Genomic DNA, 72,089 nt, shown 5'->3' on the forward strand with positions numbered 1-72,089 from the left:
CTGACAAACTGAACTCAGCGTGCCAATCATGTCTGTGATCAATCGACAGCTTCTGTTAGGGAAAAATAAAAGTAAAAATTAAATCAGATCACTGCCTTTTAAGCAAGATCGGTCCATGGAGCAGGCTGCCTAATATGGCTGCTTGCTACCATGTTAACGAATGTTTTGTATTTTTAAGTAAACATGATAGCATGCTGCAGGCTGATCTATTGTAAAAATATTTAATCAGGGTAAGTGCATTTGAAATATAACTAGCACTTTCCAATGTACCCTGTGGATATAGCAGCATAAAGGAGTTTTATATTCTAGACCCTTTTTTCGAACAATAATGAAAATGTATCTGCCTATTCAGACTTAGTCCAATTTACATAATATCTGTAAGCAAACCAATATATAAATATGCTATGGAGTGACCTGACTTTGAGTTATTTCAATTTTGAATATATTTAAGAGTTGAAAGCAATGAAGTCACAACAAACACTATATTTGTATTCTAAGTTGTATACAAGACAATCCAAATTCTAAAAAAAACATGGAAACAGCAGAATGCGCAGGAGGTTAATTATAAAGAGCAATTCTAGTGCAAATGTAAAAATGGTTTTATCATTAGAGCAACCAATGTGACAGTCCAATCTACAAGGACATACCGTTGGTTGCTATGGTGATAACAACAAATAGCAAGGAAACTCCATCAATAGGCAAGTAGGAAGGTACAGGTAGACTATTTGATTTCCATAGGCTTATTTTTGTCTAGCAGTTTTTGGTAGCAGTATAAACTGCTTTGTGTGCCCACTATGTAGGAGGTGAGAGTAGGTTCTCACCCTATTGAGAGTGTGCCTTGACGTGGCAGGGGGAGCTTAATTATGCTTTGGCCAATTCATATAACCTGGGAACTCCTCCGTCTTGACACACCCCGCTCTCGCCCACTTTACCTTTAAAAGGGGGGTTTCCGGCTGCCATCAACGGGAACACCCCAATGTCAGTGGGACCGCCCCCAGCAGAACCTCCCAATAACATCAGCGGGAACACCCCCGATATCAGCAGGAACTCCCACTGACATCAGGGGAACCTCCCACCGACGTCAAGGGACCGCCCGCTGACGTCAGTGGGCAGTCCTGGCCGCGTCCCGCAAGGGAAGTCTCCGGGTAGCAACCAGAAGTTCAAAGGTATCATGATGAATTAATTACCAAGCACCATTTATTATTAAAGTAATATATTATTTTTTTGTTAAATTTGACTCCTCAATACAAAACATTTTTGTTCCATTTGAATGTCAAGTGTACATGTCAATTCATACGCAGGTCAATTGCAAGTTTCAATACCAACCATTATAGCATATTTTTACTTAATGTAGCAGCTCACAAATAGTTTGTAACTTGGCAGTCGAGTTAACTGGATTTCCCAATGGGACCATTTTTCTTTCCAAAATTGGCTTGGCTGTCCAGTTGCAAGAAGCCACTCTTTTATGAGTCGACTCCATGGAGCTTTATGTGTGAATGCTTCGATAGAAAGAGTGTCATGTAGCTATAAGTCCCCTTATGAAATTAAGAAATGATGAACATGTGGCATGTTATTCTATGCATCCTTGTCTATAATGTCTAAATGAAGTACATCATTCCTCTTAGATTCTGTGTGGGTTTAGGCATTGATTTTTCTTAAGGATCACAAATGTCTTCCCATTGTACTGTGCTATGCAAACTCAAATGTTTTTACTCATGCTATCTTCCACCAATAATATATTTTTGTGTAATTAGCATACCTAGGCACTCTCTAGGTTAAAGCGAGTATTTCCAGTGGAAACCCTGTATCCTGGACTATCTGGGTCAGTTTTTTCTTTATTTGGACCTGGGGATAAACATTTGGCCTTATATACTCCATACTCACTTCCCTCCCAGTCATAGTAACATAAAAATTTAGGTTGATAAAAAAGATATAAGTCCATCCATTTCAACCCTGCTTTTGATCCAGAAAATGCAAGAAGAAAAATTGTGACATTTCATGACCCCACTCAACCCGCTTCCTTCTTGAAACAAGGGGCATAAATAGGTAAATCCTGTACTCGGGACTTACCTCTTTATCCTTAATGCTGTCGGCTTTCTCTGAGGAGACAATCACCCGCTGGGACCCATGTAAGGGCCGGCCCTGGTTCTAGGAAACTGGACTGTACATGGCAATTCGCATATATAAGATTAGCAAAATTGGTTATGTAAAAAGGAGTGTAAGAAACAATCGTTCAGCGGCATTAGCTGCTTTTTTCTCATTTATATCAGGTTATGCCAGGAAATAAGAAATCAGCCATGTTTCAAAAAAATTGAGAAAATGTTTTTTACTTAATTGACCACTAGAGGGGGACATTTTACCAGGCACTGTGTTTTCCATCCAGTGTCTGCAGTTTTTCTATAGTTAAAAATGCAATATTAAATGCAATATAAAATATAAAATGCAATTCAGCATTTTAATTAAACCATTAATCTATAGAACATGAGGGATATGTTTTAATAACTAGAAACACTTTTACATTTCTTACAATTTAATATTTCATAATATTAGACGTTACAACATCACAGTGAATCATAAGGAGGCACCCAATGTTATAATCAAATCTGGGGTAAAACATTGGTTTTATCATAAGACGCATGTGTCGAATCCAAAACTATACATTTTTTGAAACGTTTCATTTGAGAGCCTTAATAAACGTTTCATTTTATGGACTGTTCACTTTATGCCTAATCGTGAAAACATCTAAACAATATAAACAAGCACAACTTTACAATTAATAATAATTAACCAGAAGAGATGTAGAATGACAATGTTTCCTGTTATCAAATTCTCTTCAACAATTCTGATTCCTTGTGAAACAATATTCAGAAGATTTTTTTATAACCTAACACAATGATTAGAGAATTATTTTCTAGGTTTTTTAACATTTTTTATAACATACATTTTGTGATGCAAATCCATTAAAAAATACTAGTTACGTGACACATTATGACATAAACAAGCTTCTCTGCAGCCTTTGTATGACCAAATCCTAAATCTGTAGAAAGTCCTTGCCAGCTCTGAACTCAAAATACTTTGTGTTGGTGATCATATCTAGACTGATGCTTGATTATTTTCCTGATGATGTTTAGGTTTAAGATGCCCTTGTGGTAGTGAATTGATGGGCTCATAAAATGTATGTGAACCATCCCTAAGTCTAGGGAAAAGTTTTAAATATGGAGCAATCACGTAGAACCAAAAGGAGTGTCCTTGTTAATGAACTCATATTTAGCAATTTGTCCAGGGAGGGTCGTTAATATGTCTCCCATGTGATTCATAGTTCCTCGCTGATTTTTTCATATAGGTTCTTCATGGAGCAAGAGCACAATATTTCTGTATAATAGATAAAGCATTTCTTAAAACAACCTCCTTTGAGGCACTAGCATCAATTATTTTGCAGGCAGGATTTTCCATTCTCTTGTATGCTTCTTCCACCCTAGAAAATCAAAATAGTAATTATCAGCAACAATATCATAAAATAATACAACATATTATATAATTGTACCCAGTTTCATATATGTAGATTGTGCCCCTTTCATGGAGTTTGGGAAATCAGGAGCAGGACAGGATATTTTGCTTACAAAATAATTATTAATATTGTACATTGCTGAGTTCTTCTGAGAATGTCAGGTTTCCAGCAGAGCGAAATGTTATAAACTCTGTAGCAGTGAATTTATTATACTAGGGTCATCTAAACTCTGCTGTTAACCATGGATTTAATCTTTGAAAGTGAAAGGATACAAGCTGCCAAAAAATACTTGAGAGGATTATTTGCCATGATAAGCTCCGTTAACTCCATTTAATATATCAGTTAATATTAGAAGGTTATTATACTCAATATATTTGTACAAGCGAATCACCTTGGTTGCAGGCTGAATACACGTGAACGCACTCTGCAGAATCTAAGAGTGTGACGTGCTGCCACGTGTATCCAGGAGTCACTTATCGCCCGCTGGTCATACATTGTAGGGTCCAATTTTAATCTCCAAAGAGCTGCTGGGGTTCTTAGGACCCAGCCACAGCTGTAATGCCTCACTAACTAGGACCCAAAGTATTGGAAAGAAGTGAGTGATACTGTTTAGTGAGGTCTTCAAAGCATATTTTACTCAACATCTACCCTACGCAAGTTGGGCCACTAAAAGTTATTACAAACCTATTTTTGGAGTCACTTTCAAAAACCAGCAATGTAGGTTTATTCCAAAGAACATTGTTCGATTATCATGGGTTATTTCTACTGTATACTACACGCAAGCTGAATGTCTTTGCACATACTTTTGCCGAAACATGCTGTTAACCGCCAGCTCTTTCTCTTCCAGCGTTTCTGCCAGCCCTCTCTTGCGTAGTCGCAATATTCTTTCCACGTCACTGACAGTCAATAAAATGACCAGGTCCGGTTTTAGAAGGTCTTCTGGCCACTGGTAGATGGCATCATGTCTGGCTGGAAGGTTATACACACCGCCTCCTATTTCGGTGGCTATGGCATATGCAGCGGTACTGTGCCAATACCTGATATGAAACAAGGGCATCGTTTTGTTCTAAAGGAATTTAAATGACATACTCTGTATATATGCATTCTAGCCCTACATATAAAGATGATAAATACGTAGATGACTAGGACACACTGCTACCAGTTTCCTTTGTTACGTATCATAATCCCCATTGTAATCTTAAACCATTATAGTCAAGCAAAGAGCTGGCATTTTCTTTCCATCGCACATGGTAATGTAAACAAAATCATATGGGGTAGACCTTGAAATTATTAAATGGTATAGACTGGTTCTAGTTTTATATCTATAGATTATTCGATGAAATATACAAATTGATTTGATTATTATTTATTGATTTACATATCGCCATCATTCTGCTATATGATTGGTAAGCAACACATGAAAAATCTGGACTAGAAATGGGTCCAGAAACTGAAGGCAAGGAAGACAATTGATCAAAGGAGCTTACAATCTAGTACATTTTGGTAGGTAATAAAATACAACATTAAAGACACAGAAAACAAGATTCTTGAACACATGAAAAATGTCTAGCAGACCCAAGGCTATCCCAATAAATGCCTAAAGCCAAAATGCCTTCTTTTACTAACCTGTCCACGATAACCGGAGATCTCTGAGATGCTTCTGCTATTTCAGCTGCTCCTATGTAATTCCCCACTGCATAGTACGCTCTCCTTAGAAGGGACGGCTCGTGGTCAAAGATTTTCCTCCACTGGCTGATGCAGTCCGGGGGTGATTTAAGCAACGTGGCATTCATGGAATCCTTTAGAGATTCCGTTAGAGTACTTTTCCCTTCGCAATAAAATAAATTAGTTCAACTTGCATATTTCGGTTCATATTTCGCTTCTCATCACAGCTGAGATGTTGGTTTCCCTCTCCCCAGTTTTCCTACCTCTTCCCGCGCCCATCTACCGACTCCTTGACTTCTTAGTGAACAGACCCAAGAATCACCTTGTGTTTTGATTGAAGAAGGGAAAGATGTTTGATGCTGAGCTCTATGGTACTCAGAGTTTGAGGCCAGCAACACAGGGACTATACTGCTCAGCTTAACTGATAAAGTCGAACATGAACACTTATTTCACCCCAACTGACATATCATTCCAGATACCAGAGGTTTAACCCCTTAATGACAAAGCCTGTACCTGTACGCTCAAAATGCATTGTTTTCAATGGGTTTAGGGACCGCCCATTGTCCTTAAGGGGTTAATGCGAGCCGAATAGCAATGTTGTTTCAGCTTGTGGGTTAATTCCTTGAAATTAACTGTTAATGGGCTGCATTTTATACTATTATATTAGATGGGCCATTAATTGTTTCTATGACACATTTAACTACACTTGAACTACAAACAAAATGGTCTTGATTATAAATATATGTCTGTGTGTGTGTTTGCATGTGTGTTATAGTTTAGAAAACAACCTGCATTCAAGTAACTTCTTACCAGTTGCATCAAGTCCTTCAATTACAATGACTGGAAAGCCTCCTTTAGTATGAATGATTTTATTTTTTTCCTCCAGTAGGTTTAAAATATGGCTAGCATCAGGAATGAATGCTGAACACTGAAAAAAAAACATAAAAAAAACAAATAGATTGTCTACAATAATTATGAATCTCATTATTAATTCCCCCTTGGAGAACCTTACAATGACTCCTTAATTAACTAATCACACCTAATTGGTTGATGATAAAATATATGCCATCATAATTTCTATGTAAACATACTTAGTACTTACCTCTTGCAAGACAGCACAAGCATCCTCCAAATTGTAAAAGACAGCGGACCTCTTAATGTTAGCCACTAGGGGGCATGGTGTAGGTGCCTCCACTCTCACCACCTGGCACGTTTCGGTCTCTTTCCCTTCACCATCGAAGTTCCGCATATTCTGCCAGATTTCACCCCCTGGCCCTGCCCGGTAGCTGCAGAAGCGAACTTGCTCCTTGTACTCCTTTAGCAGGGTCTCCAACATGCTTTCAATGGAGGGGCAAGGTTTTGTATGCACTACAAAGAACCCCCTTTCTAGAGACCCAAAAGGGTCATTTGGAAGGTATGAGAAGAGCCTTAGAACGTGACAGTTCCCCTCCAGCTGCTGGGTCATCTGCTGCCCCAATGTTTTATGTAATTTAACTGCACTGATCCTATGGGGGGTAGTTATGGACACTGAATGGGCACAGCCACCTTGGGACAGTGCTGGCCACCCAGATGGGCTGACAGAGGAAAGGCTGCTGCCCTGGCATGTAAAGTAGAATGGATGGGTATATCCTTCAGTGGAGCCGGCATCCACAGCATACACACGGGCTTCCCAGGCTGAAGTGTCCTGGCTCAGACAGCTGGCCATCATCAGGGAGGATTTAAACCTAGCTCTCCACTTGTAGACCAGCAGTGAGAACGTTCTGTGTGAGCTCCAGCTCTGCACCAAGGAGAGGAACATCTCAGGAGAAGAACATCTCAGGAGAGGAACATCTCAGGAGAAGAACATCTCAGGAGAGGAACATCTCAGGAGAAGAACATCTCAGGAGAAGAACATCTCAGGAGAAGAACATCACAACCTCTCCTCTTATTACGGAGATCACATGAAAGGAAAGTGAAACTAAGGTCAGTTCCGGGGAATCGAAACTCACTGGAGTTAGCACTTGTTATGATGAATCACAAATTCCCTGTGCGTGGAAAGTTTTGCTTCTCTGGATGAGTTCGTGTCGGTTTCTATTTTCCACTCCGATCCCGGCTCAGTCACTCATGGGGCAATTTGTTTTTCAGACTGCACGGTTATTTATTGATCTGGAAGTACAGTTCTTACTTTTGTGGAACATAATGGAAACATAGATTTTATTTAACCCACACAAATTATATATTGTGTATATACAAGTAGCACTTTTTAAAGCTATATACAAATGCAAAAAAATGGGATTTAAAAAAAAAAAAACATTTATTCATGGTTTTGCAGGTATATAAAAGTTATACAGAGATAAATGAGATAAAATACCAAAAATGCCTAACTTGCCCTAATTGTAAACCCACATTTTATCATTTTTATTTGTTTTCTATTTTTTTCTATTTTTAACCCCTTGTTAACCCTATCTTATTCCCCCCCTAACTATCCCCCATAACACTTACTACCCGATGTAGATTAAAAATTACACATAAAAAATTAACCCCTTCAGGTCAAATAAAAAACAGTGTCTTATTTTATTTTTTCCTGGGTCAGTTTGTTTCTGTTTTCTATCTCTCTCCATGTCATGAGAAGGAGAAAGACATAGAACTGAGACAAATGCAGTGCTTATAACAACTTCCTTTGTCATGGAACTGAATGCAATTGGAGCATCACAAAGAGCCAATGAGTTTAATGTGGAAGAACTTGACTGGTCCTGACCTCAACCCCCTTGAACACCTTTGGGATGAACTGCGAAAGAGATTGCGAGGCAGGCCTTCTTGTCCAACATCAGTGTCTGACCTCACAAATGCTCTACTGGATGAATGGGCAAAAATCACCACAGAAACTCTCCAAAATCTTGTGGAAAGAAGAGTTCAAGCTGTTAAAGCTGTAAAGGGGGACCAACTACATGTAATTAGCTGGTATTGAGACTCTTGATGTTAACCCTTTAATAGCCAATCATGAAGATTTTATATGGTTACTCACCAAATATGTTAATGAAATGGCTCTAATACAGGTCCTCAAAAAAACCTTGATTTTTCATTATTTAAATATAAACTGTGTGTGAGCATGGAAGTGTATGTGTAACTGTGCATGAACATGAATGTGTAAGTGGTTTTGTGTGAGAGGGAGTATGTGTGTGAGTAAGTCTGTGCAAATGCGAGTGTTTGTCAAAATGTGTGCCAGTGCATATGTGAGTTACCAGGGTTTGTGTGAGCATGGATATGTGTTTGTGTGTGAGCATGTATGAGTGTGTGTATGAGCATGGATGTGTATGCACATGTGTGAGCATGGATGTTTAAGTATATTTGTTGACCTGAGTGTGTAAGTGTGTGTAAAAAAGAGCACTGTAGAGTGCAGAATTTGTGTGTGAGCATGAATGTGTAAGCATGGATGTGTTTGTGTATGTATTTTAGCATGAATGTGTATGTATAAGCATGGATGTGTATGTGTAAATGTGTGAGAGGGAGTGTGTGGTCAAATGTGTGCCAGTCCGTATGTGAGTTACCACAGTTTGTGTGTGAGCATGGATGTGTGTTTGAGAGCATGTGCGTGTGCGTATGACTGTGGATGAGTATGTGTGAGCATGGATATTTATGTGTGTATGTGAGCATAGATGTGTATGTGTGTATGATTGAGCATGGATATGCATGTGTGTGTATGGGCATAGATGTGTATGTGTGAGCATGAAGCGTGAATGCGAGTGTGAGAGAGTGTGAATCAGAGTGTGAGAAAGCATGAATGAGCATGGGAGAATTAATTTATTAATCATGATGAAACATAATGGATAAGGGTGTGATTTTGGTGGGCATGGGTGTGGCGAAGGGGCCATTTCGTTCCTGGACCCAGGCAGCACTACATCTTGGACCGGCCTTGCCAGTGATGTAGGCCTAGGGTGGCAGGTACAGGAGGGAAGGAGTACCCTTGGTACAAAACTAGGGGGCGAATCATCCTCTTGTGCAATCAAGCCCCCGAGCCCCCTCCCCAGTGACCTCAATCAGGGTCCTCTCCATGCGAACCTACCATTGCATGGTGACACCAATCATGTAGGGGTAATGATGATGGTTGCATAATTGAGAGAGACTGACAAATGATTGCTAGTATAAGCAGTTCCGTTTTAGAGAGAATCATGCAAATGTATGGTTAGAAAAAGAAGAGAGGTGATTAGTGACAGAATTAAGGAAACAAGAGAGATCAGGGGAAGAATGGCATACAGATGGTACTGCCAGGTGAAGGATCACATTAGTTTGCTAAAGGATGCAGAGTAAAATGAGAACAGAAGAGGTTATTCACTATCGTACAAGTTTGAAATCCTAAAAAAATTATTAACCCCTTAAGGACAATGGGCGGTTCCTAAACCCATTGAAAACAATGCATTTTGAGCCCGTACATGTACAGGCTTTGTCATTAAGGGGTTAAATACAATAGTGTATGAGTCCAATGCATAATAGAGATTGGAAATTGTAATGTATTGCTAATAAAATGAAAACCATACAAAAGATGTGGGTAATATGATTGACAAATACCTACTGAAACCAGTAGGTATCCCCCATGTCTCTGAATCACAATTATTAAATGTGGTCACTCTATAACTATTAAGATGTACACATTACGCTCGCAAAGATTTGCACTGCAATATTGAAGGGTTAAGTACATACATAGAAGTTTTGCACTCAAGCACTGAAGAGGTTTATTACACACATTAAAGTTTTGCATGTCAGCATTTATAGAACCAATCAAGGTGTCCAAGCAACGTGACCTTTAAAAAATATGAGTAAGCAGAGGGGGAGAATCCAGGCAGTTGCCCATCAGCCACCGAGGGACCCTGTGTGACCCTGTAAACATATATGTGAGAACACATCCATGAGGGCAATCTCACATATATGTTTAACCCTTAAGGACAATGGGCGGTCCCTAAACCCATAGAAAACAAAGCATTTTGAGCCAGTACATGTACGGGCTTTGTCATTAAGGGGTTAAGTAAGCCTCATTTGTTTTTGTTATTTTTTTTTGCCTGATGATACTCTTAATGTGTCCTTTTTTTCTTATGCTACATGCTGATTGATACTGTTGCATCCTACTGTTACAAGTCTAAAAGCTGGATACAGTATATCGAAGTGTGGACTATCTCTAACAACTGCCAGTCCTCTTCCTATCAAGCCTGTGAACACTGGAACAGTGCATTGCTCTATGTCTGGTAGTGTGATAATTATTAAAATTAAAATTATATTTTGTAAAAAAAATATAATTTTTGCTATATAAGCGCTATGGTCTTTCTGTATATATTCCTTTTTTGGGAATAATTAAAAAAAATGGCTTCCAATAAGTGTTTGAACAAGAATACTGGAAGAAAAACGCTGTACGTATGGTTTAATTCTATACTGTTATGTGTACATTATACACTACCGGTTAAAAGCTTTAGGACACCCCAATTTTTCCAGTTTTTATTGACATTTACACAGTCCAAGTCCAGTCAATAACCTGAAATGGTACAAAGGTAAGCGGTAAACTGACAGAGGTGGGAAAAAAAAGTTTAGGTTGACAAAAACTGAAAATCAATGTACATTTAAGAGTTACACATAAAGGCCTTTTCAGGGAAAAAGTAATGGGTTAACAACTTTCAGTTGCAGCAACGTAAATAAATGAATCCTTGAGAGTTTATGCTAACAATGCCTACAGGCGTCCCAACTTATGGAGCTGGTTTGGGATGAAGTGTACAGAAGACTGAACGCAAAGCAACCTACAAGTGAAACACATATTTTGGAACTTCTGCAACAGTGTTGGGAAGAACTTCCGGAACAATATTGGATTTCCGTTGTGGAAAGAATGCCTTGAGTGTGTTTGGCTGTTAAATCTACAAAAGAATCTACAAAATCTAACATTTAGATAACATGTTTGTTAAGGAAAATTATATTTTTTGCACTCCAAGTGTGGATAGGGGTTTTTCACACAAAAGTGAGCTGCAAACTATGAACGGTGATTGTTAGAAATAGTAAGTGCTGCACAGTGCCTCTCTCCACACAGCAGTGCCACTAACAGGAGTGCTGACGTGGACACGTCCCGAGTGGGACGCGTGTTTAGACGCCTCCTTCAAGTGCCCAAAATAAATCCAAGTCCAAGGGAATTTGCACAATGTTAAGCAGTTTATCTTCCCATCTGGTTCACTGGCACTTTATAAAGAATAAAATACAACATTGAGCAACGGACCTTGGACTGCAGTACTTGGATTTCTTTTGATTGTTAGAAACCTGTAGCACCAGAACACACATACTTTAGTGTTTGATACTGGAATCTGTTGGTGCAATATAAATAAAGAATAATAATTAATATCAGCCATACAACTTGACCCATTAGATAGATTCAATTAAAAATGTTTTTGAGAATGTACCACTAGGGGCGCTAGAGAGACGTGCATGTATACACTGCTTTCCTAAGTTTCAGTTCTGAACTCAGAAGGAAAACGAAACCAGCATTGACATTTTATCACTATTATATAATAGGGGCGGTGACAAAAACAAACACAAAACATATATAAATAGAGGCTGAAGAAGAACTGCACATTACCTACCAAGATCAAAGAGTGAGCGGATCCAGCAAAATGCTATCCATATTCAAACTGTCAATGATGGGCATATTTGCATTTATCTGGGACAATCTGAAGTTTCTCATGCAATGTATGAAGATGCAGTCTTTCTGGTGTTGGCTACAGTTTTTGGGATTAGAGAAAGTGACATCTCCAAAGAACTCGGTAATCCAGAATTCTCCTGGAGTCATCCCCACCAGTGTGAATTACCACTTCACTCGACAGTGCAATTATAAATGCGGATTCTGCTTTCATACAGCAAAGACATCTTTTGTGTTACCTCTGGAAGAAGCCAAGAAAGGACTTCACCTTTTAAAAGTTGCAGGTATATCAGTAAGGATCTATTAGTAAATCTAATATTTAACATGCTGTAATTCACAGCATATTCATACTAAATTCCCAATGCAAAGCATATTGATCCATAACAATATAATATGTCATGTTATATAGTTACAATAGACTATATATGATACATTTAATATCATCTGCCAATGTCTAGGACTTGTATCTGTGGACATAAACATATGTAAGGTTGATGATCACTTTTTAGATTGCAAAAGGAAAAAAAATGTTAAACTGATGTAACATAGATTTGACAAATATTTCAATGTTTTCTCCAAGGTATGGAAAAAATAAATTTTTCAGGAGGAGAACCATTCCTTCAAGACAGAGGGAACTTTGTTGGCAAAATGGTTCAGTTCTGCAAACAGGAGCTTAAGCTGCCAAGTGTTAGCATTGTGAGCAATGGAAGTTTGATCACAGAGAGATGGTTCAAAACATATGGTGAGTGGAGATATACAATATTGTCCTTATGCAGCAATACAGTTACTGGACTGCGGCTTGAGCGCATGCCAAGCTTAAGGGGTACTTTAATAATCTTACCAGTAGTGAGAGTACCTAAAGTGGGATTCACCCTACCTAATGAAAATTAACATGCTCATAGCTTAATGCAGGATATAAATCAATCATTATTCCTAGTACAATTGAATGTCCAGAAACTTACCCCAAATAACTTTTCAAGTGTGGAAAATTCTGCCTGACACATCATTTTACAGGAAATTGACACAAAAAACAAGCACTGATAAACTTTTGCTGTAGCATCTAAAAAAAAAACAATTCTGTGTTGTTTTTTTATGTGAATAAACATTCAGTCGAAAAAAATAAAATTACAAAAAGGGTTAACTGGACTGACCAGACTTATAATACAGGTGTTTGTAAAAATGTGTGTGCAATTTTAGATTTTGTGTGTTGCAAGGGTGACACTTGCATGTCCTTGCCTGCAACATTTTGCAAACTCTCCTTAACTCTCACAATAATTTAAACAAGTGTTCACTGGAAGGGTTAAACAACAATAAAACACCCTTCGTTACAGAACCCATGCTTTCCAAGCCTTACTCTTGATCATCCTACTCTTCAGCCAGTCTATATGTATGTCAGATGCTATTTACAGATACAGTTGTGCGACTGGTCCACCGTAAAACATTAGCACTCTTGAGCCGGGTCTCCCCACATTTTGTTACTGTAGGTCCTAATTCATGTGTGATTCACTGTTTCGCCATCGTGAAATGTATAAGTTAATTAATGGATAACGAGCATGATGTTACTGAGTCATTTTATATTATTAAACAAAATTCGTGACACTTTACCAGATTGTGTGCTTTTTCTAGGTGAATATCTCGATATACTTGCTGTATCCTGTGATAGCTTTGATGAAGAAGTTAACAAATTAATAGGACGTGGTCAAGGCCAAAGAAATCATGTGGAAAAGTTGATGCAGATCAGGAAGTGGTGCCAGGAATATAATGTGGCATTCAAAATAAATTCTGTCATCAATCGATTTAATATGGACGAAGACATGACCAACGAGCTTACGAGGATAAACCCAATACGCTGGAAGGTACGGTACACTATAGACAATAATTCGAGAAATATTGTAATTTGGTAACTGTAAAACATATTTATTAATTTTGATCTCTATACATATATAAAAACTCTTCGGCATAACTACATGGGTCCCATTAGGTATGACCCAGGGGCGTAACTAGAAGCCTCAGGGCCCCGCTGCGAGAATCTGTTAATCTACCCTCTCCCTACCCCCCATTCTCACTATCTACCCTCTCCCTACACCCCCATTCTCACTATCTACCCTCTCCCTACCCCCATTCTCACTATCTACCCTCTCCCTACCCCCCATTCTTACTATCTACCCTCTCCCTACCCCCCCATTCTCACTATCTACCCTCTCCCTACCCCCCCATTCTACCTACCCCTTTCTCATTATCTAACCTCTCCCTACCCCCCTTTGTAGGTCACTTACCGTGCAGTCCTGTGGTGTGGGCGCAAGGCCTCTGTCTCGCTGCTCTGCCGCGGTGCACGCGGCTTCACTGCTGAGCGCCGGCATATGACGCCTCACGCTCCCACCACTGCAGTCGGGGCGGTGGCAGGGAGCAGAGGAGACAGAAGGGCGCAGAGCGGTTGCTGAAAATGACCGCTCGGCACCCCTTGGGCCCCCCTGACTGGCAGAACTCCAGGGCCCGGTCGCAGTCGCGACCCTGGTAGTTCCGCCACTGGTATGACCGCTCTATCTGGTGGTCTACATAGAAACCTGAGACCTTTCTCAGTACACATGGACATGTGGGAAGCAGGATGAGGCATTCTTGCAGAGACACAGGTCTCCTAGTTCCTGAGTCACTATGGATTGCAGCCAAATGACACCCCTCCATTCCAGATAAATTATTGCAAATGTCTTCCAGCAGAGAATTTGGGATAATGGTCTCCAAGCTAGTTGAGTCCAACCTTGGATCCTCCAAGTCAGTCACAAAGACCACATAGTATTAGGGTGCTTTTGTTCCTTATTATAGGTCAGATTAGGCATTCATTTTGTAACACAAATTCCACCCTCTGGACCCTTCTGCTTATGACAACATTTCTTGGTCAACAAGACCTAGCGGTGTAGTTAAGAAATAAAGAAGTCTGCTCTGGTAGCTTACATATCTCCTGCTCCCTCAAAAGTCAGGGAGATAAAATGACACATGTGACAAAATGAATGATACTAATCAGATTGCACAAATATAATGCATGAGCATAAAGTTTTAATATGTTTATCAATCATCTAAAACAGTTATATTTGGAAATCAAAAGCAAATATATAAATATGTCTTCTAGATTTGCTGCTTTGCCAAGAAAGTTAAGTTACTGTTCTAAATCTACAGGTCTTTCAATGCCTTATTATTGAGGGTGAAAACTGTGGAGAGGATGCATTGAGACAAGCGGAGAAATTCATTATAAGTAATGAAGAGTTCAACAATTTTCTCAGTCGTCATAAGAACATTAAATGTTTGGTTCCTGAATCTAACAAGCAGGTAATATGTCTCTGATTTATTGAGGCATAACTATTATTCCCAATATTTCCACTCATGAGAACCTGGCAGGCACTTGGGTGAATTGCATTTCGACACAAAACATAAAAGCATACTATATATTATTATTATTATTATTTATATAGCCCCCAAAATTGACAATGCGCTTCTTACAGTCCATATATTCAGAGTATAACAAAATCAGAGTTGACTAAGATGGGCCGTTACGTAAGGTAAAGAGGGCCCTGTTCGCAAGCTTACAATATGTGTGGATTTCAGTGGTATTGGGGCAATGTGCTTTATAGTAGGTTCACCCATGATCACCTATGGTGTGTTGTCTCCAATGCTCCACCCACCTTCCACCTATGCCCCACCCACTCAATTTTTTTTAAAGGTCTATCAGCATCTTTTGTGCCTTTGCTTTTAGAAAGCCCTATTTATGACAGCCTTGAGTAGAGTTTTTTGACAAATTTTGCAAGTAAGCAATATATGTCGTAACACATCAGTGACTTGTAGATTTCCATCTTATAAAAATACGTTTTGTAAACGTCTAGGGCCACCTGTGAACTGGAAGACCAAAAGGGTTAATTAGATATAATCTAAAAAATCTATGCTTACCTGTTTGAACACATAACAATACGTTTTTTTTTTATTCCACAGATGCGCGATTCTTATCTCATTTTGGATGAATATGTAAGTTATTACAATTTCAATAATGTTTTAATAAATATATAATATAATACAATACAAAACCAATGCATTTATCTCCAATTGTTTCAGATGCGTTTCCTGGATTGCAGAAAAGGGCGAAAGGATCCTTCCAAATCCATCCTAGATGTGGGAGTTGAAAACGCAATTAAATTTAGTGGATTTGATGAGAAGATGTTTTTCAAAAGAGGAGGAAAATATGTGTGGAGCAAAGCAGATTTAAAGCTGGATTGGTGATAACGATTAAAGCTCTCACAAAATGGACTAGATGATATCTTTGCACTATACGTGTTTTATGAACAAATACTAATATTTACCCATAGCTTACAAAGGTTTAAATGCAATATTACGTAAATATGGTCCAATTTATTTAATAATCGAGAAAAAAATGTTTAATAGCAATGAGCAAGAATATATTTAGTTAAAGAGACTATGTAGTGTTTTCAGTGCAGAACATCCTAAATGATTTATACGTTATATTCAATTGATATGATGTATAGATCAAAGGAGATTGTTTTTGAGTTTATTTTTGGTCCCCTACTTATGACATCACGATGAGAAGACATATGCAAATTAACTATAGTAATTAAGAATAATTAATTTGAATACGGTGCCACTTGATGATGTCACTAATGGTTTGGCAAATGTATCCTGTATTTTTCTCTGGATTTATTAGGCACTACGCAGTTTTTTGTTCTATAAGAATGTACATTTTTTTCCTATGCTTCACATACTCACTGTTTAGGCGTCCTTTTAAGTAATGTATTAATGAAAGACATAGGAATGTAATTATAATGTAAAGGAACAGAGGCATAACACAAAACATTAGGACCTCCTGCCTCTCCGCATGTCTATGATATTTATAATAATAAGCTAGTAACATGATAGCAAGCATTTTGTACATGTATGGTAATATATAATTGCAGAATTACAACATTGCATTTGACAGCCGATAAGAAACATTCGCCCATCTAATCTGACCATTTTTCCTGCTGTAAAGACTCAAAGCTTGATCAGTCCTTGGTCTTGTCTTAGATTCAGGATAGCCACATGCCTATCCCATGTATGTTTACATTTTCTCACTCTATTAACCTCTACTACCTCTCATGGGATGTTGTTCCATTTATCTACCACCCTCTAAGTAAAGTATTAGCAAATGTAATTAGTGCCAGCATCAAAGAATCCACTTGTACACCAACAAAATGGCACCTGGGCCTATATGCCCCTGTATCGGAAGAAACGCCTGTCCAGCGTTAAGTCTAGGTTATGACTTTCCTGTATACAACCATTTTTATATCACAAAACAAATACGTGTCATAATTATCCTTATCTTGGCTGTTCTTTGAAATGTCAGTTGTTTTCTGATGGAAGCAAAAATTCACTTGTGTTCTCTAATGACAAAGCTATTAACATATTATTTTGAAACTGCTGTTTTTGCATTTTTGTAAAGAATTCTGGCACTTTTTTTGGGGGGGGAGTGGGTTCTAGTTTGATACGTGTTTGTTTTATACAATTGTAAAAATATTTTACATCCTGAAGATTAAGCTTCAGGCTTAAATTCTGTATATGTATATTCTTACTTCTTTGTTTTGTGTACAGAAATAAAATGTTCATGATTGTCCCATTGTTTTTATTGTGTTGGAGACATTAGAAAGTTGGGACCTAGCATTTGTTTCAATTTCTTGATTAAAGTGTTTAATGAAAACCTTCTGAAATGTTTCATATATTTACAACTACATTCACTTATTTCCTGTCACGACACAGCGTACAGGAGGAGACACCGTAGTCAGGTAGGACTGGCAAAGGATGGTCCAGAGAGCCGAGGTCAGGATACCGGAGAGCAGGATAGTCGAGGAGCAAGCCGAGGTCAGGATACCAGATATCAGGATAGTCGAGGAGTAAGCCGAGGTCAGGGTACCAGAGATCAGAGTAGTCGTGGAACAAGTCGAGGTCAATAACAGGAACAACAGGAACAACAGGAACAACAGGAACAACAGGAACAACAGGAACAACAGGAACAACAGGAACCAACAAGAACGCGAACTGGGATAGGCACGACCATCAGAAGGCAAAGTCTCTGAGTTAGGAAGTCTCTTAAATAGGCACAGGAAATTAGGCACTAATTGGAGATTTCCCGCCAAAATTCAAAGTGCCTATACGTCACTTCCTGCACGGCCATCTTGTGGTTGGCGATTACGTAGTCTCCCAATATAGGGCAATGTAGTATCGGCTGGCACCACTAGGTGGTGTGAAGACGAACGTGTCTGGACACCAGAGCTGGACCTGTACTCTGGTTGAAGCTGCTGGGAACGCGGCGTGGATGAGGTAAGTCTCTCTCCAAGTTGCAGCGGCTGCATCCGCTGTGCAGAAGCGGGGGGTCTCCCCCTTCTGCGCGGTGGCTGCGGCTGTGGTTGCCGTGCTGAAGCGGGGGGTCTCCCCCTTCTGCGCGGTGGCTGCGGCTGTGGTTGCCGTGCTGAAGCGGGGGGTCTCCCCCTACCTCGCGGCGGCCGCTGCTGCTCAGAAGCGGGGGGTCTCCCTCTTCTTCGCGGCAGCTGCGGCTGCCGGACCGAGGCAGGGGGGTCTCCCCCTACCTCTTGGCGGCTGCCGTTGCCGGCCGGGGGAACCGGAGGATCTCCCTGTCGGTAGCGTGACATTTCCCTACAATATTACCTAGATATGTATCCCCTGCTTTAGAGGGTAATGACAGAGGTGCTATACTCAAAAAGTTCAGGATCTTGGATATTGGTAATATTTTAAATACTTTCTCATAATTGCATTACATTTGTTTTTTGGGGATAATAGTTTAAACTTGAAGTGTGGCTATGATGTTTGTATACAACAATAGTTATTATCCTGGAGAGATTTGTTTCTGAGAAAAAAAATTATTAAACTCAAAAAATACAATAACGAATGGAAAAACACATTGACCATAATATAAAGGGTGGGTGCGGGGTGTGGGTTGAAAAGGTGAGTGGGGCAGTGAGACTTCTCCTCCTCCTTTAGACTATACATAGAAATAGCCCCTTAGTATGATGTGGATGAGCCAGCGGCAGCTGAAACCTGCTTGCTTCTCAACACCAGGCAGTTCCTGGCAAACCATCCAAGCATCCTTTGCACATAACTTTACACTCATCTTCAATGGCTCCTTCCATGTGTTTCTTGGATCTGGACACGCATAAATTACCTTAAAGCTAAGCCTCCCTGAACGGCCATCAATGCCATGTCCTTATACTGATTGGTCAGCCTGCTGCATGCCACATTAGCCTATACACTCTTTGCTATGACAGAAAGGAGCTGTCGACAAATTTGGTTTCAATGTAGGAGGCTGCCAGGAAAGCTAGGAACCAGGTTTTTCCCCCCAATCACGATACATTAACACACATGCATTAACATCTTATGCTCACAAACACTCACACACTACAGTAATACACACACTAACATTCTACGCTCATGAGCACACATCCTAACACCATACACTAATACACACACACTCTAACATTATATGCTGACATACACACTCATGGTAATGCAACACTGTAACATAACCAACACCACACACATGCACACACACACACTGGCTAACACTATGCATAAAATTACACACTCTAACAATATGGACACATATACACTGAATCTGGCACTACAATTGAGTAGACATACTGACTTGGGCACTATACATTTACACACATATACACTGATACTACAGTATACACACAAACATACACAGACTATACATACTATACATATACACACTGACTCTGTGGAGAGGGAGAGGGAGAGACAGAGAGAGAGAGAGAGAGAGAGATTGATTAGAGGTAGACCATTAGGTCTATGTTTCTAGATGTTTTGTCAGCTTTTGACCGGCAGATGGTGCAATTCCAGAGTCCACTGACTAAATTCTTTCAGGTTTTCATAACAGACTTTAGCATAAGCCAAAGCAAAAAAGCACTTTTTGATTCCTTACCCAGTGTTACGCAGGCTTTTATCTGCCTATTCCTGCTACTTAATAAATAGTTTAGAGTACAGAATTGGTATCGTGTGAGCCAGATAATTACAACAACACACACGTACACTACAGTTACGTACAAATTCAGGATACTTGTGAACATTGATAAGATCTAACAAGTCTGAAACAGCTTTATGGGTAACATACAGCATGTAAGAATTGTATGACATCATATTCTAGCTATTTGCTTGAGGCAGCATAGCTATGACAGAGAGCTAAGTTGGCAGAGGGAAAGATCCTGCAAATAGAACATCAATGTACAAATAAAATTAAATGGGATAAACATAAAAAAAAGTGGGAATTTCAGACATAAGAGAGAAAAATAAGAGACAAAATCAAGATGTGATTGCTTGAAAAGAATCCAAAGAAGAGGTACAAAATGAACATGGGAATTAGGGATTTCAGCAACCAAGAGCCTATAGCTAAATTGGACTTATTATGATCGAAAAGATGTGCCGAAGGAATGGCCTGACCACAACGTACAAATAGGTTCATATGAATCCACATGAGGTCCTTTCCCCACGCAGACAGAGCAGGTAACAAGGAAACCAAAGGAGCAACTGAGAAGGATGTTCTTCACGGTAAGGCTAGGTTTCCACTTGGGTTTTTGTCCTGCTTTTTTTTCTTGATGAAAAACGCCAAGAAAACTGCCACTGCATTTTCCTGCGTTTTGCCGTTTTTTTCTGGAGTTTTTTTCAGGCGTTTTAGCCTTCCTGTGGAAATTGCTTTTTTTGACCTTAGGCAGTTTTTCCAGCCTTTACAAGTTAGAAGTTTCACCCAGCTAAAAGGTATTAGGATAAATGGCAAGTATCTGACCCCTCCTGATATCATTTCTTTGGTAGAGTTCTACTTAAACACGCCCCGGCGGACCCTTTTGTCTCTTTTCTGTGGTTTGTAAGGCATGCTTTATTCCGAATGTCTGCTCCTCTAGGAAGATCGGCCCCAAATGATGGTGCAAATTTTTTGCTGTTGCTTTTGGCACGCAGGATCCAGTTGGTTTGTTTGTAATGGCATGTTTGTTCCAAATGGTGTAAAATTCAATATGAACCTTGTTTTGTGTGAAACTGTTTGTTTCCAGCCTATTTCTCGTAGGACACACAGATACTGGGTCCATCCTCTGCATTGTAACTGTGGAAAAAAACGCCATAAAAAACGCCAAGGCAAAAAACCCACATGGCTTTTTCATGGCGTTTTTTCTGTCCCATACACTTCTATTGGAGAAAAACACCAAGATTTCCTTGCAAAAAACGCCAGAGTGTCAACATGCTGCGATTTTTAAAAACTGCCACAGAGCCCAAAAAAGCAGAAAAATGCCAAAGAGGACGCCAAGTGGATATGGCATTGTGCGATTTCCTATTGAAGAACAGCTAACATCTGGCTGCAGCGTTTTTTCACACAAAAAACGCAGTGTGGCTGAATTGGCGTTTTTATGGGCGTTTTTAGCAAAAAAAAAAAACAAGTGGAAACCTAGCCTAAAACAAACAAAAATGGAAAATGATGGCGAATAAGAACCATTCAGCCCATCTAGCCTGCCCAACCTCTGAATACTTCCCTTAGTCCCTGGCCTTATTTAATATCTTAGACTTATGCCTATCCAAGTAGACTCCTTTACTGTATTAACCTCTACCACTTCTGCTGGAAGGCTATTCATTTCTTGATCATTTCTGAAGAGCTTCTCCCTTGCTACTGTTTAGTTTATCTCAAAATTCAGAAGTATTACTGAATAAGATAGCAGACGTTAGGAGGGAACAGTAAAATTTGTTTTAAATTCTGGTATATATTAAGTAATCAAAATGCATTAAAACATCATTAATCATTATAATTATACGTTAGCATTTAAAATTACTGTTTTTTTATATTTATAAACATAGAAACTGTATGACAGCAGATAAGAAGCATCTAGTCTGTCTATCTTCCCATCTGTAATGATTCAGACTTTAATCAGTCCTGCTTTTAACAATATTTGCCGGTGAAATAACAATGGTTCTAACTTTTCATATAACGCAAAAACGCAAACTTCTCCAATTCTCCCAGTGGTTTGTTATTCTGAGATCTGGGGAACCAGAGCCTTTTATGTTTTATCCCTGTAATTAAAGTGGCAGAGAATGTCACTTAACTTACTGTTTTTGGAACACTGGTTATTTTTTCTTTTTTTTGCAAAATTCCAGCGCTGTGGTCTTCTTCATGCAATTGTAATCTGTTATTGTCCACAAAAATGCCTTTGTCTGCTATGGAATTTCCAGGGCCGGCCGGGGGGGGGGGGGGCGTTCGGCATTTTAAACTTCGCCGACGCCATAATCTACGATCCCCCCCCCCGGTACTTACCTTTAAACAGTCCTGCGGCGAGTCTCCCTGCTCTGCCACGGTGCCGGCTTGTAATGCTGAGCGCCGGAAATTGACGTCACTTCCGGCGCTCTGCATTACAAGCCGGGACCGAACAGGGACCGAGCGGGTAAGCGAAAACCACTCGGCGCCCCTCTCTCTCTCTCTCTCCTCCGCTTTAAAAAACAAAAACAAAAAAAAAGCGCTTGGGGCGGCAAAGTGCCGCCCCTTCTAAAGTGCCGCCTGGGGCAATTGCCCCAGTCTGCCCCATTATAGGGCCGGCCCTGGGAATTTCAAAACTTTAGGATCGCTTATCCATTTCTGTAATTGTTTTTGATTTACGTTTGGTTTCTTCACGCCAGGAATTGTACTCAGAACTTTCAATATACATTTGAGGCTTAGAGAACACTCCATTTTATTTTAATGTCAGGTTAATTTTTGGATATGTCACTTTTCCTTTAATTTATCCAATCAAAAGCTCAGTTTTATTGTATTTTACAAATGTGCTCCTACCCTTTATTACACATATTAAAAAACATCAAGTTATAGACCATTTCTGAACTGTACTTATCTCTACCACATCTGCTGAAAGGCTGCTTCACTCATCTACCACCATGTCAGCCAACTAATCATTTCTTTCATAATTTTGACTCTAAGATTATACTCCAAAGGTAAATGAAATGTTTTTGTGAGCGCCAGTCAACGTTACTTTTACCTAATAGACATTTATTCCATGCTTTTATACGGATAGGACATCCTTGTGTCATAAAGCATTCACATGTAACATGTAAGGGGTGAAATTCGCTCTCTAACATCTAATCCGCTTTCGTGCGCAAACATTTTCTCTAAATATTCTCTTTTATTATAACTTTACAACAAAAAAAAACCCCAATATGTGATAGTTTTAATCACGATTTTCAGAGAATAAAAATAAATACTGTGAAGGGAGGAGACACGGGAGAACAGATGTACAGAAAATTGATGTGCCATAATGTGAAACTAATTAATATAGAAAGTGATGTCCTAATGCATAATAATGCATATGCCTTAAGGATTGAATAACTGTGTCTCTTCTACGAAATCTGTATCGGCTGGAAAACCATATTATATAACAATTTTCATTGTGTCTTGTATGGGTTGCATTCAATGGCTCTTTTCGCTATACTTTGGAGAAATGGTTTGGTTTTTTTGATTGAATCCCTCTCTCCGTATTACAGGCATGGTAGTTCCTGTGCACAGAACATACTTTTCACATGTGTCATTTATGTACCTAAGCAAGATATTGGGTTTGATCACACAAAGGCCCTCCCTGGCACCTAAGTCCATCTTTTCTTCTGCCCTTTCATGATGTCCCTCTTTTGATGGAGCTTAGAATGTTTTGTGGGTAGGAGAGAAGCATTACATTACATTACTGGCAGCAGAAATGTTTTAAAGATTAATTATCTAAAAAATTCCATATTATTAATAAATAGCATATTATTAGTACCTTATACACTTAGATTAACAGGTATAAGTACCTGTCATATTAAATGTCTTGTACAAGCCCACCTCACTACCCACACATTTAACCACACCTGATCGGAGGAATGGGGGAGAGGTTGTACCCATAGTGCGGGCCAAGGCTCCTCTCTGAGAATTAGTCCCAATAAGTCTACTGGCCAGCATGGTACATACATAACTCCATGCACAAAACCTTCCGGTAATTCACATGATACTATGCCAGAGAACAAGCGGAGCTGTGGAAACACAGAGAAGGTAGGGAGGCAATGGGGGAGTGTGACAGAGGGTGAGACAGAAAGTGAGTTAAGGTGAATGGCAACAAATATAGTTTCCAAATTAAAAAAAAACTTTCAGAAGTTCGTTGGAACCAAAAGGGCAGTTGTCCAAAAACATATGGACCAAAAATGAAATGAAAAATGAGTCCCAATCGTTGTTGCTCCATGTGCACAAGTCTACTGGCCAGTGTGATACATACATACTCCATGCACAAAGCCTTTCTATATCTTAAACAAAGCAATTCACGTGATTCTATGCCTTTTTAGTGTGTAACCTCAACAGGTTCTTTGAATACCGTCTAATCAACCAGTCTAAAGTAAACAAAATGGCTTGGTGTAAAACAAGTCCCCACATATAAGTATTAAAGAAATGGTCTTAGATGCTGATTTTTAGTGAGGTCATCACAGGCTGACAACGTGCTTCCTTTCCAGGAAAAAAACATGACAATTTCTAAAGGACACCTTTCTCTGAAAGAGATTCATGTTTGCTTCTTGATAAACATCTAACCTTAGTGCACACAGGACAGTAGTGTGCAAGCTGGGTACCTGATTCAGTCCAGTTGCCCAAGAATCGAGCAACCTGGTACCTTTTGTTTTTTTACAGATGACAGAGAGGGGGAGGAAGAGGGAAACGGTGTAAAAATATCACAAGTTAATAGTATAATTTAACAGTAAGTGAGAAACATGTGATGTTAGTATGAAAATGAAATTGTTTTGAATGAATGGAAATCACTGTATAAGAAACGAGACGTCATGCAGCCACTGCTAACAGTTTCTAAGGCAATAATCAGCTGATTATTTTCAAACGTACTTGTACCTGCCAGCTATGTACGGCTAATTACACTTCTTATACCTAGTCTAGGAGAACTCGTGGCCTTCAAGAAGAATAAAACTAAATACATAATCACCAGAATTAAAATAGCAATAAGAATCTGAAAGCTTTAGACCTCAGGTATTTATGTTCTCACAAAAGCTGTGATAAACTTGATGACGCAAAAAATATTTGTTGGTCTGCCCTTGGATTTTGTCCATTTGTCAATGTCCATGGGTTCTTTTTATCCTTCATTTATCTCACATCAGAGTAAGTAAAGAAATACATACATTTAAAACATAGAATTTGATGGCAGATACGAACTATTCGGCCCATCTAGTCTGCCCGTTTTTCCTGACGTAAGGCTAATCTTAATCAGTTCTTGGTCTCAGCTCTATTCAAGCTGACATTACGGTTCATTACCAAGGACTGATTATTGTTTGAGTCTTTACTGCAGAAAAATGGGCAGTAACGTTCATACAATGTTTATGATAATGACAAGTATCCTGACAGTATAGTGAAGGCAGGCGCTATACCTTCTGCTGATTATGTTATATTTACAGGGAATTAACAAAGTTGAAATAGTTACACTCAATGAGCCGATGTGCTCTGCAGGTTGCCGTAACATCTCATGGTATGTCACTGTGTAACTGAACACTCCAACCCAGGTGGATTTTTACAATTTTACAAAGAAATCTATCCATCATAAAATAAATAGGTTAATGCTCTAGTGGCTCAGTGGGAATATGAAATGGTAGTGAACCAACATATAATACACTTCAAAATTGTTCATCTTACTGTCAGTGCCATCAATCTGACTTAATGCACCTGCTGTTAGTACCAGACATTTCACATTTCTTTAAAGATTTTACATAATATGATTGCTTAATATGTCCAATTTATTATTCATAACCAATGTTTCCATGTTAGGTTTTTACTTTTCGTCTACCATTTTTAGGTTGGATAACCTAAGGCATCTAAGTGCATAATCATTGTAAATCAGTGTTTGTAGTAAAAAAAACAAAACAAAAAAACCCCCAAACTTTTAAATAGTAAAATAATTAAATTTAAATCAAAAATATAATTCCTATGGGCAGCAACAATGTAATCTTAACAAGTAATCTTAAATACATAAATATATAAATACAAAATAAATATATTTACTATCACTGCAAACATTAACCCCTTCAATCCCAGGGGTTTTTGGTACCTCAAAGCCCAGAGCAATTTTGCCATTTTTGGGGTATGTCAGTTTAGCGATTATTCTCTTTTTCTGTGAATAGTGTACCCATGTAAACTATATATTGTTTTTTCAAGGAGAGATAGAGCTTTCGTTTGATACCATAGCTGGATGATTAGCTGAAAATTTAGAATGAGAAATTTAGTAAAAACTAGCGAAGATTAGAAACATAAACTAATTTTTTTTTTACATTTTCCCTCTGAATCCTCACAAAATTAGGTAAAGTGATGGAAAATCCCCTCCAAGTTTATTAATTCAGGTGTCCTGATTTCAGAAATACCTCATTTATATAGATTTTCCAGACTTTCCCAGCACCAGGGAGCATACTATTAGGTGTACAATTTTGTATAATTTTTATGCCTATGGCTTAACGGGTTTGGGGGTTGTGAACGGGGGCAGGAGGGTTATACTGGCTAGATGTTATGCTAGGGCAATGGGATGTAAGGTTTTTTTAAGAATTTTTTTATTATCTTTTTTTTATATATTTTTTTTTATTTTAATTTTTTTTACATTTTTTGTATTTTTTATATATATTTTTTTTACACAGTAATGGTTAGAGGTCCTCCTAGGGACCTCCTGAACATGCCAGTGATGTCACAGTGACATCACAGCTCACATTATAATTTTTTTGTATTATTTATATTATTTTAATGATTTATTTAATATTATTTTTAAATGACTAACGTTTTTTTTTTTCCAGCTTTTTCTGTTACAGGACGGGAGGGGGAGTGAGAGAGATGGAGTGAGACAGCCTGGTCTCCCGTGCAGCGGGAGGGATGTGTCCCTGACGCAGCACGAAGGGCTGGACGTACCGGGACGTCCATAGGGGTTTCTTTGTGGGCGTTTTTTGGACGTCCCGGTACGTCTATAGGGGATTGAAGGGGTTAAGTGGGCCACTTCATCAGAAATGCATGTGTGCCTGGGCCGCATACATTTTTAATTGAGAGAAAATACAGCACAACCTACCCAAATTCACAACAATGTGAAGTATTATTATTATTATTATTATGCGGAGCGTATTATTAACTTGTAAAATTAAAATAAAAATGTATTGCTTGTGAGTGGCAGGTTTAGGCCACAGCTTTTAATCAGTGAGACCAATCAATAATCGATCAGGTTGCAACAATTATGTATTAAAAATAAAATGTTTGGATTCTTTATTCATAATTCCTGCGTGTGTTTTTTTTTCTTTACCTTGGATGACCCCTCTCTCTGTGACAGCTGTCATTTATGGGAGGGGGGCATTAGTAATGATCAGATCATTACTATTGGCCAGGAGTGATCTGATCATCATCAGCCCGCTCCTGATTGGCTCTGAAGCAGTCCAACTATCTAACAGAAATTGACCTGGAAGTACCATTGGCAGCAGGTCACTGCTACTGAAGTTTTTTTTTTTACTCTTTGAATGCTGGTGCTTCATAGTAAAATATTTGTTTGTGTTTTTCTCTGCACACATTGTAATTCAAGTGTGAATTTACAGTTCGGAGTATGTGTCACTTCCAAACTGTGTTCAGCAGCATCTCCTGAGCACAGTGATAACACCCATGCGTATGTTTGTTGGGTTGTTTGGGGGCTCAAAAGTCACATTTGGGAAGTGTGCATTTTTCAGTTTGGAATTTTGGCATCTGAGCCATCATGCTCCTATTACCTTTTTGGGACATCTTTGAAGCTGGCCAATTCAATTTAGCCCATCAAGCCATATGATTTTGAAAGCTAGAGACCCCAGGATATTTCAAATGGTGGTATTTTACTTATGAGGTTCTTACATATAGTACTGCAAGCTACTGTATCACAACAATACTTGTATATATATATATATATATATATATATATATATATATATATATATCAACCAATCTTGGCACTGGTTCCCAGATGATCTGGGCAACCTGAAGGGTCAAGAGGGCTATCCTTTCCCTCCTATACTTGTAAGGCCTGAGTATACCCAGTCTCGCTCTCACAGAGCTTATACACCTTTACTCCATACCTGCATGGAAGGAATATACTGCTTGAATACCAATCTTCCCTTACACTTCATCAGAGATTCATGCACACAGATATTAATTCCAGGTGTATAAGCCTCTGCAAACCTGGCAGCGAGGTGGGTAATCATTTTATACAGCCTGTCAAACTTGGTCTTCTCCCTAGGGGGCACAGGCTGTTGTCGCTAAAATGCATGAAATAAAGGATAATTTCTTACCTTTGCCTAGTCATAGACGTGATGCCACAAACTGGAGTCAAAGTTTGGATAGCTGGCTACACACTCCTCAGCAGCACTGCCATGACTACCTGTGGCAGGGGACCCATCAGCCAAAGATACATCATCCGACGTATCTGTGAACTGACCAACATCATACCTGCGCTACATCATACTAAAAAAGTTTATAGGAAAATAAAACCCCTAAAAAAATAAATAAAATAAAATAAAACAGAAAAGTGCAGTAGACAAAAAACATAAGTGTTTGGGAACCTGCGTTAGATTTTTCCAGATCTTTCCAGCAGCAGGGCTCCGTTATATTTTTTTGGCATTATTTGGGTGTTGCTGAATGCATTGCACTGCATCAGATATAGAGGCATTGCAGAAACACCGGCTGAGATTGGAAAGAGTTCGCTAATCACTTTCTTAGCTCATTTAACTTAGATTTGTCACTAACTGTATGCCTTTCCAGGACCCATTGTACAGCCCTACAGAATATGATGCAGCTACATAAAGCAATAAATAATAATAATAGCATGATTGTCACATCAGTTGTCATGAATGGGTTAAGGTAGTCCTTCACGGATGAAGGAGGAATAATTCTATATCCCAAACGCCTCATATGTTTTTAAGCGCACCAGTATTTCTGTATGATTCATTTTAAAGGTAGTAATTTAGGAAGCCAGAAGCATTTTTTTTGGCTAGTTCACCCAGAGCTTTGTTTTTTCTGGACCTTTACCCGCCAAAGTAAACATCCATGAACGGAGTTGGCAAGTGATAAAAGTAGCTGGATGGATTCTAACGATACCAAAGGATTTGGAGATGGCATCCTTCCTCACATTAAGTGCTTCCTAGCAGTGAGAAGAAAGGGACGTCTTATATCAAAACAAATTGGCATTCAAAGTATCCCATAATAATACATTATTAACTGGTCTAGATTACGTATCTACTGTATATAGTGCCATCATATTCCGCAATGCTGTACAATGGCGTGACAAGTTGTGTTTCACGTAATTTTGGCTTACAAAACCAAAATGTAAGCAGAGCTCATTCTTCACATGTGGAGTTAAACTTGGGGTAACCCACAAAAGGGAGAAATACAGGAGAGTTGTGTTCCAGCTCCTCAATGTCATTATTCAGTATGAAAGTCAAAACCCAGATGAGTTTCTGCTCCAGGCCCTGCATAATGTATGGTTAAATCAGTGAGCTTTCACCCTTTGACATCTACATTATAAAGCTCAGCCACTTGCTGGAGACACTGGCCAAAGTTGGCCATTTATAATGAATAGTAAATGAGAGATAAAGCCACAATCATTCTGCAAACTCTCCCTGCAAACTCTCCCTTTAGTAAATAACATAATAAGTAACTAATATGGTTTTGTTTGTCAACTGGAATAAAGTGCATGTTGCAAAAGAGTTGGAAATACACTGGAAATGTCAAATTGCTATTTTTGAAATAAATACATATGGTACATAGGGTAAAAAATGATTATGTTTATGTACACTTTTCACTGAACTTATCTTGATTTCCTTCTAAAAATCTAGTTTAGTTTAAGAATGTCGGATAGGAATAGGACTCCGGCATTTCTGCAGCTTATGACTCCAACTGATGCCAACTCCGACTCCGACTCCAATGTTGTCCTTCCCGTTTTATCATGAGAATACATTATTTTCATACCTAGGTTAAAGGGGAGATTCTTAGGGTCATACAGTCCAGAACTGTTACATATTCTACACTGCTATTAGCACATCTAACACTCACAAATTTGTGCTTTTGCTACCATTACGTTATGGTTGATATCCCTGCTTGAATGCAGGTGACTCAATTAAGCGAATCTATAAATCAATTCAATGTTTTCCATGAGGACCAAAAATAAGAGCCATGTGGTTAACATACTTGGTGAGTAACTACATAGAATCTCCACGGTGGGCTATTAAAGGGTTAATATATTAAACGGTTAAACGATTTTAGAAGGCTCCCATTTGATATGCGACTTTACAGCTCATGGGTTAGCCAATAAAGAGAATATTTAAATAAAATGTGAAATCTTAAACCTATTCCACGAGATAAAGGCTGATATCAGCCAGATGTCTTCTTGTTTGGGGGTATGCATAGGGTATATATAGGTGGCACGTAAGTCTGCCGAGGATGGTAGTCAGTATGTTTATCGTCAGGTTGTTATACTTTTAGATTTGCTTTTCCTCACGTTTTCATTATTTTTTGCTCTATGTAGAAAAGCGCTCCCATTTTTTAGCAGTATGCTTAATAAAAGTTGTTTTAGCATTTCCTCCTTCTAATTAATGTCTATATGGCCAGGTAAACTCATGCAGTACTACCACACTCATAATGCTCATCCAACTATATAAGAACCAGCAGCTATGGTCCCAAACCAGTCGCCTGGTTATAAGAACAGCTGGACATACCAATTTAGACTGTAAGCCCTATGGGCTAGGACTTCCTATTGAGGTTTTATGGATTTTGTGCCCCAAGGAACCTATTGTATCCCAATCCAAATGTCCTTAGACTTACGTATGAACTGTACGTCCCCTTTCTTATACTGTAAAGTATATCTGCCAGCCCTTCATAAATACATACATCCATTTCTAAGATACGTCAGAAAGAATTGCGTAATGTACATGAAATGTAAGAGCGTGGATCAAATAGGGAAAGCCTGCTGAGGGTGATAGGAGTTGCAGATCATCAATAGCAGGAAGCCTAGCGAGATAAACGGCGCCAGTCACGGACTTCACAATCACAACAGGTCCAAACCCTCCCCGCCCACGTGACCCGTCCTGTCCCCGCCCAAAACATTACACGTCCGGCCTCTTCCAGCTCTGGGCTCCTTGGTCTGGTTGGCAGCATCGCGCACTGTTTCGCCAGCATCCCAGCATCCTCCAGTGCGCATGTGCGGCAGGGAAGCTTTTTGCATCAAGCTGCTTTGAGGTAAGTGCAGCTCTGCCTGTGCCTGCTGGTGAGTACATGGAGCGACTTGTTATTGTTTCCCTGTAGGGGGGCTTCATTGTATCTCCTTGTTTTGTAAATGGTACCAAGCTGCTTTATGTATATATACTTAAATATGTATGTATATACATGTAATCTACTTACATAGGAGGCGGCATCACAAATCCTGTTCTTCATCTCTCTCTGCAAGGACACGCCAGGGCCCTCTAATGGATCTTTCCATAGAACCAGTTGCCATGGCAAACTGTACCCCTTGAATTAAGTCAGTAGCCCTCATTGTTAATGGGTACACGCTGACGGCGGCAGCAGCAGATCCACTGGCCCTGTGATCCGTAGCCATACACGTGAGCCCCCAGTTTGGGGTACAGTCAGGGGCTGGAATGTGGCACCCCCCCCTCCCCATCTTTCTGGAGCTTCAGGCAGCGCTGCTGAGGTCACCAGATGAGGAAGAAAGGGGGAGGGGCGAGCAGTGGCCGGAGCCTCAGTACAGAAAGTCCCCTAAACAGCGAGTGCCAGGAGTGATGGGAGCAGAGACTAAGGGCTCCACATATTGCTGCTGTTAGATGTGATGAACCTCTAGCTGCTGTGTCTTACAAATCCCATCATGCTTAGACATCTAATGCAGTTTGCATGTGATGCCTGGGTTTAACTGACCATAATACAATCCCTGCAGACTATCTGATCAGGAGAACTCACAGCATGCTCAGTCAGCATCTGCCTTGGAAGTGGGAGACAAAAGGGATATTTGCATATGGCCGAAATAGCCAAATGGTGACCTGTGATAACTTTTGGCGGCCGAGCTGCTGAGAAGCCCCGCTCTCTGCATGCTTCTGTTACATACTGGCCCCTCACCAGAGCAAACAGGACAGCCTGCTGACAAAACATCCCAAAAGTACTTTGGCCGGGTAATGAATAGGCAGTAGACTCCCAACACGCTCAGCCATCACCCAACAGGGATACTTTTTGAGATGCAGTCTATAGCTAGATGCGTTTTACATTAAACCTTTCCACCCCACGGCACGTAGTACGCCCTGTTATGTGTAATTCACTTATTCTGCCTCCCACCCCATCAAAAAAAAAAGATACGGAAGTTCCTAATGAATAGAAACAGAACCGAGTAGCAAACAATAGGTGCGTAGATGCGCTTATAGCTCATTTAAGGAAGCATCTGTGAAAAAAGCCAGATGTGTACACAGCTGGACCCTGTTCTCACCCCCTAAATATACTTTTAGGTTAAAAAAGAAAAAATGACTCGTGGCCTGGCGATTGAGAAGCATTGTGTCAATTAAAGGGACAGTTTAATGTCGCTGATGTACGTATATACTTCATGGGTACTTTAATATGTACTCTCTCTTGGAGCACTTTCCGCGCATACACAGTGGAGTTTGACGAACTTACTTTAGGGGGTTTTGTACACATTTTTATTATTTATCATATTTTTCTAGGTCAGATAATTACGAGGTTCTGTTTGTTTATCGCAGGAAAAAAAAAGGATCCAACATCTAGACTGGTTAAATGCAACACGTGCCAGCGTTAGTTTGGTGTGAAGCAAGTTATTCATTTTTTTTTTTTTTTTTTTTTTTTAACTTTACTGAGCGGGTGGTAGATACATGGAACAGTCTTCCAGTAGATGCTAATACGGTGATGGAATTTAAACATGTTTGAAAGGCTTAAAACGATCTCAAATCTAAGACAGGACCAAGGACTGACGCAAGTTTGAGTCTCTTTATCAGGAAAAATGGGCAGACTAGATGGGGCAAAAGCTTGCCTAAGTCTATGTTTCTACATTAATGTTTTCCACTTATTTATACTTAAAATACTTTGGAACGTGAAACATTTTTGCAACAGCAGCTACTATAAGACCCCTTCAATGAATAAGTTAAGCTACAGATATTCTCCATGTCCTCCCGTGTTTCATATTTGAAGAAGAATGTAAGATCTTTTCAGAAAAGTAACACGTTTTGGATATTTGTGTATATTTTGCATTAAAGACTATGGAAGATTTTTTATTAATTTTTTTTGTGTTAATAAATAGAGCTGTGGTGATTATGGGTGATTTAAGAGTCCGATAAAGGATTTAACAGAATATTAAATAGAAATTGAAGCCATAGATTTAATTACTGCAGGGTAGTACTTGGGCTAGCGTGTAACATGTATGTTATATGTGAGATATATGTGCTGTGGCCGCCCTGTGTTAAAAATGGGAAGAGAGAGCCACGTGTGTTTTCCTTTATTTGCTATGGAGACAAGTCGAGTCAAGTTGATGACTTTATCGGCTAACTGAGTAGATTTAGAATGCAAGCTTTTGGGACCTCTCAGGTCTCTTCCTCTGGCGTCTTATACAGAGAAAAGGTGAAAGGCATCTCCTTAAATATGCGTCACATTGGAAAGCATTATAGATCAGTTCAGTCCAAGTTCTTTGATCAGTCAGCGGTGGTGTAATGAGGTGTAGATTGCGGTGTTCTCTCTTCACACTTCTCGTGGGGCCAGGTTGTCTGGAGCTCTGGTTTGCAGGCTGGTCAACAATGTGATAATTGGAAAGAAATTCCGTATCACGACTGATGCTAAATTGAAGCATTAGGTTAATTTCCCATCTGTTCCTCTCCCTCGGGGTATGGGATAGTCCCATTAAGACAGTCAGCCCCATGTCTCTGAGGCTGTGTCTGTTTTGTCCAAAATGTTCTCCCACTGGTGTCTCTGTCCTTTTGTTATTGACGTTGGATCCGTGTGAATTGAATCTTTGATGTAAATGGTTGGCCTGATTCACCCACGTAGAGGGCCGCTGGACATTTTGCACACATGATAAGGTATACCAAATTGGATGGTTTTCAGGAGAAGGAACCGTTGAGCTCGTGGTATGAATGTGAGCTGACTTTAGGGACCTTATCCCCGTTATGAATTCGGTGTTAGTGGCACACAGATTCCTATATGACGTTCTTTACACCTCGGCCTTACCAGCTCTCCCCTTTTATTTACGTGCTAAATATTGCCATGAAAAACCACATTTTGGTGATCGGTATTTGCTCAGCTGCCATTTGGAATTGTAATGTACGCAACGTATTGGGCCCCCATTTATTGGTTGTATTGAGCCAACGCTTTCACTGCCCGAACACACAATGTTTAATGAATGGGCTGCTTTGTCTCTATCTTGGGAACAAAAAAGTTAAACAGAGTACCGTAGAAACGTTACACAGATCGGTATAGAGAGACGCCGAAAAAGATATACAGAGAGCGAGAGGAGAGAGTAATATTAATAACAATAACGAGATGCTTTTTTTTATATATATATAGTGCCAACGCATTCAGCGGTGTTGTACAATGACGTTGACCCACAGAAGATGTGGTGGTCCCTGTGCAAAGGTGTTATTTAACTGTCCCTCCCAAAGAAATAATCAGCACTTCGTATGCCTTTATGAATCCATAGGAAGCAGTTAGTTGTGGCTCCTAGATTTTTAAATTTGGCTCCCAAACTTTTGTATTGATTCCTATGGGTGTATTTCTGGCTCCCAGGGTTGTCTGTCTCCTAAAATCTGTTCCCATGCCGCTAAACAATAGGTCCAGCTTTTTCCCTGTTGGTTTCATCGTGTACCTAAGTATGCTTTTATGGGCAGGATGCCGAAAGGTTGCATCTTTTTGTCCCCGGGGACATCAGATCGAAGGCATTTCATAGACATCAAATCTACCTTTCATACGGTCTGGTATAAAAAAAGGTATTTAATAAAGGAAATATTTATTAAAATATATACTATTTATGTGTTTGAAATCCACCTGATGTATATGACGAAGGAGCAGCCATCTCAACTTCACGTTCTCAGGATATATGGCCGTCATGTTCCTTCTCCCCTATCGTTTGGTTATTGTTCTTGTCATCGATACGGTATCTGCGGGCGCTCTAGAGGTACTTGGCTCAGGTGTGTGTCTGCAGGAGACAGCTCCAGGATTTAGTAGAAATGTTAGTAGTTGTGCCAACTTTGCCCGTCATATTCCATAGGGTAAATGTTTAAAGTCATTATCTCCAAATTAAATTATCAAGTTAGTTACAAGCTAGGTAATTTTGCTTATGCTAAAAGCTGTGAATTTGGTTTCCTCCACTATATATAATTGAAAAAAATAGTTTCAGGGTAAAGATCACTCGCTGACACGTTGGTATACCTGGTGTACATACAGTAGGATGGAACATGGAATATATAATGTGTGTTAAACCGAGCCATAGAGGGTTGGAGTCCCACCAATACTTTTTGGTGGGCTGAATATGTTGCTTTAGTTGGAGCGAACCAGTAGCTTCCATGATGGTTTGCACGTCTGCCTAGAGGAACGGGTTTGTGTCAGTGGGTATCATGATCAGGCACTTAACATTGTGTGTCACTGAGCAATGTGCTTAGCTTTATCCAGAAAACCCTGGGTGTCTGTGGTCAGTGGCGTGGCCAGTCCAGTGGGCCAGTTACAAGGGAGATCTTTGATCTCTTCAACCAGCCTATTTACTCTACGGAGCCTCTGCTGGCTCAGCACAGCCTCCATAGACTTCATTCACCAGAGTACCAGAGATGCCGACCGTGGAGGTAGAGAGTACTGGGGGCGCTGCTTTAGGTCAGGCCTAGGGGGACCCCAAAGGTAAGTATACTACTATCTGTGACCCCTCAGGGCTATAATTAGACCTCCTTCTATTAACTACATTTACTGGAAAAACACAATTTGTCTAGATTTTAAGCATGTGAAAAGGGCCATCTTCACCTAAATCGTTCGTCTTAGTCTGGCAATTCTAGTCTTTTCTGACCCTTTGAATATATGTATTGTATGAAGAGCTGCGTAAACTGCTGGCGCTATATAAATAAAAAAGACAATGGTAATAACTGAGGTCAACACATTTTAAAGTGAGATCTTGACCTAAAATAATTGTGTACATTATATTGGTTTGCAATCACATATTAATTCAATTCCAATTAAATTGTAGGGGAATCACATTATAGGAAATATATATTAAAATGTTTAAAAAGTTGCGTCTGTAACAAAAAAGTAACAAGAAATAAAAAGGGTTTCAGAAATATTTGACAAACTTCGCACCCACTTAACGTATTTGGAGCACAGTCTTTTTCTTCCTTTCTTTTCAGTTCTTTTTATACTGTGTTGTGTGCGTAACTTGTTTTTCCTAAGCTGCCAATAGCAGAGAATTCACCAGGACCCCCTCCTACCCGACTTGTCCGTAAGTCTTATTTTCATTTGTTAAGCAAATGAAAAGACGTCGTTGCCATGGTAACGTTATTCCCTCGTCAGGCGAGCAATCTAAAGTATTCAAAGCTTTTAAATATGTTCTGTTTTCATGCTTAATCAGAGACATACAAGCCCTGTCAGTTTGCGTGTCCAGATCTCCCTCCTTGCAGGACGCACACAATGCAGCAAACACGCAGTAGGTTGCAGTTCATCGCAGGTTATCCCACACGCCATCAACACCATTATGGCTCCTCCAGTAATTACAGGATGTTTCCCCTCGTTCTCTGCTGCTGCCGCCCGTTATCATTAAGTGAAGATGGCCCTAATATAAGTAGTTTGAGAATTCATAGGTTTATTGGACCATTTCAAATTATTTTGTAGAAAAATACATTATTCAATACATCAGCAGGCAATGAAAGTTCCAACCTGTAAACCCCTTGTACATATTTTCAACCAATTTATACCAGATCCCTCTTCTTTCAGCAAAACTGTCATGTGTCACAAAAAAAGCTAGGACTGGTGAAAAGTGTATTTCAGCCAACGGTAGACAAACTAACGGCAAAGAACATTAGGGTAAGAGGGTAAAAACCAAGGGGCATAGGGAATCCAAAAATCCCCAAAGTCCAAGGTAAGTCTAAGTATGTGCAATTTGTTTGCATCTGGCTCTGCCCACATATGGGGTGATGTGACCTCATGATGAGGCATTTTACCCTTGGAATGTTCTATTTTCACAGCATTTCTGAATGCTTTGTTCCCTAATATGGTACTGCGTATGCAAAACCATGGGAATTGGCATTTGAGGAGTATGGTACCTGGGACTCTTCTAGCAGATTGTGGACTATGGTTTCTTTGAGCTGCGGTAAGGTACTAGATGTCATCTCTGGATGTCCCCTGTTCGCCCATCTCTGCATGCAAACTGGTTATGTCACTACCAAGAATAGGGGACTTGGGGTGGGGGGGGGGGGTTAGCCAACCACCTGGACCTGAGCCTGGTTGCTAGAGTTCTAGCAAATTACCGTATTGGCCCGAATACAGGTCGCACTTTTTCCCCCCACTTTAAGTCTTTAAAGTGGGGGTGCGGCCTATATTCGGGGTTTAGGGCCCGACGCCCGGGACATGCAGTCCCGGGCACCGGGCAGGCAGCGGGGTCAGGATACAGATCCCCCGCAGCGGTGCAGGGGACCTGTATCCTACTGTTCGATACGCTCAGACAGCCTCCCCTGCCAGCACTTCCCACGGGGGGGAGTGCCGGCACGGGAGGTTGTCTAAGCGCATCGCGTGGACGTTCACCGGCAGCGGCGATGCGCCGGTGAACGTCCGCATGATGCATTTTACACACCCCCCCCCCGACTTACCAGAGCAGACTCCCGGGTGTCTTGCAGGGCCGGCAGAAGACATCTACGCAATACGCGTATACAACTTCCGGTGCCGGCACTTCCGCTGAGTGCCGGTACCGGGAGTTGTATACACGATGTGCATAGATGTCCCCCTCCGGCCCCGTAAGACACCCGGGAGTCTGCTCTGGTAAGTCGGGGGGGGGGGACAGAGTGGCAGCGTATCTCGAGGGGGGGGGCAGAGTGGCAGCGTATCTCGAGGGGGGGCAGAGTGGCAGCGTATCTCGAGGGGGGGGACAGAGTGGCAGCATATCTCGGGGAGGGGGAGAGGACAGCGTGGCAGCATATCTCGGGGGGGGGGGGACAGAGTGGCAGCATGCTTATTTGGTGCTTTTTTAAAGAAAAAACCTTTTTCTTTAAAAAAGCACCAAACTTTTAGGGTGCGGCCTATATACGGGGGCGGCCTATATCCGAGCCAATACGGTATGTACTGTTGGCAGCTTTGCTTTGTGGTGACACACCGATTTGTATGTCACAACAGGGCCAACTGATGCGCAGTTAAATCTGTGAGATTAATGAAATGCTTCCCTCGCCACAACTTGCTGTTTGGAGAATGAACACCACTAATATGACACACATAAACAAGAGCGAGAACAAAATACTTTGCGATTCCTTCTCCCGATATACCACAACTTCTCTTGTTTTTTCAATGTCTAACGTTCAACTCCTGGCTCTTTGCCACGGAAATAACAAAGACCTATACATTCTACTGTTTGTTTAGCTGTCTCGAGGTCCTATAGGTATGAATGTTTTACAGATGCTCAATTGTTAACTGTTTTGCACTCCTATTTCAAAGTTGGCAAAAAAGGTTGTTTTGCAAAAAAATAAACAAAAAAAAACCCGCAAACATTTACCAGTTGTCCTATTCTTGTTAGGAAGTTGCATAACTGTTTGTCCCAGGGTCCAACTGACTGTCTGGCCAGTACTCGATGGGAGTAAGGGCTTGTCAAAATAAATCGATAACTGTTCCCAAACACACCTCCGCCCTGATCGATTTACTGCCCTCCCTGCTCTGTTAACCCCTTGAAGGACAAATTTAAAAGGATACTTGTCACCTAAGGTTGGTGTTTATCAATGAGTGATGATACTGCTGGCTTTCTGGAGACCAAGGTACTCTAGCAAGCAGCATTTTCTGCAACTTTATTGCATGTGACATCCCTAAAGCCAGACCATCGCTGGGCTTTGCCTCTCCCATGGATGCCATTTTTGTACATCTTATTGTGGAATCGTAAACATTGACCTTAATTGAGGCCAGCAGCTCTTTACATGTTAGTCTTGGTTCATTTTTGGCCTCCTGGATGAGTCGTTGATGCACTCCTGGAGGAAGATGCACTCGCCGGCCATTTCTGGGAAGGTTCCGCACTGTTCTAGAGCTTCTCCATTTGTAGATAATGGCTCTCACTATGGTTAGCAAGAGTCCCAGAGCCTTAAAACTGGCTGTGTAACCCTTTCTAGATTAATAGAAGTCAGTGACTTTGTTTCTTATCTGTTCTTGCATTTCTTAAGATTGCACCATCATGTGCTGCTTTTCAAGACCTTTTAACCTAGTAAGACAGGTTCTGTTTAATTGTTGAATCTAAACATCAATACTGGCAGCAGTGACAATGCCTGAGTGTGCCTGAGTTGAACCCAATTATGAACAAAATTGGGTTAATTGCTTGATTTACATAGGGCTAGGTAGGGGGTGGATAGCTTTTTTTTTTTTTTCCTTTCTGTACATAAAATCATCATTTAACTACTGCCTTTTGTGTTTTTTGTGTGTGACACATATGCAAAAAAAATAGAATAAATGTGAAAGGGGCAAATAATTTTTCACAGCACTGTATACTGGGCTCTGTTCCCACGTTGTTTGTATTGGGCACAGAGAAATGTTTTGAGGTTTTTACTTAAGTTACTATTTTATCTCATCAAAAGGGCATTTCTGAATCTAAGACGAGACCAAGGACTGATTATGGTTTGAGTCTCAGGAAAAATGGTCAGTCCAGATGGGCCGAATGGTTCTTATCTGCTGCCGCACTGTTCAGATGGAGAGACAAAAAAAATACATCCCAGTCATTCACTCTCCTACAAACCATTATTATAAGTCAATCAAAACACAGCTTAATAAAATGTATCGTGACACTTATCCCATCTCCCTAAAGCTCATAATGAATGCCGTGTTTCACTAAGGGATCATTACCATTTTATCTCTGTACACTGTAATGACATCTATTAAATTTCAAATTTGTTCAAGTCAAACGGATGTAAACAAGGCTTGTTTTGCAAGCATTAAAGCTTTGATTTCTTCTAGCGATTGGAGTATAAATATTCGGATGAGTGAAGTCCCATTAACCAAATCACCCGTGTAATTGCCCATACTACCCTACGGTGAAAATGTTGACTTGCTTTGCAGTCACTAAGGCACTGTATCGGGGTACATCTCGAAGCATGCCTTGACCCTACAGGCTATAGATCCGAGAAAAAGATTTGTTGGAAGAGTCATCCATAGGGGATGGAGGTTCTAAGCAAAATTAGTCATTGTCACCAACTACCATTCAGTTGCCGCTGTCCCGATTCCCATGCTATCCTTTCAGGTTTTTTTGGAATCAGAGCTTTTATACCCAACCTCGCTACTGTTAGGTGGTCCCTCAGCTATCACAGGTAAAGAAAATAAGTATTTGAAAGGCCACAAGTTCTTGATACACAAACAGATCATTTGAGACAGACACTAATGCTATTATCTGATAGTAACATATTTAATTATTTATGGAAGACTCTTACAAAGTGTTTGTCTTTTATTTTTCCAAATTGGTACCTCAAGTATATTTGCTATAAAACCGACACAAAAGTCAGTGCTAATTTAACACTATCATGTAGATACATGTAATTGTTATGTTATATACTACATGTTATGTCCTGTCTACCCTTCGTACAGCACTACAGAATTTGATGGCGCTATATAAAACAATAAATAATATAACAAAAAGTAGGGGGGCATGCAGGAAGAAGGTAGGAAGGAGCATTGTGTTTTATGCCACTGTAATTTCTAATATATATATATATATATATATATATATATATATATATATATATATATATATATATATATATATATATATATATATATATATATATATATATATATATATATACCGTATTGGCTCGGATATACGCCGCCCCCGTATATAGGCCGCACCCTAAAAGTTTGGTGCTTTTTTAAAGAAAAAGTTTTTTTCTTTAAAAAAGCACCAAAAAACATGCTGCCACTCTGTCCTCCCCCTCCGAGATATGCTGCCACTCTGTCCTCTCCCCCTCCCCGAGATATGCTGCCACTCTGTCCTCCCCCCCCTCGAGATACGCTGCCACTCTGTCCCCCCCCCTCGAGATACGCTGCCACTCTGTCCTCCCCCCCCGAGATATGCTGCCACTCTGTCCTCTCCCCCTCCCCGAGATATGCTGCCACTCTGTCCCCCCCCCCTCGAGATACGCTGCCACTCTGTCCTTCCCCCCCTCGAGATACGCTGCCACTCTGTCCTCCCCCCCCTCCCGACTTACCAGAGCAGACTCCCGGGTGTCTTACGGGGCCGGAGGGGGACATCTATGCACATCGTGTATACAACTCCCGGTGCCGGCACTCAGCGGAAGTGCCGGCACCGGAAGTTGTATACGCGTATTGTGTAGATGTCTTCCGCCGGCCCTGCAAGACACCCGGGAGTCTGCCCTGGTAAGTCGGGGGGGGGTTAGAATGCATCGTGCGCACGTTCACCGGCAACGGCGCATCGCCGCTGCCGGTGAACGTCCATACGATGCGCTTAGACAACCTCCCGTGCCGGTACTCCCCCCGTGGGAAGTGCTGGCACGGGAGGCTGTCTGAGCGTATCAGAGAGTAGGATAGGATGCAGGTCCCCTGCACCGCTGCGGGGGATCTGTATCCTGACCCCGCTGCCTGCCCGGCGCCCGGGACTGCATGTCCCGGGCGTCGGGCGCTAGACCCCGAATATAGGCCGCACCCCCACTTTAAAGACTTAAAGTGGGGGAAAAAAGTGCGGCCTATATTCGGGCCAATACGGTATATATATATATATATATAATAGAAATTACAGTATATATATATCAGACATGTGCTTGTGCTGTTAACAGACGTTTGCAGACACCTGCGTCCCACAAATTTCCTTTTTTTTTTCTTTTTACTTAATATTTTTATCTAGCTTATTGAGTCCATTCTTTAATATAGACTATTATCTTCAGAGTGTATAGGGAATTGAAAGACACAGATGGGTTTCCGCAGCAATATATTACCAGGCTATTGTTTTATTACCAAGGGACCTGGAATAACGTTAGACATGAGCAGCTTGCTGTATGTTGCATCACGCTCTGATTTTGAAGATGAATCTGAATGACTTGTCCACAGGTGTTAATATTAAAAATGCCTTGGATGTCAAGCGCACATGGTTTAACAACTTTACACAGTGTTTATGCTCAAGGTAGAGTGTTTTATAGTTTATCGTTAACCTTTCTATGTGTTTTTTAACCACATTTTTGTATATAAGCAGTGAGACGGTTTTTACCTGGTTGGTACGTAGTTCTGCAGAACCCCAAGGGGAGAGCTACTAGTGACCCCAAGGGGTGATGTAATTAACCCTATAACATCCCTGCCCCTGATCACGAGGTGGACTTTAGCCTACCACATTAACGGTATACTAGGAGCCGACATCTCTGCCCTCGTCTCAGGAGGAACCTGCCGGGATAATATGATAATTATTTCTGCACGGGGTGAACCGTCTAGTTTATGGACGTGATTTATTGCTTGCGGCCAAAGTTTGTGATTTTGAAAAGGGCAGAGTATTCGCAATTTCAAAGTGTGCCAAAATGTTACGTTCAGAGCTAGACTTTAGACCTGACAACATGATATTTAACTGCATTGTCCACAGGGAGATTTCAAATTAACCACTTATATGAACTGAGAAGCTTAATCGTTGTGTTATGGATTCTTTTGTTTGTTGGTCACATTGAATATAGGCTTCTTACACTTTCTAACTTAAAATATCATGTGATTTTTTTTTTTTTTTTGATTTTTTTTTTTTTTTTATTGTGCTGAACGCCTATAACAAGCGTTTTACTGCCCAGGGGTCTGGGCAGTGGGCCAATTTCCATAGTTTTGCTCTTGTTATAGTTAGTCGTGTGAAAAAGAAAGTACCCCTTCTTTGACTTCTATGGTTTTGCAGATCAGGACGTACCGGTAATACCAATCATACGTTCCTTAGCAGGTCTAAAATTAGGATAATTCAATAAAACATGACATATTACCCCGTCCATTGGACTGATGTCTTGTGCCATCTGCTCAGCGTTAACCTAGAGGATCTGTAGAGATTTGTTTTATTTGAGCTCGGGTCTGGAAAGCTTATTGGAAGTTACCCTACAAGAGTCGTAAAGACATTTCTTTAAAGTTACCATAGACCTGGTGCATCCGTTGTCCGTATCATTTTTAATGCTGTCCACTTCGGTTTCCTAGTATTTTGTAGTTGTTGCTAGGAATTGAAAACGGGGACATCAGGGGGAGGAAAGGGCCAGAGGGTCCATAGTGGAACTCTCTCTCCTTAACAATGATAGGAGGTATGTTTTATCTCATCAACCAGTGTCTGTCACCAGTTTCCTTTATTGTTTTTATTTTAATGCCTCATTATTTTACTTTTAAAGCTAGGATTCATGCTTTTGGCCCCATAAAAAAACTCTTAATATTTATTGGCTTAAAAGTTGTCTGATATTGATCAAAGTTGTGCAATATTCATATAATTCCAGACTGATCTGCCATGACTACAGCAAGATATAGGCCCACGTGGGATTTGGCCCTGGATCCGCTGGTTTCCTGCAAACTTTGCCTTGGAGAATATCCCGTGGAACAAATGACCACCATAACACAATGCCAGTGTGTCTTCTGTACACTGGTTGGTATATCTTTTTCTATCTCAGTAAATGTAGCTAAAACAATGTGAATTGTATTTTATATTGCCAATGAAGTATTTTTTTTTTCTATTAATTAATCTTTTTTGCAACGGCAGTACCTAAATCACAGTGTCACCCACCTAATGTCACACTAGGAATTGTACCCTAAAAGTTGTTAGAGGTACCCAGTTATTGTTAATGTGTAATGTAAAAAAATGGCATGAAAGTTGTATCTTACAATAATTACTAAAAGGACATTAGCCTATGCGGCCTCCAGCCATATTTTTTAGGAGAAGCTGCAGTGCCTTCTCCATGGTCCTGTTTCCTCATGGTTGATTGGCCGAATGCTGTAGATAATATAGTTTTTCAAACAATATGTCTAATAGAGTGGCTTAAAAACCTGCAGTCCTTCGTGTGACCTTGATACGTTATCATCAAAGCCTACTCCTGAAGCATTTATTTACACTGTAGCTAATGCATTTTATTTATGCTGTGTGACCTCCCCATGTAAGCTAAGTGAACAAGAGTTTCAATATAATCCTTACATGTATTAAAAGACTGTTAATTTCGTAACTCGAAATACGATCTATCTGCCCGGATCATCAGTCTCATTTGTTCTTCAGAGAAGGTGTTGCTAAGCAATTTCAGAATAGTATTTATGAATCAGCTGCCTATTGTTAGAGTGAGGAAATCAATAATTCACAGAATTAATAATATTCCTGTGATGTAGAGAAATAGTCAGTACTTACTAACTGTATCGTGTATCATGAAGAGCCAACTCTATTGAGCTACAATGGCTAGGCAGGCCCTGTATAATCTGTATATAGAGTAACATTCCATCCCTACTATTAAATTAAGTGCATAGTCCATTGTCTACTGGTCTAGAAAAGGAGACTTCTCTCATTTTCCTCCTCTCCCGCCTGACTCTATTGAAAGCAGGTGTGATGGGTTCACAGCTTTCCTCCCATGTAATGTCTTAAGAGTTTATTCTCCACCCTAAGTGATAATTTACCAAATCTCAATTTTATACATGTGGATAGGTCTCACATTCAATAAGTGAAATCGTGAGCACAATTATAAGAAAGGACTGAGAATTCAATATAGTAATTACTTATCTATTAAAGATCACAAAAATGACATAAATCCAAAATTAAGCAGAATGTAACATAGAATGCTTATTAAAACTTAAATGCATAAAAAATAAACATATTATTCAGTCTCGATACGAAGTCTAGCTTCAGTCTCTCGGTCTGCCCCACATTATAAACAAAGTGTACCATTCCCGGACAGGCCCTGTAGCTCTTCCATTAAAATAAATGGGAGAAGAGTCAGCCAGTCGCCTCTATGTTAGCTGCCATTCATAATGCATAGTGAAAGGGGTGAGATGATGATTTTAACTCATCTGGAAATTCTGGTCTGTGGCTCTTCTTCCAAGGAATAAATCTCATAATAAACACATAATAAATTCCCTAGAAGGTGAAGATGAGTTGGGCGTCTTTGTTTTTGGACATTAGACCTTTAACTCACCAGACCTAAGCCAGGGTCTCGTTTAGAATTCTCCTTTCCATTACTTCTAGAGCACATCCTTAGAGTACTCCATTTCTAATACAAATGATTTTTGTTTTATAAATGGGAGAAGCCATAAGACTAAATTAGATATGTCATATCACACGTATCTGCTAATAAACATGTTTTGGTCTGTGGCAGAATCGCGTGCTTTATTTATCGCTTTGATCAATAGTTTGAGCGGGATAAATAATCAGTGATGTGTGATTAGTCCTGAACCGTTCCTCAGACACACCAGGAATTTGTGGGCTGGTGCCTGATATAAATGAAAATAAAAACCGCACGGTCCTTGCCTTCAGGGTGGACATTAGTTAGCTTTCCAACTTGCCAGCCGGTAATTACCAAACCGCATATATATTCTGAACTGTGACCCAGAAGAGGTAGAACCAAATATGAGTGGATTATCGGAATCCTGGGCCAAGTCAGGACTGTCTTGATGTTCTTCGATATTCAGGAGATATACCCTTAGAACTCAAAGCCAATTGATTGAATGTGCACATTTCTGGTAACTCAAATGTTTTGGCATGGTTTAGACCATGATGGGGTGAAGGAAATGAGCTGGATATGTCCCCCATGTCCTTGTTTTGCGTGTAATGATGTGCGGTGGTGGCGTGACCCTGAGAATGTACCCAGCGCCTGCTGCGGTAACGCAATGATAATTTCAGCTCTACAATTTCTGCATCGTTATGATTATCAGATTGACACGATGTGAGCCGATGATAAAAAGCACTTATTTTATGTGTGGCTATCATTGAGTCATTATGATCACACAAACTGATTACCGCGAAAACAAAATCTGTCCCTGTCTTTTAATGCATGAATTCTGCTGCCAGATGTCTGCTCACTTAATGAAGCAATTATATCCTGAAACCAGTGTTTTTGTTAAGGAGCCAATATCTGATGTGTGTGTGCAGGAAATCCCAAAACACTCTTTGGGTAAAATAGTCTCGCATATTTAGAAAATGAATACTGCCAATTCTTATTTTACAAGAATTCTGGGATCTTATTAGGGGGGGATAATGCACACACTCATTTTTTTTTATTCAAGAATATTAGTAGTTTTCAATAAAAAAAAGAATTCTAACTTTTGTTACTTGTTTTAACCTGTTCCTGTCTTTAGAAGTTTAATAAGGTTTGCTCCACATAATAGCTGGTAAAAGACACTTGTTTGTCACATCTTCTAGATTAATACAGCACGTGTCCCCGTTGCTTTGGTTCACACTCCATAACCGTCAAGTTTTGCTCAGGACTTCTGAATTTCGTGCGCTGTCCCACCAAGCTGCCCTGCTTTTGCAGGCAGTAGACATCATGGGTTGGTTGGGAAGAGCCTCTGATCTCCCCCGGCCAGCTCAGGAAGCTGATAAATGAATGGAGGTCAGTGCTTTTACAGTATAGACCTCTGTCACAGCTCCCACGTGGCCACCTCACAAAGCCCTGAAGCTCAGTGCCACGGGTTGGTAGGCCATGAGTCCCACCCAGGCCCTGTCTATGGCTACACCCCGGCAAAGCTTTCCCAGTTTGGACACCTGAATTTGTGGTGCGATCCTGACCTGGGATCAGCACACCAGAAAGCAGAAACCCCTTGAAGGAACAGTCATGCCAGTTTTTTCCTCCCTGTTTTGCTGACACTGGCATACTAGCCTTTTTGACGGGTGCCAATGCCAAAAAACACATGGTGCTACTGCGTTCAAGCAAAGAATGTGCACAGGGACCCAGCAGCTGTCGGCAAGGAACCAAAAAGTATCTCTCGCTGAGAGATCGTTAGCTTATAGATGCATATCGGCTCTAGGTATAATGGAAATATCATATGTCAATTGTCAAGTGAGTAGGTTTAAGTGTTTCATGTCAAAAGGTGTTGTTTCATGTGGATGATGCTTTTGTTCTGCTGCTTAATAACTAGTTCATGACATGTATTCATTTTATAATATTTTTTGATATTTATAATGTGTGTATATACTAATATTAATATTGCTATGCAATTTCTCAGATCTGTTCTCATTTTTGTGTTTTGGAACAGTGCTTGAAACAATACATTGAACTTCTAATCAAAGAAGGCTTAGAAACTGCAATTAGTTGCCCTGATGCTGGCTGTCCAAAGAGAGGGCACTTACAAGAGAATGAGGTGAGTAAAAATAAATAAATTATAATAATGATATATAAGTGTAGACGGTATTCAACAAAATATTTCATGTGCTGGAATGTATAACAATAAAAATATAAACAATGTTACTTGTACCGCACTTATATGATCTCTCTCATCCGCAAGTCTATAAATAGAATATTTGTTAAGAAATTCTTCCAAAAATATTTGGTTAAATGGTCAGACATCTAATCAGAAGAAAATGACTATGTACATCGGATTACTTTTAATGCTTTGTTAATTAATGTAAAGTGTTAATATGTTTTTTTTTTTTTTTTTTAAACATACATAAAATATTTGTAACTTTGAAACTTGCATTTCATCTACTGCTTTTAGTTTCTGAAATTGTTCATGCTAAATTCTTATAGTCCCTTTAACCACAGCATGCGTTTTGTTTTAAAAAAGCACAACACATGTTCACATGCACGGTTTTGTCCGAAACGACTTATAAATGTTGATTCTTATTAAAAAAAAAAAGTATTAATTTGGGCAAATAGTAGCATAAATACCATGTAGGGTCATTATATGTACTTACATTGTCTTTCTTTATATCTTTTATAACAGATTGAATGCATGGTTGCTTCTGATATAATGCAACGGTATAAGAAGTTGCAGTTTGAGAGAGGTATGTATCGCTGTAAATAGATGGGTAATAAAAAGCGGAATAAATGTACTGTATGCCATTTATTTTAATTTGTGATTAAATGAATGAATGTGTGCAACAAAACATTTCTAATTATTTTTTTATTAATGTCAACCCCTCCAGGCCTCCATATTGTACTCCTATTAGAAAAACAGTTAATTTACTGATGAAGATATTAACATAAACATGAATTTATTTAAATAAGAGGGTATTTCTTATGATTCAGACTGACTTGATATATTCGTACTAAATGTAGAATGAACTTTTAGAATGATTTCTTATTTTGTAATGTTTTACAGGAACAAACTTACTTGGCTTTTCATTTCTATCAAATGGTGCTAAATGATATGTTTAAGAACTCTTCATTCGAGTTCTCCATGCCTGCCGCTTAATACAGTCATTTAATTTAACATTTGAAAGATTTAAAGAATATGCTAATAGTCCTGTGGGTTTCAAACAGTGCTGTTTTTTTTTAATATTTGTTCTAGTAGAACCTGAATCGAACCAAACAAAAATTACAAATGTAGTATATATAGTGCCTATGGTGTCAATTACGAAATGCATGTTTTTTAGTGAATTGTCCGTGTGTATCCATTCCACTTACCCATCTAGAGTTATTATATGCAATATCATTTAATCTTTTCACATGTGCATGGGTTTTGTGAATTGAAAATGTGCCTGATAGTGTCTTTTCCTCTTATGTGATATGGCAATCATGGGGACTCCCGTTTATTCCGTGTATTCACCAAAACGGGAGGCTGAAGGAGAGGTGGACCAACCCCAGTGAGCCTCCGCTGCAAGAAGGGCTGAGCTGGCCCTGTGTAATGCATAGCTACATCTTACAAGAAAACCTAAACGCTACAATGAGTATAAAAACAGCAAAAATGTATTTGGGTATTAAATTCTGCACATAAAATTCATTTTTCTTCTTCTAAAAGCCATACACAAACAAATGTTAGTGAACTCCAGTTCTAACTGTACCCGTTAAAACTGATGTGCCCCTCTTTGGCCGTGTTGAATGCTGAGAGGTATGATGCGATATCAAGATGATATGACATCGGTAAAGATGATACAGTTTCTGGTCACGCATCACAAAACTACAACTGAACGCATAATAGAATCAACGTGTCCTTTAACCCCTTCACTACCAGGGGTTTTAATTAGATAAATTGGCAGAAAATACGCCCAGAATTTAACAATTCAGGTGTCTTGATTTTAGAAATAATTCAGTTGTATAGAATTTCTAGACTTTTTGGGTAGATATAAGGCACATATTATTAGTGTGCATGGCTGATTAAAAACTTATGGGTGTTTTTCCCCCCCCCCCCCCCCATTCAATATCCTGGGTTTATAACGGACATTTTGAACAAAGACACCAAATACCCCAAAAAAGTACACATTTCTGTGTAAAAGACAATACTGTACACTTGTTTGTTTTCCGGACATTACAAGGCGCTAGTTAACGAGGTAACATCCTCGTTACCATTTTCAAACAGGAAATGTTCACATTTTGTTTTACTGTCTCATTTGGGACGGTTTAGCACCTAATTCAAAATACCCCCATAAAAAGTATATATTTCTGTAAAGCAGACAACTTGAGGTATGTCTCCAGGATCTTCTGGACACGTGGCATGCAGCTGTTTGACTACCAGTCGCCTCCAGAGTTAGCCATAGTAATAATTTCCTGCGCTTTGTTCGCCAACGCTTTTGCACAGGTTATGTGTTATGACAGGGACAGCCAGTAAAAAACGTTCAGCTGTATCCCCGCATTACAGAAATAACCCACGTGCTTTTTTGGGGGGGGGGTTTCTGGACATTAAAGGGCACAAATTGGAAAATGCTGGCAATATTGGGCTAGGATGTTTTGCTAGGTCTTTGCTATATTTTGCATATGCATCTTAGCAGACCCCCATTTTTGTAAAGAAGGCAACCCAAAGTATGTGGCTAGGACCTTCTGCACACTTGCCATTTAGCTGTTTGCCCACCAGCCATGATTTCCTGTGCTTTTTGTCACCAAGACTTTTGGTTTCTCTGATTCTTTTTTTTTTTTTCTTTTTTTTTTTTGCAGATTACAGGAATAACCCACATGTATAGTTTTTTTATGTTCTTTTTTTACATAAGCTAATAGTTTGTTTAGGATAGTTGCTCAGGATTTTAGTGCAGGTTATGTGGCAATTCAAGATACCCAAAATGTTCTTGTGACTGACTCCAACACAAAAGAAAAACACTGTATAAAAAGAACGAATAATCTATTTTAGTATGATACGCCATAAAGGTACTATTGATGCAGTGTCTTGACAGAGAGGGACAGTTGTACATGGAGTCCTTCCCAGTTACATTGTTAATTTTGTACAGCACGCACATGTTGAACATGGCAACCTGGGTCTGGTAAATGGCAACTTTTTTATACCATGTTTAAACACCAGGTACAGTCATAGACGTTGATTGATGAGATCTACTCCCCCATGTTTTTGTTGTAGCCGTTCATTGTGTATGGTGGAAAGAACAGGCACATCCTTTCTGTCTGTGTACGGAAAGGCCAGAATTTGTTCGTTGCGCAAAGCCATGTTTTTGTTTGGGGTGACCTAACCGCGTGGGGGAACCTTTTTAAGGTTTTTTTTTGTGGTGTCAAAGAACTATGAAAAATTGAATAACTCTGGGCTGGTATAATAGTTATCTATCCAGAGGTGGTAGTCTTTATTCAAAAAGGGCAAATGGAGGTCCCACACTATTTTCCCACTTGTGCCAACTGAGTCTTGGCAGTCGGGGGGGATCTAGCCTTTGATGGGCTATACTGCCTGAAATACAGTCTGCCATTGAAAAGATCAAGAGACTGATTAATGTAGACATTTCTGAAAATGTGCAACAAAATACATTCATAATGGGTCTTAATTTATAAGGTCTGTCGAATTGTGGGTCACTTCTAGGGGGGCATTGGGCATTATTGTTGAAAAGCAGTCCCTGTTCATAAAAGAGGGGTGAATAAAACTGGCTATGTGCTTCAATAGGAGTGTGTGGTGGGTCTCTTGTTTATTTTTTATTTTATTTATTTTTTTACAAAAGACATCAAGGCCCAAAACTTTCTTTTTTCATATGGGTCAGTGGGTGCCAGGTTGAACATCTGCTCTGTTGGTCAGCTGCCAGACACTAAGCAGAATAGATATTGTTTTGAAAGCTCAACAGCTCAAAACATGAATGGAGAAAAACACAAATAGGAGAATAAAATTGGTTCACTGGCATCAATATCACGTGTTATGCCAACATATTTGGAGGTTACCTGGCAATGGTCAGTAACTGGTTCCATAAACCTCACTTTAGGGGGTGGAACCTGGGCATCAGCTTCATCTGACATAACGCTAGGCACTTCAGATATTGGCTCTAGTGGCCCTGAGAACACTTCACCCATGGCTGCTTTTTTAATGTTTACCGGCACGTTACCTTAGCAGCTAACGAAAAGGCAGCAGTGACCTAACTCGTGTCCGGGACTATTGATACGCTGAGTGATGTGCAAAGGCTACGCTGCAAATCAAAGTTATCACTCGGTAACGGGAATTATTTCTGTTACACCACAGAAGTGCTTCTGGATCCCTGCAGAACATGGTGTCCTTCATCGTCCTGCCAAGCCGTGTGCAAGCTTCAAGAAAAAGGACCGCAGAATCCGCAGCTGGTGCAGTGTACCTCCTGCGACACCGAATTCTGCTCCGCGTGTAAGGCCAACTGGCACCCTGGCCAAGGATGTCAAGAAAACCTGCCGATTACTTTTCTCCCAGGAGAATCTAGGTAACCCACAACGCAGGTTTATAACTAATACTTGGCTGTCACCTGGATAAACATTAAAGGGGTATAGTGGAATAGTTATATATAAAATAGGTAAGCGGTTAGATGAGTGTTCAAAGCAGTCTCACTAAAACCTATTAAAAAAAAAAATTGTATTAACTTTACCTCTGTGTATTACTACTGACCATCCATGAAACGTAAATACTCCTCATATGCGCACATGGATAGAGAAATAACCTACTCGGTTATCAGCTAAAATGTTTCCTGGCCACTGCTTGATTGATTATGTGCCCGACATCCTTCTGCGATTGTTACTTGTTTCCAAGGAAATAGTTTTCTTTCCTTTGTGAAAAGTGTCAAAGAATATAATAACGGATACAATCCAGGTTTCTGTTATATAAAAACATATTGCCTATATATTATGTATAATTATTTAACTTCATGTGCACACCTCACCAAAGCTTACATCGTTCAAGGTAATAATGTTGTTTTTTTACTATTCAGCATCAATTTAATAATAATAATACAACCCTACATTTTCCTATGCCATGAGGAGAGTTCCAGAATACAATTCTCCAAAAGATACAGATAGATTGCTAAAGATTACAAAAACTACTCAGAAAGTCCTCCAATTTGATTATCCTCGGGTGAAGTTGAAAGATATAAGCATCTCAATCTTCTGCCTGTCCATGACAATAACATTTAATTAAAAAAAAAACAGGCAAAGTAAATATTTCCTTTCAGATCTCAGCTGGGAAATATCTAGCTTGGTCTTAAGCTGTTAATAAGGATCTGACAGCCCAGTAAAATGTTAATACAACAATAATACAAAGACAGGCAAACTGGGGCTATAAAAAAACTCAATGGTGGCTAATGCCCTTAAGATGTGTTGGAGATTGCATACAGGACTTTGAACTAAAGGGGTATCTATTCCTCATAGAATGCAGGGATTCCCAGATGGCAAGTGCCAACCGCCATCCCCTTGTTCACTAGCCAACAACTGTTCTCTACAATATTTCATTTCTTTTTCAGCTCTGTCTTTAAAAGTGTTGAAGATGAGGTGCCGATTAAACGCTGTCCGAAATGTAAAGTTTATATAGAAAGGGACGAAGGCTGTGCACAAATGATGTGCAAGAACTGCAAGCATGCCTTCTGCTGGTACTGCCTGGAGTCCCTTGATGTGAGTATACCGAGGACTACGCTCTTAGAGATGAGAACACAACAGTCTGCTATACATATGGGGTTATCGGTCAGTTGGTCGGGGATTAGATTAAAAACCATCGCTAAACGATCTGCCGTGTGCAAATTAACATTAAGAGCGTGGTTAGCGTCATGTAATCTTAACATAGAACAGGATAAGCATTCTTGGTAGCCATGCTTCTATTACACATTCCTTCCCCAATGCAATTATTAGCGACAACGCCACTCAAATTAACTGAATACACCCAAAATGAGTTATTTCTCTGCTCTTTATACAAACATCAATTTACTTGTCCTGGTTTCCAAACAGATTATTTTATCCAGGAAATTGCAAAGGTCTGACTTTAGAAAGAAAGACGTTCTCATGCAGTTAGCTGACACTTGAGCTCTGCTGCAGAGTGGTTTGAAAGACACTTCATCGTGGGAACCGTTCGTGGCAGCGCTACACTCTTGAGCACTGATACATTAGCGTGGTATACAAGTCACATTAATGTTACATATCAGATCTTGTGGTGTGAACCAAGAGCTCCTTCATGCAGTTAAGCCAGTAATTGTCCGCTGCCGTCTACTCCAAACACAAGAGTCTCGGAGCTCTTTTTATAATCCTAGCAACTGGTCATTTACTACTTTGCATACTCTCTTATTATTGTGCATTCCTTAATAACACAAATGTTTCTATTTTAATAGGATGATTTTTTGCTTATACACTATGATAAGGGACCTTGCCGAAATAAATTGGGTCATTCAAGAGCTTCAGTCATATGGCACAGAACCCAGGTTGGTAGTTTTTTTTTTATTATTTTTTTTTATTTTAAGTAAGTGTACACCTTCCTTGTGTAACATTAATTATTTCTTATGATGATTCTGTCGTGTTCCTAGACCTTGCTTTGTGCACCACTATTTGGACAAAAGTATTGGGACACAACTCTTCATTACTGAAATCGGGGGTTGGGCTAGGCCCACTGAAGGAAAATCCTAATGCTTAAACATACTAAAACATACTAAAACATTTTGGACAATGCTCTGCTTCCAACGTTGTGAGAACAGTTTGGGGAAGACCCTTTTCTATTCCAGCATGACAGCCCCAAGGTCCATAAAGACATGGTTGGATGAGTTTGACCTCTGACCCCCTCAAACACCTTTGGGATGAACTGGAATGGAGTCTTTGAGCCAGGCCTTTTTGTCCAACACCAGTGCCTGACCTCACAAATGCTCTACTGGATAAAATCCCCACAGAAACTCTCCAAAATCTCGTGGAAAGCTGTTATAGATGCAATGGGGGGGACCAACTAGATATTAATGTCTATGTATTTAGAATGAAGTGTCATACAAGTCCCTGTTGGTGTAATGGGTGGGTGTCCCAATAATTATGTCCCTATAGTGTGTGTGTGTGTGTATACATATAGAACTATATATATATATATATATATATATATATATATATATATATATATATATTGTTTATAAGTGATATTTTTTTTCTCTCTTACAGGTTGTGGGTATATTTGCAGGATTCGGCTTACTGCTGTTAGTAGCATCGCCCTTCCTTTTATTGGCCACTCCGTTTGTCTTGTGTTGCAAATGTAAATGTAGTAAGGGTGATGATGACCCTTTACCGACTTAATGCCAAATTACCCTAATGAGCTATATTGCACCTTCCCTAATAAAGGCTGAAGGATACACTACATATTGTATAGTAGCCTTCCATGCCTTGCCCAGCTTTCAGAGACACATACAGTGCCATTATTGTAAGAATTATTGTCCATAGAGTGGCTGATGTATTTCTGGGGTTACTGTGAAGAACTGGAGTGCTTGAAGAGATACCAAGAATGATCTTCTGAAGGCAAAGATTTAGTGTAGCCGGATGAAAAGACTTCAACATATGTCACGTTTTGCTCCAACCGTTAAATACTGTTGTTCTAATATGTCTAATTTACTTCATTTACATTCCTGTCCTATGTTCCATAAATTTGGATTTATCTTTATAAGTTTAATATTGTCATCTATGTTTATTGTACTCTGCAAATGGTTAACGGCATAAGCTAGATAAAATGCTTTCTTTATAATCGGGTCAATAAGTGCTCTGCCATTTAGTGGCACACAAGGTAACAAAACAACATTTTGTTTAAAATATTTTTTATTTATAAGACATTCCCAGTTTAGCAGAAGAATACCGGAGCAGTTTTTGTGTTCACGGCGAGATCATATTAATAGCACAGATTATGTGAATTGGGACCAAATTTAATAACAAGCATTATAATGCGATGGCAAAATATCCCATGGCAACCAAGAAAAAAAAAATATGAATAGCGCAGTGGAATACTAGTTGCCAGGACATCTTTGACATCTCATTAGTACTAATAATTAGAAAAGAGAACAATAAATATACAACAAAGAGAATGATATAAGTGAATGTAGTCTTGTTCTCTTAAAAAGTATCCATTCCATTCCAAACTAGTTGGAACGTGTAGAAAGACCGCTTTGGTTGTATATTAATTAAATTATATCACTTTTTTTCTTTTTAATTTATTTGTTTTATTTTATTTTTTTTGCACATGTGCGAATCGTTAATGACCAAGCCTGTGATTTATTCCGGTGACATGTAGAAGAATTATTCAACTTGTTAAGTAAAAGATGGCTGTAAATATTTTGTCGTAAAGAACCCATACCCCGTGAAAACTAGGTTAAGGTACTTATTTTAATATAATTACCACTAACAAACCACAGGATCTGTACGGGATAACATGTCTATATACATATCGGTTCATATGTCACAGATTGTGTGCACCTTGTTTGTGTTTTGTGCCTTTTTTTTTTCTGACTCACTTTTTGTGTTAATTGTTAACTACTTTCCTTCCAATATGTTTGTGTCCTATCGTTTCTCACGATGTACATTAATTACCCTTTTTTTCTGCTGACAAATATGATCTACTTAACCTGGCTATCCACTACAGCACAAAGGCACAACAATATTGTTATTCTTTTATTAATTTTCAAAGCCAATTTAGTAATATGTTGTAATAGTTATTTCACACTGTTTTCAAGGGGTTTTTTTTCCATGTTTTTTACAAAATTCAGATGCCTTCATTGGTCTTGAGTAATAATAGACATGTTAAATGTACTCCATGCATTTTAAATAAAAGTAAAATTGTTTCACAGTTGCCATTGGATGGTAGGTGGCTGCAAGAGTGGGTTTCTGTATTGACTTTGAAACGCTATCTTATTTTAAAACTTTTATATTTAAGCAATACATATTATTTCTGATGCATTACGTCTTCATAGGGTCACTCAGCTTTGTTTGAAGATACTTTTTAAAGTTAGTGTATTTAATAGACGAATCAAGACTTTGAAATAAAAAAGGATCCCCCAGCAAAACAAACAAAAAAGCAAATGAGAAACCAACAAATATTTATCCATGTCTTGGTCCATTCATTCATCTATCTGTTTTGGGGCCATTACAAACGTACCTCAACTTAATCACTTGCGACCTGTCATCCAACAATCAACTAACTTGTGTAAAACGTAATAAATGTTGCTGCCAAATGTCCTTTTCTGTAGAGTGAGGTCATATCTATCAGAACATATACGGTAAAGATGACGCCTTTATTGGCTAACTGAAGTATAATGAATTGCAAGCTTTCAAGGCTATCTAGGTCTCTTCAGGTGTATTACACCAGAAGAATATTCAGGCATAGAAAAAGAAGAGACTTGAAAGCTTACAATTCGTTATCTGTCAGCCATTAAAGGAATCATCTTTTCCAAATTTGTGTTTTCACCCTATGGCTAACATGGGACAACTCTAAACCTTCTGAACATATAACAATATATGCATATTATGTGCCCTGACTTATCTATTTCTTTTCTCTCCCTTTTCTCTCTTTTTCTTATGTCTCTTACTTTCTATCTTTTTTTCTCCTCCCTCTCCCCTCCTCCGCTACTCTTTCATCTACCCCACTTTCCCTTTCAGTCCCATACCATGTGGCTGGATGTGTGTCTTTCAGTACTCTACTGCTGTTGCTGATGCTCCATCGCTTTCGTTACTCTAAGGGATCAATTTCAATAACTGGTGTTTTATTTAGAGATTTGTTCATAAAGCACGCTGCTGGATGTGTCTCTCCGTTGATGTGGCCCTACAATGCTACAAGATTCTAGATCTTGTCCTAAGCCCTAAGATGCCACTGCTTGAAGTACATGTTGAAATGTGACTCCAGAAGGTGGCAAGGACCTCCCCCACTGAAAATATTCTCCGAACTGAAAGGTCGGAAAGCAAAATTAGTTTCCAAAACAAATGCACCAAAAATGAACTGAAAAAAATTGTCTCTTTGTTAAATACTTTCTCCTTTGATTTCTCTGGAGACAAGAGTACACCAGCCCACTTAGGCGGTCCGTTCCTTATGTTAGAAGGAATAAGGTGACAGGAAGAAAAATGATTTTGAAAATCACAAGTGAATTGCAGTCTTTATTACCTTTTCATAAAAGAGACAAATGCTGCCATGTTGGGTATTTAAGGACATTAACTATATAGGGTGCCTAGGGTTGTGTGCATAGCTAGTGGTGGTGGAAGCAGTGTGTTGGAAAACATATCCATGGGTGCCATTTCTTTAGTTTTCGCAGTGCTCCGGCATTGCCTCTTCCAACCAGACCATTCACCAAACAAGGCAGGGACATCAGATGCCCCTTGCGTGAAGCCATGTTTTGCCAAAAAAATGAGACCGCAATCTCTGGCCGCTTGCAATATACTCCCTCTGTTGTTTGTGACATAATCGCTGCAGTGTTTCCAATCAGCTATATTCTGTTCATTCACAAAGGACTTCTAATACTTGTGGCTTTTGCAAGTTTATTACCGTATGTTTTTTTTATCCTTATAAGACAGTAAACTGCGTGCAATCCCACCTTCTGTCACCAGATGTCACTAAAGACTATCAAATTGAGTTTGTGTGATGCACAAATATGTGACTTTTCAACCAGAAATGTTACTTTAGTTTCTTCAGCTGGAAATGGTTTACGATAAAATAGGCTAATATTTTGTATTTATTTAAGGAACGCACCCGTAAAATGGAAAATACACCCTGGGCTCATGTTTGATGCAGTCATTGAATCAGAGCCTCGGCTGTATTGCTGTTCTCCCTGTACACTCTTGCCATCTGCAATACTGCCCCAGACTGTAATATTTATTGTCTTCTAGGTCTGGGCCTATCAAACGTATTCCCTATACTGTCCCTATCACCTTCTTCACCTCACCCCAAAAAAGGCTTCCTTAACCAATCAACAACAATCAGCAAGTCTATACGACAAGGCAGAGGAATAATCCTGAGAACGGGAAGTTTAGGTGACTGTTAGCATGATATACACGTATGTAAATATTTAAATGTAGTTTGGAAACCGCTAATAATTAGCTTCAAGCTACCAAAATGTTTCTATTTTGAAGGAACGTTACATTTCTTACGTTGGCACCCTTCACTCCATGGCTCTGTCTGTATATCAGGTGTTATATCCCTTGCAACCTCTAGAGGCCACCCTTCTGAGTGTAGAACCTGGGAATAAGTACTACGGCAGCTGAACCTGATGACCTGGGAGTAGCCCTGCTCCTAAATACCTGCCGTGCCATCCAGACTATGCCTTTGTATTGCGCTGTATGCAGCTCTGCTCTTACGCTGCAATACAGACTTTATTCCGTATATACAGCCTAGTGTGTGTATTGTCTGTACCTACATGACAAACGTAATGCATTGTGGGATACAGAGTGCCTGGTGTCCCCTAAATCTGGGCTCCTCCTTGACTCCCTTGTCCAGGTCGTGACAGCGCCAGGTCCGGTCAGCAAAACAACCTTAGCAAAATGCAGCACAGTGCATTACCTGAGAATTACACACCATAAACTGTAGATTTTCCAGCATACTCAACCAACAAGAATTAAGAAACCCTGAAATATTAATATTTTTGTTTTTTGGCTGTTGTGTTTTTTATTTTGTTTTTTTTTTTTTGCTGTCAAAATATTGCGCTCAACTAAATTTACATTTTGTGAAATCAGTTTGCCAGGATACAATTCTGTCAAAGTGATCATCAAAACATGTTTTTATTATTCAATATTATTATTTTAAAAGCACTTGGTATGAATCACAAAGTGTTTTCAGGATTTATGAAGTGATTGTGTTGTTTTCTAGGAAATCTGAAGCTATATTCCAGTTCTTCTGGCTGGTTTAGAATAGTCTTCGTTGGTTCCTAGACAACATGTATTTCTATATCCAAAAATGTTTTTTTTTTTTTCTTTTCTAAAGCCATCTTATTTCAGCAAAAGACAGGAACTGAATATTTACTGCGAGTTGCTTGGGTTTAAAGCGTGAGCTCATCATAATCGCTTATTCTGTGAAGGTCTTAGGATAAGTTATAAAGTGGGGCATAAGTAGGAGTGTAACGTTAAATAAAGAGCTAAGGAAGAATTGTTTGACCCCAATTTTGGTGTAAAATATGCATCCCATTAATCAATGTACTTGTGCATGTTTATTGTGCAACATGTAGGAGCGCTGGCCACAAGGAAGCCTTAGTGGATAAGTCTATGCTGGTGGTTGTAGAGACCTCCACCTCGAGGTCATGATTGTTGAGAGGGGGCAAAAGGGACAGCTGCTGAGGGGGCCACTAAGGCAAGCCTGGGCCTATGCCAGCTGCACTTTTTGGCCTATGTCAAAGGTGATCCTGAGTCTGTGTTCTTGAGCATAATATCGGTTGTGCAGGAGCAGTAGAATTACGGGTGCTGTCTCCTAGAAAAGGAAAACTGGTTGCCTCTCTAGATGCAATACAGTAAGTAGACTTTACATATATTTAGAGAACCATAACTGCTCTGAAAGATATATTTTCATTTTAAATGTATAAATGGCAGAAGAATGCGTGTTTCCAGCCTTAAGCTATAACATCACACAGCCATGTTTGAAAGGTTCAAGCATGAAATACAAGTATTTGCTTAGTTTTTTTCTAAGCATTTTCATACAAAAGTTATTTATCAACAGGAACTGACGGAGTAGACAAATGACTATCCCAAACATAAGGCCAGAGATAAAGTATGGTATAAAGCTGCGTAGCAGGTAGAAAAATGGTGGGACTAAATTGGCCAAATGACTCTAATGGCCAATATGCCTTTAAATTCTGTTTGGAATTCGTTGGCGTTCATTTATAAAATGTATATCTATAAAATGTTCCATGCAGTAAATAGAGATGGGAAGGATAAGACAATTCCTTCCACCCTCTAACTTTGCTTCTATGGATTCTTTGAGCTTTTCCTCAGGCCCACTATATGCTCTTATATAGATTACCTAGACCTATCCCTTTTCATTCTGTTGCTTTGTGAAAATGTTGGTGGACACCCATGAATGAGCGTATACATTTATAAGCCAGACAAGAAATAGAAATGAACCATTTAGTACACTATTACCAAGGAAAGGTCATGACCTTCAGCCAACTGGGAAAATAAAGCCAAGTGCACCCCCCTAGAACTAACACACAGACACTTCAGGCTGACCTTATCTGAAGAATTAAGACCAGTCAAGGGGCAATTGACCACTGCCCACCAGGCCAGCCCCCACTGAATATTACCTACATAATGGCTTTATTTGATGAGTTGAAAACTATTTTTTAGGCAAAGCCATGTTGCACATATAGTATAATCTAACATAAGCATCATATGTAGCTTTAAAGTTAACCCCTTAAGGAGAATGGGTGGTCCCTAAACCCATTGAAAACAATGCATTTCGAGCCCATACATGTACGGGCTTTGTCATTAAGGGGTTAAAATAGAACAGGGTGACGGGGGGAGGGGTAGCAATAAATTATCTGTTAATAGTGTTAAAAGATATCTGTTTTGTTCAACCAGTTTTATTCCATTATAAGTCCATTTCCCTAACAAATGAATACACTACTTTCAGTACAAGATCTGTCATTGACCCTTTTCCCTCATGTCCCATGTCATGGTGGGAAAGACATACATTTTTCTATTTTTAAATATAACACTAATCATTTTTTCCACTTATTCATTGCACTGGATAATTATAATCATTAGACTATATTACTTCTTTTTGTTAAAAGTGCTCATTCCAATTATAATTCATATCATCTCTCAGAGCTGAATAATGACTATTGAACATAACACAATTGTATTGATTTTACTCTCACCTTTAATTTTGTTGCATTTAATCATGTATACTGCATAAATGATGGAGCATAAATATGATTGGTAAGTAAATGCTTGGAACTTTGTATTTTAAGTATCATTTCATATTACATACATAATTGTACTTCAGATGTTGATTTTTGTTATTTATGAACAGTAAAATATGACAGATCTGTAAGTGTTTTTCTTATAAAAATGACAACTTGAAAATAAAAAATAGTTATTAAAATTAATTGAGAGATAGATCAAATTCCTAAATTAAATTGTATTATTTTTAACATTTATTATTTATTTGTTTTTATTTAAGTATTATGAAATTCAGTTTGAAGTGGTTCTCAAATGTATAGGATACCACATATCTTGTACATTGTTATTACGACTAATTGAACTGTGTATGCATGTTTATTTCTAAACGTTTATCAGGCCTTCAGCCAGGAATATGGTGCCATTTATATTATGTATTTCTATACAGCCAATCTTGACTCTTGCACAACATAAAGGAATTCAAGAAAGCTTGAGGTTATTTTAAGAATAAATATGTTTGGTTTTTTTCTGTAGGGGCAGTCTGGAAGAGCCATTTTGTTATTTTCTTCCAACACAATCTATTTTCCTAAATTTCTATGCTGAGTGCACCTTGAGCCAACAGCAGTTTGCCAAGCTATACCCCACCTTACATAATTTCATTTTAGGACACCCTTTTCTGGAACCTAATGTCATATATGGAGGTCTGCATGTTATTTAATTCTGTACACTCCTTACTCTGGCTGAGGGAAGGAGGTTCTATCCCAAGATTTGATGGTACATGGCCTCATCCATCGTCCCTTTGAAGTGGTGAAGTTTTTCTGTCTCCTTAGCAGAAAAACACTCCAAAGCATAATGTTTCCACCTCCATGTTTAACGGTGGGGATGGTGTTCTTGGGGTCATAGGCAATGTTCCTTGTCCTCCAAACACGGTGAGTTGATGCCAAATAACAAAATTTTTTGATAACTCGAACTTTTACCCAGTTCTCCTCTGAATTATTCAGATGTTCATTGGCAAACTTTGGACAGGGCTATACATGTGCTTTCTTGAGCAGGGGGACTTTGCAGGCGCTGCAGGATTTCAGTCCTTCACAGCGTAGTGTGTTACCAACCTTTTTCTTGGTGATTATGGTCCCAGCTGCCTTGAGATCATTGACGAGATCCTCCCGTGTAGTTCTGGGCGGATTCCTCACCATTCTCATGATCGTTGAAACTCCATGAGGCGAGATCTTGCAAGGAGCCCCAGACTGAGGGACATGGACCGTTATTTTGTGCTTCTTCCATTTGCGAATAATCTCACCAACTGTTGTCGCCTTCTCAAAAAAAAAATTCCTTCACTGTATATATGCTTATACCTAGGCACCGGCGAAGTCTTTGTGTTTGTCTTTGTGTTCATCTTTGTGTTCGTCTCGAGAAAAAAAAATCTTACATTCAACTAATATTTACCCGTTCCCGTGTTTGTTTCTTATACGTACTTAATATTATTTTTCTCTTCGTTTCTGCCAGTTTTCTAGCCTAAGTCTTCCATGGTATAGCAGGGGTTAATACGGGAATCCGTAGGATCGCGCAAGGAATTAAAGGTCCGTCAGAGCAACTCTATTGGTTGCCGGCAGGGGGCTCGTCTGGCATCAACCAATGAAGGGAAGCTGCTCTAGGCTAGAGGCAGTGACTTTTATGGGGGAAGGGACCAGGGAGATTAGCTAGTAGAAGTTTAGGGATTTTGTCTTAACTAATAGACTAGCCTAGAAACGACAATTCTTCGTGTTGTTTGTCTTTGTCTTCTCCGCCTCCATATTTGTTTGTTCATTATTTGGTTTGAACAACGAAAATTCAACATTTGTTTTCATGCTCTCCCGAATACCAATGCACAAGTATATTGGCTGTGTAGATCCAAACATCAAAATGTATGCCTGTACCCAAACACAATCATAATCCACAACCACCATATTCATACCCCAATCATCATGTTCCTCCCCATTATCGTTTCCATCCCCTACCATTATCACCCCATATTGCACCACAATCATTCCCCTCCGTCTTCATGCACTTCTGCCACAATTTTGGGGGTCTTAAGGAATAGGCTTCCATGCTGCATCATTTCACCCTTCAGCTTATCTTCCAAAATATCAACCAGAGCATGTTCATCAGCCAGGTCCTTGAGGTGGAAAGGTGGGGAGGATATTTTGCCCCCATGGAAAAAATCCTGCAGACGTCCATGTCTGCATGTACTTTTTAAATTGTTACCCCACATGACTCTTGCTCTAGATATCTTAGTAAATCAGGCCTTTTGTATCTTGTAGAATCGTATCGTAAGCTAAAACAGAAAGATTTGGTGATTATTAATTATAGGGGTTCTTCTTTACAGGTATGTATAACTTAAATAACTTTATAAGCTAGGAAAACAAAATAATTTATATGAAAGTAGCCTGAATATAATAAATTATAATATTACTTGGGGAACCAACCCCACTGGGAATGTGGACAGGTTGTGCTTTATTCACTTACACAACCAACACAACTAAACAACACCTGACAATTTTACAGATTCCATTATATTTACCCATTTCACAGAATATTTATGCAACCACAGTTAGGAAAAAGGAAAATTCCAAATGTCATCACTTTACCGCAGCTGTTTCCTAAGACTTTTAATGATGTTGTGTTGTTACAGAAACATACTGGCTTCACCGCAGTATAACTCAAGCACTGGTTTTACATTATGTTGTGATACATTCTTCTGTCTTTTTGAACAATAGCGAAAATATAAAATATTGGAAAGACATTTTTAGTTGGGGCCTCCACACAACATAACATTGCATGTATGTATTTAAGAAGAAAGCAGAATTTGTAGGAATTGTCAGTACTGATTTAACTTTGGAACAATTTGTACAAAGTGTATTATATTTATTGTGTTTATTGGTATTATTTATCAAATCAGTTGAAAACTGTTATGATTGCCCAAGAGTGCAATTCTGGATTTTATAACTTCCCACAGATCATTAAAATAATATAAAAAAGCAGAAAGTCAGCAAATCTTATGCACTTTAATGCACATGATAGCTGTGTGGTCCCTTTTTTTTCATTTTGTCCATTTTGAAAATGCATAGGAGATTCTGTAGAACCCCTCAAATAAACACACAGACGCAAACTGTTTTGGATAGAAAAATTGGCCGCAGATTTTAATATGTATGGCAAACAAACATAATCAATTATTAACACAATAAAGTCATTGTCACAATTAACACCACAAGTAATACAGTGCATACATTCCACCAATGTTTACAATTCCCCCTGATAATGACACCCCCCATACATATAACACCAATAACCCCCAACAAAAAAAAAAAAACAATCGGGAAAGAGCCTACCGAGACGCACCTTTCCCACACCAGGTTCTGAGCCACCGGCCAGCACGAAACCACCAACACCAACCAAACCAGAAACACACTATTTCCTATTAACCAACCATTATTCCACCCCCACCTTACATTGACCAGCCCCGCCAGTGTGACAATGATGAGAAGAACCTTGGTCACCCTACTAATAGCAGGGACCTATTTATACAGGCCCTCCCAAAGTCCCCTAACCAATGTCCCTTAACCCCATTATCCTAAGCCCAGCTACTTACCCAGTCAAGGCCCCTTCCACTAAGGTCCGCCGGTTCCATGGGCTACTTTCCTTTTTTTATGATGTTTTTGGTTTATGATTTGTTTTGCCAACAAACTGAGTTTCCAGCAGAGGGAGCCAGAGCTCGACCAACGTCTATGTTTAGCCTCCATTCATGTGGATAATTTGTACGAAATTGATTTTCAGAGGTAGTTTGATTACAGTAAAAAATATAAATATAGCTAAATTAAAGCCGAAATGGGACAACAGTCTCTCTTTTTAATAAGCTGCAAGTGAAAATATTTTCGGTGCTGATGTTTTGGCACTGATGGTCATAAAACGTACTTCAATGTTTCCAAGTAAAAATTAAATAAATGATTTCTTGGAAATTGTACAGCAAAATTTGTCAAACAGGAGTCATTTTGCACATTCCAACCTTAGGGAAAATGGAAAACCACCATAAGGTTTTTTTTTTTTTTAGTCCGTAACTTGAACTAATAAATATTTCCACAATTAATTCTTTTTCTTTTTCCCCATTGGCTAAAGTCTTCCATCTTAGCCAACAACCCCTTCGCGTGTTTTTGTCGGAGTCTACTGAGAAGGTCTGGATATTGTTTTATATAAGACACAAGTAAGGGGCTTTAAGAAAAACTTAAAAAAAACTTTTCTTCATGCTAATCCCAAAAAATCTTCAAGTAGGTGTTGCAAAAATGGGCAGCGTGTATAAATTCAAAGCCTGAACATTGAACATCTGTGAACAAACAAGTGTTTGACATCAGCAGATGCTTGGCCATAGTTTAGTACTGGTCATGAAATCTGGCCCCGGGTTCCTATTAGACTTTTATCAATTTTAGTAGACGAAGTTCTTTAAATACATAGAGAGATTAAACAAAGTTACAAGACAGATGTTTGTTTGAAAAGAGAAGAAATGCTAGAATAATCTAAAACGTGAAGGTTCAAGAAGGAACTTTTACTTTATTGAGAGGGCAGTAGATAAGTGGAACAGACTTAGACATGCATGGGATAGACATATGGCTATCTTGAATCACAGCAGGAAAAATGTGTAGACGCGATGGGCCAAATGGTTTATAGCTCTCTTTACCTGTTTACTATGGAGTATTTTGGATCTGCAGTTTGACCATAATTTCTTTAGTGCTTTTTTCTGACCTCACGCTTCGTCTTCAGCCGTTATCTTGAGACATGATCCCAAAAGAATTTTACTTGTTTACCAAAAAACACCTACGGATGGATGGAAGAGCAGCTGCATTAAGGAATATATATTCACAATAATCAACACAGCTCTGTTGGGCTGTTGTAAAGGCTTCAAATGACAGCTACATAGGCTGCGGTGGGAAAAAAAAAGCCAACACACATCCTAAAAAGTAATGCACAGCTTGACTAAGCATTCTTGAAGCCTTCCTACAGCTGTGACTTTAACATGGACACCTCTACTCTATAATGTTTGGCACAAACTATTCAGGAATAAAACTACAAAACCTACAGTAATCACTTTGTGGCTTGCACCCCGTTGAGCTTCAAGGTCCATGCTCCTCAAGAAGACATTGGGTTTGGGTTTGCTGGTAGGCCCTGAATGGATAACGTCTTTGAAATGCACCAATAAAAAAAAACCCGGAAATATATTATCTTCCATTTGTTGTACCCTAATCTCCATACGCTACTAAATCCTGATTTAAAATGCTAATGTCAGGTATGATAGTTGTTTTTTTCAATTATTTTTTTTTTTGAAAAATAACAATTATACATATTTTCTTCACGTTTTGTAACCACCGAGATAAAAACACAATTGAAGTTTTTTAAAACAATCACCTCAGTAGGGAATGAATGCGAATGCTGAAAGGACTGATTCGTTTTAATGCGATTCTTCTCATTTTCTTTTTTTTTTTTTTTTACAATATATTGTGTTTATCAGCCCAAATGCAGCAGCAACAGTTCATTCAAACAGAAGCAAACTTCGTCGAAATAAATTACAAAGGGAGGTGAAAGATACGGTGTTCTGTGCAATCCAATGCAAATATATGCAAATTTCTTCATATTAGAATCATTGTGTACTTGTCATTCTCGCATGGGGCACATCAAAGCCATATGACCTGATTTTGCACCTGCTGTTTAATTAACTTTACAAGGCGCACACACACGCAACTCCCGGTGATATACAAATCAGTTTTTACTACCACGGCTTTCAATTTGGAAAGAGCTGACTGCGGCGTTCGATCAGGAGCTGCCCAAATGCTATTGTCTGAGCCCATCATAGCTACAGGAACAAATAGCCAAATGCATGTTGCCCACCAGATAATTTATATTCCATTCATTATTAATTTATAATCGTATCCCGACAATAAAAATGGCAGGTTTAGAATTCAAAAGCTAACGAACATAAGGCGATGGGCTGGATATTCAATAATGGTAGCTTAAAAGCATTGGAAAAGCCCATTTTTAAATATTATTTGGATCATTGGAGCAAATAATGAACATCTTTTTGGCCAATTATTGTTGCATTCTTATAAGCGCTCCTACTTGTACTACAGCCATTGAAAGAAGGTAGTCAGAACAATCAGTCATGAGAATTACAAACGAGTGTCACTAATGGACACCCACTCCATACCCCATTGATTCCACTTAGCATCGATACCAAAGGCGTATGTATGACAGAATTGTAAGCTACATGACGTTTGTCACAAAAAAGGATTTAAGGAATGTTCATTATTTAACTGTACCTTGAATTATTTTTGGTAAACAGCCGAAATAACAAAATTTGTGTTAGTGTCCGAATATTTCCGGACCTAACTGTGTTTGTATGGGCAGTATAGGCGTGTGTAAGGGCAGTGTATGTGTACAGTATCTGACAAAAGTGAGTACACCCCTCACATTTTTGTAAATATTTTATTATATGTTTTCATGTGACAACACTGAAGAAATGACACTCTGCTACAATGTAAAGTAGTGAGTGTACAGCCTGTATAACTGTGTACATTTGCTGCCCCCTCAAAATTACTCAACACACAGCCATTAATGTCTAAACCTTGGCAACAAAAGTGAGTACACCCCTAAGTGAAAATGTCCAAATTGGGCCCAATTAGCCATTTCCCCTCCCCGTTGTTAGTGTTACAAGGTCTCAGGTGTGAATGGGGGGAAGGTGTGTTAAATTTGGTGTTATCGCTCTCACATTCACTCGTACTGGTCACTGGAAGTTCAACATGGCACCTGATGGCAGAGAACTCTTTGAGGAAAAAAGAATTGTTGCTCTACATATAGATGGCCTAGGCTATAAGAAGATTGCCAAGACCCTGAAACTGAAAATCGTAACACATGGACTAGAAAGTCTTGCCAGACAGGCGTGGAACTGGAGACCCACTGGCAGGGCACACGGCAGAAAGCCCACTGGCAGGGCACACGGCAGGAAGCCCATTGGCAGGGCACATGGCAGGAAGCCCCTTGTGTAGCTGAACTGGCGGGGGGCCTCTCTGTATAGCTGGGCTTAGAAAAGCCAGCTACGGTATGCAGGAGAGTGGCCACTATCAAGCCGGGTCAGAAGCCGAAGATCAGAAGCAGGATGCTAGGAACGATTCTGGACCAGGTACAGAGCCACAGCAATAGGCTGCTAACACCACAATGCAAAGGCCACGGCTGAAGTGCAGAGCAGGTATATAAGTGCAGGGCTAAACTCAGGTAAGAAGGTGCAGGTAGTCAGGTAAGATAATTCCTGACTCCTCATATGGGAGAGTGGCCTCTAGAGGTTGCAAGGAAACATGACATGGGTATGATTTCATGAAGTACAGGGCAGAACCCTGACAGTACAAAATGTATTTTTGTTTTGGAGGAGGGGTAGGGGCCCCAGTGCTTTGCTTTGCCCAGGACCTACAATGCTGTTAAGACAGTCCTGGTCAGTTGCATATACTGGAACAGCAATTTGTCCTGTTGGGCAAACAATTTCACTGCTGTTTAATAGGTCTGTTAGGTAGATCCGAGATTGCCCGTGTAACCAGCCCAGTTACGCTATGTTATATCATGACAGTCAGCAGAAAGAGTGGCAGCCGCAGAGGTAAGTGCTGAGTAGTGGGTGGGGTGTTTCCCTGGGTCAGGACTAGGGAAGCCCCCAACCAAAATAAATTACTGAGCCTACCCCTTACAGGTATACATTAGTGCCCAAACTAAATAGAAGGTTAAAATGACTGCTCTCATTGTATGCCCATAATATGGTTTTGTAATGCATATTTGTTGCTCTTTTGATCCATACATAACATTACATTGCAGTGTAAACAAATGTTATACAAAAAAACAAAAACATATTTGGATTCTGATCTCCCTGTTTTTAGTACAGTAAGTGGATTTTGAGAAAATTAATCATATGATACATCCAAGTCTCATTAAGGAAACCAGAGGAGAGACGATACGTCTACTAGGACCTATGGAGCCTTATTTTTTGGTACCTTGGACTATGCTATGATTTACACTAACTCTGAAATATTTTTTGCTTATCATTTAGTGTAATATTTCTCCCTGTTTATACACAAAGAATGGTGTAAAATCACTTTGGATAAACCTTTTATTTATGCCACATTCGTCAAAATTAAGGTTCATACAAATCCATATGTACAAGTCTATTATTATTACATTGGTGTTTTTATTATTTTTTTTGCTTGTTTTACGGTAACTCATTGTGGGTCAACTGATTGATTAACTGGCATGGTGGATTTGTTTTTCCCAAAAGCGTTGTTTATTAATTCTTTATGTGGGTGCAAGAATATATAGCTTAATATTAGATGGCAGTATCGCTACAATAGATGGCAGTGTTGGCTTACTGGAAATTTGGAATATAATTTTATTCTATTAATATAAAAATTGGCCTAAAGCAGTGCATCTCAACTCACCATATGGTTGGGTTCTTAACCTACAGATGAATAATAGTAGAGGAATATGTTTGTCATCTTAACATTAAAAATAAGTAAGACAGAATAGTATATACGGTACTGTAAAATACCATACATTAAAGGCAAGCATATGCTATTTCAAATTAATATTTACTACCTTCAAATGGCATAATTCTAAAAGAACATTATTTGGTAGTATGAGAATACAATCCCCCTAAGTTGTTTTTTTTTTTGCTGTGGTTTGTAATAAACTAGTTGAGACTACAGAGAGAGATTTAGCTGTAAACAAGCCGATATTTCACGTCATCCAAATAAAAGGAATGACACCTAAAATCTGGCATCGTAGCTTTCTGCAAGTCATTTTTATTATTGCCTTTTCCTGGGGTGAGTCATTCTTTAATACCTTTTGTCAACTGTTGCTCCAGATTGAGACAAAGTAATTTAAAATTGTATGATGTACACAGCAAGCCAGTGAAATCATTTCATTTTCCACCTCTATCTAGATAGACATTTGCCAGTGCAAAGAGTTCTTAGTTTTTTTTTTTTTAGGTGGAATTAACATGTTTTGAACGTTCTGAGACATTAACTGGCCATGTTTTTTTCTTTTTTCATTGATCTCTGACTTTTCTATGAATGGCCAGAGAATGTATGTTTTGTTGATAATCCTGACAATTACATATGAAATTACAGTCACATATCCTATCTCTTGTCTGCCAGTCCATTGTTTGGATGGGAATCAACAATAATATATTCTACACAAACCATTCATAGACCTCATAAACCTATTGAGAGCAACTTGTAGCAGCACAACTCAACATTTTCTATTAAATATGAACCAGCAAGAATATGTTTTATCCCACAACCAGTCTTGGCAGCTAAATCCTTTTCTTTTGGACTTGATACCATAATGGCGGTAGTCCCTTCCCAAGCTACTCCAGTACCCTGGATCGTAATGTATATATTCCTCAATCAGTGCCCACTGCACTGTTGAGTCCTGGAAACATCAGCTCTTAATTGATATTCATGACAGCTTCCATGAGAACGTCAAAGCATTTTGCAGTTTTAGTTTCAGAACTGTGTTAACGTATATTATAATAAGCATGTAAAGGGAAGCGTTAGGCAAAGAATTAGCAAATTATGCACAGCGGTCTCTAAATAGGTTGCAGTGCTGGTTTCCTAAAGGAATCATATCTGGAAACCAGCATAATCATTGACCTCCCAACCTTCTTCTTACTCAAACTGGGTTCAGTAAATAGTCTTCTTTACAGGGGCAAACAGAAACAATGGGGCCCTGGTGGGAAAAATTGCCCTGGGCCCCACAACTTCAACAGCTAGTCTGTGGCATCATTGCCTCCACATAACTGGTCTGTGTCCTTCTTGGCCCCTTGTAATGTAGAAATTTAGCATCAAAATCGTATTTACCAACCCTATTATTCCATGATATTCTAACTAATGTTGTGTACTTCTACAGACTAACCACTCAATTTGGTGATGTACCATTTATTATATGCGGGAATGTTCATAGCCCCCTATGAAAATATTTTTTTTTTGAACAAGAGTTTGTAGGGTATGTTAATTCATTCTTAGCAGATGAACCCAACCAGTCAACCAGTGGGGTATATTTACTAAACAGTGAGTATAGCTGAGTTGAGGTAAGACTCAAACATTACGATTCACTGCCAAGTATGCATTTTGAAGTTTAGTGAATAAATCCTAGTGGTCTCTATTTAACAGGAGGCTGTGACAAGGGCTGTGGTAGGGGAGAGGGAATCTGGCAGGGTGGGACTATGACACGAGGGAGATGTAACAGAGAGATGTAAAACACAAAGGATATGTCATGGCGAGGTATAAAACATGAGGGATGTGTAATGGTGAGGGGTAAAACATGATATGAATGTAATGGTGGAGATTAACCAAGATAAGAGAGGAGTAGTTTAATAAAAAATAATAGGGAGCAGCAGATCGGGTAAGTGTGTGGCGCTGTCAGCCAGTGGCCCACCAGGCATTTGACCAGTGTCCAAGATGGCCAATCCTGATAGGGGGATACATAAAGGAGAAAGATAAAAAAAGACAAAAAGGAGTAGTTAAAAATGAGTTTAATAAAAAAAGTAATTTGGGAGAGGTAAAAAAGACAAGATAAATTATATTTTTATTCCTTGTTTAATGTATTTTTAAATGAAAATCCACACCCTCAGACTGGGGGGAGCTCTGGGTTGTTCCCAGGTATGTATGTTAACTAGAACATTTTGACATTTTGCACTGTTGTTGGAGTTTTAGTCCACCAAATCTGGCAATAATAAATAGGAAGTGTCTTCAGTCTGCATTTCTTTATATGGGGGATAACATAATATGATCAAAATCATATTTATATGGAAATAGCTATAAACAGTGGCATATCTATCTTTGGCAC

The 72,089-nt window shown here is 39.3% G+C and overlaps 3 protein-coding genes across 4 annotated transcripts; 2 read left to right on the forward strand and 1 right to left on the reverse strand.

The window, feature by feature from the left end:
• Positions 1–3,190: 3,190 nt before the first annotated feature.
• CMPK2 (cytidine/uridine monophosphate kinase 2) lies at positions 3,191–7,090 on the reverse strand. 2 transcript variants are annotated; one of them, XM_053459614.1, is made up of 5 exons: positions 6,276–7,090; positions 5,984–6,101; positions 5,135–5,336; positions 4,312–4,545; positions 3,191–3,372 (listed from the first exon to the last, which is right to left on the reverse strand). In XM_053459614.1, exons 1-5 carry the CDS (start codon positions 6,969–6,971, stop codon positions 3,336–3,338), a joined length of 1,287 nt encoding a protein of 428 aa, XP_053315589.1. In that variant the 5' UTR covers positions 6,972–7,090; the 3' UTR covers positions 3,191–3,335. The 2 variants fall into 2 exon arrangements, with proteins under 2 accessions (XP_053315589.1, XP_053315588.1); XM_053459613.1 differs by having other exon boundaries at positions 3,192–3,475.
• Positions 7,091–11,768: 4,678 nt separating this feature from the next.
• Positions 11,769–16,483, forward strand: RSAD2 (radical S-adenosyl methionine domain containing 2). Its single transcript, XM_053459743.1, has 6 exons — positions 11,769–12,100; positions 12,397–12,558; positions 13,443–13,672; positions 14,988–15,137; positions 15,795–15,827; positions 15,915–16,483. Exons 1-6 carry the CDS (start codon positions 11,791–11,793, stop codon positions 16,077–16,079), a joined length of 1,050 nt encoding a protein of 349 aa, XP_053315718.1. The 5' UTR covers positions 11,769–11,790; the 3' UTR covers positions 16,080–16,483.
• A 14,524-nt stretch (positions 16,484–31,007) lies between these two features.
• Positions 31,008–55,526, forward strand: RNF144A (ring finger protein 144A). Its single transcript, XM_053459400.1, has 8 exons — positions 31,008–31,137; positions 43,536–43,681; positions 47,263–47,367; positions 47,950–48,010; positions 51,601–51,808; positions 52,838–52,985; positions 53,693–53,782; positions 54,498–55,526. The coding sequence occupies exons 2-8, from the start codon at positions 43,547–43,549 to the stop codon at positions 54,627–54,629; spliced, it is 879 nt and encodes a 292-aa protein (XP_053315375.1). The 5' UTR covers positions 31,008–31,137; positions 43,536–43,546; the 3' UTR covers positions 54,630–55,526.
• The last annotated feature ends 16,563 nt before the right edge of the window (positions 55,527–72,089 follow it).

This window comes from Spea bombifrons, chromosome 3 (assembly GCF_027358695.1).
Source record: "Spea bombifrons isolate aSpeBom1 chromosome 3, aSpeBom1.2.pri, whole genome shotgun sequence".
Taxonomy (NCBI): Eukaryota; Metazoa; Chordata; class Amphibia; order Anura; family Pelobatidae; genus Spea; species Spea bombifrons.

What these genes read in the sequence shown, in the direction of transcription:
- CMPK2 (XM_053459613.1), bottom strand. Translation starts at nt 6,971, where the DNA reads ATGTTCCTCTCCTTGGTGCAGAGCTGGAGCTCACACAGAACGTTCTCA. An exon ending in CTTGTGCTGTCTTGCAAGAG is followed by an intron (nt 6,102 to 6,275) that starts GTAAGTACTAAG and finishes TTTTTTTTTCAG; the next exon opens with TGTTCAGCATTCATTCCTGA. An exon ending in AACAGCATGTTTCGGCAAAA is followed by an intron (nt 3,476 to 4,311) that starts GTATGTGCAAAG and finishes TTGATTTTCTAG; the next exon opens with GGTGGAAGAAGCATACAAGA.
- RSAD2 (XM_053459743.1), top strand. Translation starts at nt 11,791, where the DNA reads ATGCTATCCATATTCAAACTGTCAATGATGGGCATATTTGCATTTATC. An exon ending in GAGATGGTTCAAAACATATG is followed by an intron (nt 12,559 to 13,442) that starts GTGAGTGGAGAT and finishes TGCTTTTTCTAG; the next exon opens with GTGAATATCTCGATATACTT. An exon ending in TTCCTGAATCTAACAAGCAG is followed by an intron (nt 15,138 to 15,794) that starts GTAATATGTCTC and finishes TTTATTCCACAG; the next exon opens with ATGCGCGATTCTTATCTCAT.
- RNF144A (XM_053459400.1), top strand. Translation starts at nt 43,547, where the DNA reads ATGACTACAGCAAGATATAGGCCCACGTGGGATTTGGCCCTGGATCCG. An exon ending in TTTCTCCCAGGAGAATCTAG is followed by an intron (nt 51,809 to 52,837) that starts GTAACCCACAAC and finishes TTTCTTTTTCAG; the next exon opens with CTCTGTCTTTAAAAGTGTTG. An exon ending in TCATATGGCACAGAACCCAG is followed by an intron (nt 53,783 to 54,497) that starts GTTGGTAGTTTT and finishes TCTCTCTTACAG; the next exon opens with GTTGTGGGTATATTTGCAGG.